Here is a 71,334-nt window from a genome sequence, read left to right on the forward strand (position 1 = left end):
TACAGAAGACTTTATTTTTTATACTTAGATTTTAATCCATTTGAAATTTATTTTATTTATGGTGTCAGACAGGGCAGTGTAACAGGATTATTTTCCATATGTGACAGATTGTTGGCTCTGCTCTTCCCTTTATCCATACTCCTTTCCATGTAACTGCAGTTTCTGCAACTACAAAGGCTGAGTGTAGCCCCGCTTCCACCTGTGACTTCTGGGCTTGGCCATGGGACTTGTGGATGTTAGACACAAAAAGCAGGCAAGGCTCACCTCTTGTACCTCTGCCATCACCATGAGAACAAGACACCCTGACCAGCCTGCTAGTACAAGAATGAGAGACACATGGTACAGAGTCATCTGAATGACCTGTAGACCAGTAACTTGAAATAGAACCAACCAGCTGAGCCCAGCTTAGATCAGCTGACCCTCAGGTGTGTGAGCAAGCCCAGCTCAGACAGCAGATGCCCCAGCCAAACTGCACAAGTATGAGCACCTTATAAAGATTAAATGAGAAATACGTTTAAAACACTTAGCACAGTGACTGGCACAAATAGAGCCCATGATAAATATTAATCAAATTTAAAAATAAAGTATTAAAACTTTTTTAAAATTTACACATAAAGACTAGGTACAGTAGTTCTCAAACATGACTGTGCAACGGAATCAATGTTGAGCTTGCCAAAAATAGGTTCCTTTTGAAAATTCCTATCCCCCAACACACACCCACATACATTCTATTTCGGTAGAGACTGGTACCAGGGCAACCGTATTTTCCTAAATATCTTGGAAAAGTAGTTCAAAAACTTAAGTAAATCTTGGTCAGTACAAAACTTGGAAAGACTCATGATAAATACATAATTCCTTAATTAAGTAGAGTTTTGTAACATAAAATAATCCACCGTTCCCTTTGGAATTATTACTAATGAAACACTTTCTCGGGGACTCAGACTGAAGTTATACCACTGCTTCTTAATCTGTTAAAGATTATTTATTCTCAGTCACTCAGGTATGAAGTAAATATTTACTAAGCGCTTATTACGCACCAATGTCTATTATGCTTGCTGGAGATAGTCGCCGTCATGGAGTTTACAACTAAGGGGAAAACGGATTAATTATGTAGTATCATTGTAAGTAGGGATAAGCACAATAATTTTCCTCAAACTACGCCCTTACTTTACAAATCTTCAGACATGCTGTTTCTACTCTAGGTGTAAGCCCTCAGATCTCAGCATTCTCAGAGGGACTCTCATCACTAAGATCCAGGGCCCATTTATTTCCTTATCTCTACCTCTTCTCGGCCTTCTTCAGCTTGCCTTCCTCCACTTTCAAGCAAGTTAACTTTTAAAACGCAGACACCCTGGACCAGCCTCTCTAGCTCTCTGCACCCGCCCCTCGCTCCCACCGCCGGCCACGCCTCCTACAGGCCGGGAAGTTTTTCGCGACGGTGAGCTGGGAGTCACCGGAAGGGCTCGCCCGGAAGCCCGGGACGCCGGCGCCTGCCAGTTTCGTTCCAGAAGACAGCCAGCCGAGAGGGTTGGGTCGGGTACGGGGTGTGTGTATATCTCCTGCGGTGCATTCTGGGAAAGTCGCTGCGGCCTCCGCTTTGGTTCTGGCCGAAAAGCCGCGTAGGTTTCCTGACAGTCCTCAGCGGCGCCTCTGCCTCCTCCCTGGGTTTTCTGTTCGCGCGGGCGTCCTCCCGCCGCTTGTCGACGCCGCCAGCATGTCTGGGGTGCGCGCTGTGCGGATCAGCATCGAGTCGGCCTGCGAGAAGCAGGTCCAGGAGGTGGGCCTGGATGGCACGGAGACGTACCTGCAGCCGCTGTCCATGTCGCAGAATCTGGCGCGTCTGGCCCAGCGGATCGACTTCAGCCAGGGGTCGGGTTCCGAGGAGGAGGAGGCGGCGGGGCCCGAGGGCGACGCGCAGGACTGGGCGGGCGCCGGGTCCAGCGCGGACCAGGACGACGAGGAAGGTAAGGCCGTGTCTGCTGCTCGAGTCCGCGGGGCGGGTGTGGGGGTGCCGCGCCCGCCCGGGTCCTGTCATTCGGCCTCCCGCGCTAGGTGAGATGCTGAGCGTGGGAGTACTGTGAAATACGCCCGCGCGGAACAGCAACTGTGCTCGTCGTCGTTTTTTGTTTTATGCTGGACGTATAGGGGACCGCCTGACTCAATACTCCTTATCCTTCTGCAAGTTTTCCTGAGTGGGAGCGTTGAAGACACGGTCACTGGTGAAGTGTTTAAATAAGTTTTTAATAGAGCGTCTGTAACGTGGAACATTCTGTTTAAGAGCCCTGTAATTCGCATCGCCGCTTACCTCTTACTAGCCTGTGATCTTGGGCGAGTTGCTTGCTTCCCTTAGCAATGTGGCTGATAGTAACACCCACTGAAAAGAGATCTTTTTTGAGTGGAGTGTGAGATAAGGTCTGAGATAGATGAGGTAGGCTGGAGCCAAATCATGTAGAGCCATTAGGCCAGGATAAGCATTTGGCTTTTATTAGAAGGACAACTGAAAGCTTTTGAAAGATTTTAAGTAGACAGATTTAAAAGATTACTCTGAATGCTATGTAGTAAACGAATTATAGGGAAAACAAAACGGGAAAGAGGGAGGCTAGTTAGAGAATTGTAGGAAAAGTATGAGTGGTTTTTGGATTCTCATTCTTGTCAAGGATAAAAAATACAATTGTTGATTTAGTTATGTGCGCCAAACTCTGTGTAAATGGGAATTTAAAGATGTCATTTCAGGGGCCGGCCCGGTGGTGCACTGGTTAAGTTCACATGTTCCGCTTCTCGGAGGCCCGGGGTTCGCCGTTCGGATCCCCGGTGCGGACATGGCACCGCTTGGCAAAAGCCATACAGTGATAGGCGTGCCACGTACAAAATAGAGGAAGATGAGCATGGACGTTAGCTCAGGGCCAGTCTTCCTCAGCAAAAAAAAGAGGAAGATTGGCAGTAGTTAGCTCAGGGCTAATCTTCCTCAAAAAAAAAAAAAGATGTCGTTTCAAGCCAGTGGTGGTAGGACAGTTAGGGGTCCGTTTGGGAATAAAAGGTAAATACTACCTCATGCCATACACAAAAATTATTTCCACAAGGATTGAAATGCAAATGAAGAGAATAAAGCAATATTGGAAGGAAGTTATAATCCTATAACCTTAGGAGTAGGAGAGACCTTAAGCAACATAAACAAAAGTTATAAAGGAAAGGATAGATATATTCATCACATAAAATTTAAAGATAATAATGGAAAGATGCCATAAAAAGTAAAAAGATAAATGACAGACTGGGTAAAGAATTTGCAACCCCTATAACACACAAGTGCTTGATATCCCCTGTATTCCAAGAATCGCTTCAAACTGAAAAGAAAAAAACAACCCATTGGAAAAATGGGCCGAAGATAGAAACAGTCATCTCACGGAGGAAAGACTTCAGATGCCCCTAGTAGGGAGAGGCAAATGAAAACATCGTTAAGATACTATTTTCATGCATAAGAGTAGCAGAAATTTAAGAGATTGTTAATATCCACTGTCGGGAGCGTGAATTGGTAGAACCTTTTTGAAAGACAGTTTGGCAGTTTAGTATGTGTCACAATTTTTAAATGTGTCTCTCTTTTGACCCATTAATATCATGGCTAAGAATTTCACCTCCGGGAAAGGTTCTACATGTACACAGATGTGTGTTCCAGATGCTGACCGCTGCTAGCACTGTTGGAACCAATCTACATGTCCGTTAAATAGGAGTGCTTAAACTGTTGGACATTCACGCTCCAGAATATCATACACTGTTCAGGAATGAAGTAGATCTGTAATTGCTGACGTGCAAGTGTCTCTAGGACATATTAAGTGGGGGGAAAAGCAAGTATTGGAAAATGGGAGTATATGTATGTAAATGCGTAGGAAAACATTTGGAACGGTACTTCCCACCTGTTAAAAGTGATAACCTCTCAGGAGGGGAGAGAATTAAGGGTAGAGAATGAAGGAAAACTTTCACTTTTTACTCTGTAACTCTCTATTGTTTGAACTCTATATAGTGAGAATGTGTTTGTGAAATTTAATTCAAAAAATAAATTTAAAAAAATTAAGAGGTTGGAAGATACGTTAATAGTGTTTACTATCTGAGTGTTGCCATTATAGGTCATTTTTATTTTTGTACTTTTCTGTATTTTGGAAACTCTCTACAATTATTCAAGTTTTAAAAGCTAGAAGAAAAAAGCTTGTTAAAAAGACTTGCATAAATTTAAAAAGATGTTTGAATGCCTATCATGTTGTAATGTTGGATTTAACCTACAGAAGTTAGCTATCATATTTGTTTTTCCATTGTAGGAATGCTAACTTAAATGTTAAAGATTCAAGAAAGGGTGGAGAGCATGGAATAAAAGAGGGAACAATTTGAAATAAAATTCATTATTTTTTCTTTTAGTGCTTTTAAACCTCTAAATGAGCTTTCTGTCTTCTATTCAGTGTAACTAATACATTTGTATTTCTTTTTCTTTCTCGTTTCAGGGTTGGTAAAATTTCAGCCTTCCCTTTGGCCCTGGGACTCAGTGAGGAACAATTTGAGAAGTGCCCTGACAGAGATGTGCGTTCTCTATGATGTTCTCAGTATTGTTAGGGACAAAAAATTTATGACTCTTGATCCCGTCTCTCAGGATGCAGTTCCCCCAAAACAGGTATTTTTGGGCTTTATTTGAATGATGATACCATTTTATTAAGTCTCAGGACCATTTTTTAGATTGTGTCCCTATTATTCCATTTCCTTTGATGCAAAATTAAGTCCAGATGGAGATTTAAAAACTAACTGGGTCAAAACAAATGCATAAAACTGTATCTCCTTCATCTGTTATTTTATTAATATACCTGTGACTCTCAGAAAAGTTAAGTTTCATTAATAATGTAATACTTTAAAGAGCCTGGATCCTTGATCTGTAATATATTACACAAAAATGTGATGGTAAAATGGCTTTGGAGTCAGACAGACCTGAGTTTAAATCCTGCCTCTGCCCTCACTAGCCCTGTGACCTCAAACACGTTATTTTCTCTCTCGAAGTCTCAGTTTTCCCCCTCAAACTCCCTTTGCCCCCCTTTTAGGGCCAGCTTAGAAAAGTTAGAAAAGCCAAATTACAGAGGATATTGAAAGCTAGGTAGAATTGTTGAGATTTGATGAAGAGTATATGTAATTTCTGAACATGAGAAGATGAAAGGGAGGCAGAAGGATGGATTGGTGAATGAAGAATCTGAAATCAGGGAGGCCACTTAGTATGGCCTTAAGAACAACAAGCATCAGGACCAAGACCAAGTTAGCGGCATGGAGAGGAAATAATTGTTGTAAGAACCCTATTAATTGAATATAATTGCTCACATGATAATAGTTTCAGAATCTAGAAGCATTGTGCTGGAAGACTTCTTAGAGATCGTTAAGCCGGCTTCCTTCATTTTACAGAGAGAAACACTAAAGCCCAGAGCCATCTGTGATGTGTTCAGATTGCAGTAAAGCCAGTGGTTAGAGAGCCAAGATGAGAACTCTGGCTCCTCACTGATAGCCCCCTGCCTTTCTTACCATTCTGTGCTTTTCCCAGAGAGGAGTCTCCAGGAATTTCTTGAGCTCTGCAAGAACTTAGAATTAGGTTCCCTAATATGATCAAAAGATTATTGTGACATTTTTTGAAATTTCATGATTTTGACTCTTATACAACCAGAAAACTTTCTTTCATTAAACCTGGCTCTTTGGAAATATGTGTGGTTAATAAATATACAAATTGGTGGTGATTATGGATATTGATGTATGTATATATAATACATAGATTTTGATTTCTCATCAGTTTTCCAAAAATTAGCATTCAGTGAAGTACTTTTAATATTAATGCCACATGGCTTCAGTGTTAATTCCAAAGGCACTTTGGTAGCTTGCTGTAACACAGGATAATTTTACAGCTATACTCATTGGAGTCATTCATTTATTCATTAAATCAAATATGATGTGCCAGGCATTGTTCTAGGGTCTGTGGATATAGTGATTTCTGCCATCATGAAGGTTACATTCAAGCAGAGATTATAGACTTTAATCAGAAGTGTATTGAGTGCCACAAAAGAGTGAATATACACATGGGTGGGAAGTGGGGACTGGTGGTACATAAGACGGGGACCTAACCCACGCTGGCCAGAGTTGATGCAGTGGTAAGTTCTGATCTATAGTCCACTGTAGTGTGTGTGGTTTAACATCTTAACCAAAGAAATAGTTTAACGTTATTATTTTTAGAAAAAACATTATTATGTGTACTTTTTCTCCCTTCTCTTTGCATTTCGTTAATTTCTAAATTTTCTCTTGAATAATAAGTATTTTATTATTGAGAAAATGTATAATTTTAAAATCACTTAAAAATAGTACAGAAGTGTACTTTTGAATTATTTTTGATAGAATCCTCAGACATTGCAGTTGATATCTAAAAAGAAGTCACTTGCGGGAGCAGCACAGATCCTATTGAAGGGGGCAGAAAGACTGACTAAATCAGTGACTGAAAACCAAGAAAATAAGCTACAAAGAGACTTCAACTCTGAGCTTTTGAGATTAAGGCAACACTGGAAACTTAGAAAAGTTGGAGATAAAATTCTTGGAGATCTCAGCTACAGAAGTGCAGGTATAGATTATTGTTAAGAACTATGCTTTTAAACTGGAGTTTGTCAAAAAACTATACAGGGTTGAGTGTAATGTTACATGTTCTATAATCTGTTGTTTCTCAGTTACATGCTACATTTTGAAATTTTAGTTTCTGTACACGTAATGCTGAAGAAGCTGAAATTACTCTTGTCATAGCCTTATATATATATATGAGTATTTTAGATTCAATTTGAAAACCTTTTAGGTACGTTTAAAAGAAAGTTCAGAGACAGGGTTTATGTGCTAACGCACCCTGACCACAATTGACATTTTAGTCAGAAAGCAGGAGGTAGGGCTAGACTCTTCAATCAGAAGCTTACCTGTAACCCTTAAAAACTGGGCATAAAAGGAGAAAAGAGACATTTCTATTCTTCCTTATTCTTTTTTTCTCCTTTTAGTCTGCTGAGCTGTTTTCACATCCCGGGTGAAGAGAGGATGGTGAAAATACTTTGCCTTTCTCTTCCCCATTCAACCAAGGCTGCACACTAACTTAAGGAATGTATTTTCTTGGAGTATACCAAAGTTTGATCTTGAATTCATATCATTTGGTATAAATTCTTTGTCGCATTGAGCTGTAATAGCAGGTTCTAGGGTAGTCATGGTGATGTCTTTATATGAGCTGCTCAGATGTATTTAGAGGAACTATCTGGTAGGAGTTTATAAGATTCACAGATCAATGGGATAAAGGCTTTGAAAGCCAAGGGATAAAGCGAGGAGGCCTGGCTGTGATCATGAGATAGCAATAGTAGAGTGATATTTCAGAAGGATTCATTTGCCAGAGCAAGCCATCCTCATCCAGAAATTAAAGGAAGGTGAGTTGAGGTGGTTTGGTCAAGTACTGGGGGGCCTCCGTGCCTCAGCATTGATGAGAATTGGGAAATTTTAAATTCTGGAGGTAAAATCCCCTTACAAAGATGAATTCAAGATGACAGAGACATTTTTACATTTTAATAGGTGGTCTGTAGAAGCAGTACTTTCTGGCTCTGGACATTATAAGTTCTTGCCAACAAATAATTATGTACAAGTACTTTACCTAATTTCTTTCCATGGGACAGTCACCCACAGTTATACAGTCATGCGCTGCATTACGTTTTGGTCAACAGCAGACTGCATGTATGATGGTGGTCCCATAAGACTAGTACCTTATAGCCTAGGTGTGTAGTGGGCTATACCGTCTAGGTTTGTGTACGTACACTCTATGATATGCGAACAATGATGACATCGCCTAACGACACATTCTCTGGATGTATTCCCATTGTTAAGTGATGCATGACTGGACAAGGATTTGATTATATTTCTGTTTTTTGGTTTTTTGGGTTTTTTTGGTGGGTAGGTTGGTCCTGAGCTAACATCTGTTGCCAATCTTCCTCTTTTTTTCCTCCCTCCCCAAAGCCCCAGTGCATAGTTGTGTATCCTAGTTGTCAGTCATTCTAGTTCTTCTATGTGGGACGCCACCACAGCATGGCCTAATGAGCAGTGCTAGGTCCATGCTCAGGATCCGAACAAGTGAACCCCAGGCCACCAAAGCGGAGCATGGAAACTTAACCACTCAGTCATGGGCTTGGCCCCTAGATTCTGTTTTTAATTACAAAAAGATCTTGAACATCTTCTCTTGTTACAAAACAGCAGTTACATTTAAGTGCCCATTCCTCATATAATTCAGCAGCCCAGAACAACTTCCCCAAACTTCTGCACTGCACAAAAAGATATCACATAAAAATTTAGGAACTGCTTGAAAAAGAGGTAGTGTATGTTCTGTCCTTTTGTTCTTCTCTTGCTGGATTCAGAACACTTCAGTTTAAACCTTATTACAGATGCTGAGCTCCAGAAGTATTTAATCTCCGAGGTTTAAATCTGAGGAAATATGTTCTGGAAGTACATTCATTTTATCGAAACTCCATTGGAATAAAACAGTTTGGATGGCCCATGGAGTTCCTTTATAATAGTGGTACCATTAGACTAAGCAGTGTTATTTTTTTAAGGTAAATAAGTCTTTTCTCCTGCCTTCTCTCTACCCTTTGCCCACCACCCCTTCCCCTTTCCTCTGAACACATGTGTTTGTTGGGAACTTAATTTATGATTCAATGATGTGGATGTGAGTTATTATATTTTTAATAATGTACTTAATGTGTTAACTTTTTAATTTTCCTATTTTTTTTAAGTAGCCTTTATTTTATTTTTTTATTTATTTTTCCTTCTCCTCCCCAAAGCCCCCCAGCACATAGCTGTATATTTTAGCTGTGGGTCCTTCTAGTTGTGGCATGTGGGACGCCACCTCAGCATGGCTTGATGAGCGGTGCTAGGTTCACGTCCAGGATTGGAACCAGTGAAACTCTGGTCTGCCAAAGCATAGCACATGAACTTAACCATTCGGCCACAGGGCTGGCCCCTAATTTTCCTATTTTTAATACTCCATTAGGATCTCTGTTTCCCCATCACGGTACATTTGAGGTAATAAAGAATACAGATATCGATCTGGATAAGAAGATACCTGAAGATTACTGTCCCCTTGATGTTCAAATTCCTAGTGATTTAGAAGGGTCTGCATATATCAAGGTATTTGTCAGTGTATTTTTCAAGTAATTTCTTACTAATAGCCCAGAAGCTAATTTGCTAACTTTTTTCTTTCATGTTTTTATTGTCACATAGGTTTCAATTCAAAAACAGGCTCCAGACATAGGTGATCTCGGCACAGTTAACCTCTTCAAACGACCTTTGCCCAAATCCAAACCAGGTGTAGTTATGTTCCATCCTCTAACGTCTAGTCTTACCTAAGCTTACATTTACAAATAAACTGAAGATAAATATAAATAGGAAAAATAGGTACTTTGGAGTAAGAACAATTGGAAATGTACTGTTTAGAATTTGTTAATTAAGCATTAGTGAATAGCTGTAGAATCTTTTTTTTAAAGATTGAGCTTACTTACCAGTTTTTTCTGTGTAAAAGAAGAATTTTTATGTTTTGGAAAGGATATGCTGTAATACAGTGTTTTCTGAACTTTTGTCGTATGTATTCAGATCACCATTAAGCTAGTTAATACATAATATCATCAGGTAATTAATACATATTTATGTCCACTGTCTTTCAGGTTCCCCACATTGGCAGACAAAATTAGAAGCAGCACAAAACGTTCTCTTGTGTAAAGAAATTTTTGCACAGCTCTCTCGGGAAGCTGTTCAATTTAAATCACAGATCCCTCACATTGTGGTGAAAAACCAGATTATCTCTCAGCCCTTTCCAAGTAAGAGCAGCCAACCCTTTGAGATTTATAAACAGGACTTTGTGGTTTGGGGAACAGGATAAACTGGGTAGCTGTTAGGGTGTGTTGGAGGAACAGGCAGAGCAGAGAGGTAGTGCGCTGTCCGTAGCGGCAGCCTGTACAGCAGGCAACACAGACTACGCTGCTAACTCTAGGTCCTGAATAGTGTAACTCCTGGATTTTAAACAGTCTATGTTAAAAATTCGCAGTAGCAGGGCCATTATTCAGCAACAGTTGCTTTCGGGTGTCTATGCTACCACCATTGTGGAGGATTTTTCAAGGATCTTGCCTTATTGTTTAAATGAGATATCAATTAGAAAATGCTTAATTTATTAAATACCCATATATTCCTAAATTTTTGGAAGTTGAATTTTAATTATATTATTCAGAAGCAGTTAGACTTCCCTGGAGATCAATTTGTAGTTAGCTGTGCACTTGTTTTCTACATAAATTCTGAGGAGTATCTTCATAGATGTTGTCAAGGGATTGGGTTTTTGGAGTGAAAAATTCCGTCCTCGTTCTCATGGGAGCAGGGAAGAGTGTCTGTCTTGTAGTCAGTAAGACCAGATACTAACTTTCTGTGTTTTCCTTAAAAAAGGTATTTGTTTTAAATTTGAAGGCAAGAAGGAAGAAATTAATTAATATATCGTTTCTGTTCACCTCAAGGTCAGCAGCCACATCGTAGGTCAACAGAATTTGAATTGTTAAAGTACATGGTAGTTTATTATATTCATGAACAGTCTTTTTGGTGCAAAATGTTAATCATGAACCCCCTTCTTCAAGTTTAGAATGTATCTTTTGAGAATGGGCTATGACTATGCTTTATGTGTTTCTGCCTTTCCATATTTTAGGTTATTTATGTCTGTGCTACTTATTTTTATAAATAGGCTTGCAGTTATCTATTTCTTTGTGCCATTCTTCAAATGATAAGAAATCCCAAAAATCTGCTACTGAGAAGCAAAGTCCAGAGGACCATCTTTATGTCCTAGAGCATAACTTGCATCTATTAATGAGAGAGGTAAGCATACCCTGGGCAGTGAATATGCACAAGCTCCCATCTGCTGAGTCCTCATTATTCTCATAGCAGTGACATTCACTATCTGTGATGGGAAAGATCCTTGTTGTATGCTGGGGGGATACAGACATAATCAGAATACAACCTCTGTTCCCATGCAGAGCTTCTAGTGGTAGAAATAGACCAGAAGGTTTTTGGGATTTTTTTTGTATTTCTTAGGGAAACTTTTTATCTTTTGATGAGGAAGATTGACCCTGAGCTAACATCTGTACCAGTCTTCCTCCACTTTATATGTGGGTCACCACCACATCATGGCTTGGTGAGTGGTGAAGGTCTGTGCCCAGGATCCAAACCTATGAACCCAGGCCACCAAAGCAGAGCACACCAAACTTAACCACTATGCCACTGGTCCCAGCCCCTAGAAGTTTTATAGAGAGAATAAGAAACACGTGGTAAGGGTGCAGACGGATTCTGATTGGGTGTTCAGGGGAAATGTCTTGCCAGAGCCTGTGAACAGGATGGCTATTTTGGGACTAGTCTATTTACAGGTCATCTAGAACTGTGTTTCCAGAGTGCTGGTTCACAGTTGAGGCTAATTTCAAAAGAATCCCCTGGGAAACTTAATATATTCCAGCCTCCCCTGCCTCACCCCCAAATCTGGTTCAGTCTTTTGAAGATTCTTTGCTTGGTTCTGATAGGCTTCCAGGCTTGGGAACCCCTAATCTAGGACATAATGGAATAACTATGTACTGATTGCATATGTTCTGTCAGTGAGACTTACTGAAGAATATTTGTTTTTGTTCTTTAAAATAAAAATGACAGCTTGAAAAGGACCCTTCTCTTAACAAACTCGCATTATGCATGGCCTAGTAGATATTAACGTTTATCTGTGTGCCAGGATTGCCTTTATATTGGTTCACGTCCATTGCTTTTGTTTCCAAAATGTGAGCCATGCTTTGAGTGAACATTGTGTAGTATTTCACGTGTGGGTATCGGTCATTTAAAAATGGCTGTTCTTGTTACAGTTTCATAAGCAGACCTTGAGTTCCATCACGATGCCTCATCCAGCAAGTGCACCTTTCGGCCACAAGAGAATGAGACTTTCAGGTCCTCAAGCTTTTGATAAAAATGAAATTAATTCATTACAGTCCAGTGAAGGGCTTCTGGAAAAAATAATTAAACAGGCAAAGCATATTTTTCTGAGGAGCAGGTAACGATGAACAAAGTTACTGGTTTTTTAGAAACTGCATTCCTGTTTCCTTTATTAGTTATCTCCTAGACATTATTTTTGGCATGCTTTAACCCTTTTTTCCAGGGAGAGGAAGGTGGCTGCAGTGTCAGAATTTATGGTCGTAGACAGTCTTGTCAAGTTCTGGAAGACTTAGACCCCTGGCCCATGTAACTTCAGATAGTGTTTGTAACACTGGCACTGAAACTTTGAAAGACAACTGACTTGGAATGTCCCTTACAATACCATACTTTCTTCTGGAAGCTGTCCCTGAGATACTTATTGCTGAACTGATGTAAATCTTTTTTTGAAGCTTTCTATGTTTTTTGGTTGTCACACATTTTAGGACTTTGGAAGGCACTTTCCCGTATGTTGACTTACTTAATCCTTATTCTCTGGGGTAGATAGCATTAACCCATTTTTACTGATGAGAAAATTGAGGCTTAGAGAAGTTATGCATCATGCTCAAGGTGACAGAGCTAAAAAGTAGCAGTCAGGATTTATGCCAGGTCTGTGTAACTCCAAAGCTCCTTTTCTTTCTTCCATACGCATTGTTTACAAAAGAACTTGGCATGATTGGGCCTAAATAAATGTATCTTTTTCAAGTGGTAAAGGATGTTCTCCTGTTTTATTTTTGGTACTTAGTGAAGAAGCCTGTTTTCACTTCATTCGTAATTGTGCCTTGGTAGGTAGTACTCCAGACTTTCAGGCCTGGGCACACTGTTGTTCTGTACATGATACTTTATTTTTGATTTTCAGCTTTTTCCTGTTAATACAGTCATGGTTTTATTAGCGCATTATCTTGTCGTCTTAGAATTGAAACTTTTAGTAAAATTAATTAGGCAGACATATTAGAGAAGACAGCATGATTCAGTGAAAGGTGTAAGGAATTGAGGGTAAAAGATGAGTTCAAGCCAGGGCTCAGCCACTTGCCAAGTAACTTTGGGCAGGTGAGTTACTACCGCCGGCCCCGCCTATTCCTCGCTCAGCTGGAGATAAGGAGTCTGCGCTTAGGAGCAAATTGAATAATATGTGCGGAAGTTCCTTACAAACAACAAAAATATTATAAACAGTAGGTTACTGTTGTTACTTTCCTTTTGTACATTTCAATTATAAAAGCTGTTAATTTGAGTCTATTGTTAATCTTGCAAATTTGTGAGTAAGCATAAAGTTAAATATTCCTTGAAATAAATGAGGGGCATGGATATAGCTATCTTGAGAACCATTACAAATTTCAGAGTAGTAGTTATAATCTTGGAAGCAGCAAAGCTTTCAAAAATGTCCCCTTTTTTCCCTTAGGTATAGAAATCACGTTCCAATGTATCAAGCCCATCTGTGTAACACCATATCCAGTGAGACGTACTGTTAACGTGCTCATATATTTTGATATATGTGTGTCAGGGTGTGTGTATCTTTTTTAAAAACAAATCTGGGATCATTAAATTTTATACACCTGCCTTCAAAGATATTTTGATAGCTATGTAATATCCTATTATACGAATATTCCATGATTTCTTTTACCAAGTCTCAATTATTAGATATTTTAAATTTCTAGTTTGTTGATAATTGTAATGCTGAGATGAACATTCTCACATGTTTATCTGCTGTCGGAATTTTTGAGACACTGTCAGGAATCACAGAAAAAGAATAGAGAAAGTTAAGTATGGATTGAAAGAAACCAATACTCGAGCAGAAGCAGGGTCAAAGAGCAAATTCCAAGCCCATTTATGTAACAGCCCTTGTCCTTCCTTACCGGCGAGTCATTTCCTCCCATTTCCTCCTGGCTTTGCCTTCTCTTTCCAATAAAGTGCTAGAGTCGGCCCCTTAGAAACTGAGGACCTCCAGCAGTTTGGTTAGCTTCCATGGTTTAAGCTTTGTTCTAGGCAGTGGCTGATGATTAGCATATATAAAATATAAAGGAAAGGTTACTGGCTCTGGAGTTAGGTTCCCAGGTGCTGTACCCCAGCTTACAGCTCTGTAACACTAAACATTGCTCAACTGCTTTTTTCTCTTCTGGAAAATGGAGATAATAATGGTACCTACTTCACAGGGTTGTTAGTAAGATAAATGATGTAATTCAGGAAAGCACTTGCTACAATATTTGGTACATAATTAGCACTGATGAATCTTATTTCTCACTTATCATGTTTATCTTTCTTGGAGTATAAGGTTTTAATTGTACAGAAAGTCTCTCCAGCTTCTCTCTTTTTTTCCCTCCTTTTTTTAATTGAAGTATAGTTGACATACAATATCCTATTAGTTTCAGCTATACATTATAGTGATTTGACATTCTAGCTTCTCTTGAGAATGATAATTCCATTACAGTAATGGGCCTCAGCTATGGGTGTGTCCCAAGTCATTGGTTCCCAGGGATCAACTATTGATATTTATGAATGATTTATATTCTTTATAGAGCTGAGGTTATTACCCTAGAAGTGTCCTTCTCGCCTGTGTTCTCATAAGATTTCCTGAGTGGGCGAAAACAAATGGAGTTAAAAGAGAATAAAGCTGTGCATGAGAGTGTGCTGTAACAGGAAGCTGAGAACCAGCACATCAGAGCAACTTGAAGGAGGGTCTGAGAACTACATCTGACCTTGCTTGAAAATCTTTGCTTTTCAAATGGTGGTATTTCCAAAAAGTAGTCATCTGATTTTCAAATATCCATAAAATTGACGTGATTTATAATCTTATTATTTTATATGGTGACTTTCTAAAAATTTTCATTTCTTTTCTTTAAAAGAACTGCTGCAACCATTGACAGCTTAGCAAGTCGCATTGAGGATCCTCAGATACAGGCTCATTGGTCAAATATTAATGACGTTTATGAATCTAGTGTGAAAGTTTTAATCACATCACAGGGTTATGAACAAATATGCAAGTAAGTGTCAAAAAAAGTTACTCATTTAATATATTAAGCTGTTTTTTATGTATTGAGATTTTGGGTTTTTGCTAGGATGGCGTAACATTCCAGTAAATTATATCAACTGTAGAGTTTTTGTAAGAATTAGAGGTAAAAATGTCTAAAATAGTCTCTATTAGGTAAATGTCACATTTTTAAGCTATGGTGGCAAATGAACCTCAGCATTGAGCAGAAAGCTGCCATGCCTCCTGAGACTGTGTTCTGCTTCCATTCTTGCCGTTGAGGCTGTGCTGAGTCTAAGACATTTGAACGGAGTGGGGTCATTTATATTAGAGCCTATACTCTCCATATGGTGCCTAAAACAGCCTCGGTTTTTTGTTTTTTTTTTTTCAAAAACATATGCATTTATTTTAAATTCAAAAAAATTCTTATGTATTATTACTTGTCCTTTTAAATTTTTTAAATTATTTTATTGAGGTCATAATAGATTATAGCATTGTGAAGTTTCATTTGTACGTTATTATTTGTCAGTCACCATATATATGTGTCCCTTGACCCCAACCCCCTTCCCCTCTGGTAACCACTAATCTATTCTCTTTTTCCATGTGTTAGTTTATCTTCCACATATGAGTAAAATCATGCGCTGTTTGGCTTTCTCTGTCTGACTTATTTTGCTGCTGCTTTATCCAGTCATCAGTCGATGGGCACTTGGGTTGCTCCACATCTTGGCTGTTGTGAATAATGCTGCAGTGAACATAGAGGTGCATAAGTCTCTTTGAATTGTTGATTTCAAGTTCTTTGGATAAATACCGGGAGTGGGATATCTGGGTCATATACTATTTCTGTTTTTAAATTTTTGAGAAATCTCCATACTCTTTTCCATAGTTGTTGCACCAGTTTGCATTCCCACCAGCAGTGTATGAGGGTTCCCTTTTCTCCATATCCTCTCCAACGTTTGATATTTTTTGTCTTGGCGATCACAGCCATTCTAATGGTGTAAGGTGATATCTTAGTGTAGTTTTGATCTCCCTTGCCCTAATAATCAGTGATGTTAAACAACTTTTCATGTGCCTGTTGGCTATCTATCTATCTTCTTTCAAAAATGTCTGTTCATATCCTCTGCCCATTTTTTGGTCAGTTTGTTTTTTTGTTGTTGAGATGTATGAGTTCTTTATATATTTTGGAGATTAACCCCTTGTCAGATATATGATTTGCAAATATTTTCTCCATGTTGGTGGGTTGTCTTTTCATTTTGATCCTGGTTTACTTTGCCTTGCAGAAGCTCTTTAGTCTGATGATGTCCCACTTGTTTATTTTTTCTTTTGTTTCCCTTGACCGAGTAGTCATGGTATTTGAAAAGATCCTTTTAAGACCAATGTTAAAAAGTGTACTGCCTATATTTTCTTCTAGGAGTTTTATGGTTTCACGTCTTACCTACAAGTCTTTAATCCATTGTCAGTTAAGTTTTCTGTATGATGTAAGATAATGGTCTGCTTTCATTCTTTTGCATGTGGCTGTCCAGGTTTCCCAACACCATTTGTTGAAGAGACTTTCCTTTCTCCATTCTATGTTCTTAGCTCCTTTGTCAAAGATTAGCTGTCCATAGATGTGTGGTTTTATTTCTGGGCTTTCAGTTCTGTTCCATTGATCTGTGTGTCTGTTTTTGTACCAGTACTGTACTGTTTTGGTTACTATAGTGTTGTAGTATATTTTGAAGTCAGAGATTGTGATACCTCCAGCTGTGTTTATTTTTTTTTCTCAGGATTGCTTTAGCTGTTCAGGGTCTTTTGTTGCCCCATATGAATTTTAGGATTCTTTGGTCTATTTCTGTGAAGAATGTCATTGGGATTCTTAGTGGGATTGCATTGAATCTGTAGATTGCTTGGGTAGTATGGACATTTTAACTATGTTTATTCTTCCAATCCATGTGCATGGAATCACTTTCCATTTCTTTGTCATCATTGATTTCTTTCAATAATGTCTTATAGTTTTCATTGTATAGGTCTTTCACCTGTTTGGTTAAATTTATTCCTAGGTATTTTATCCTTTTTGTTGCAGTTGTATATGGGATTGTATTCTTGAGTTCTCTTTCTGTTAATTCGTTATTAGAGTATAGAAATGCAACTGATTTTTGTAAGTTGATTTTGTATCCTGCAACTTTGCTGTAGTTGTTAATTATTTCTAATAGCTTTCTGATGGATTCTTTAAAGTTTTTTATATATAAAATCATGTCATCTGCAAACAGTGGGATACCTTTTATTTGTTTTTCTTGCCTAATTGTTCTGGCCAGAACCCCCAGTACTGTGTTGAATGAGTGGCAAGAGTGGGCACCCTTGTCTTGTTCCTGTTCTCAGAGGGATGGCTTTCAGTTTTTCCCCATTGAGTACAATGTTGGCTCCGGGTTTGTCATATATGGCCATTATTATGTTGAGGTACTTTCCTTCTATACCCATTTTATTGAAAGTTTTTATCATAAATGGATGTTGGATCCTGTCAAATGCTTTCTCAGTATCTGTTGAGCTGATCATGTGATTTTTATTCCTCATTTTGTTAATGTGGTGTATCACATTGATTGATTTGCAGATGTTAAACCATCCCTACATCCTTGGTATAAGTCCCACTTGATCATGCTGTATGATTCTTTTAACATATTGCTATATTTGATTTTCCAATATTTTGTTCAGGATTTTTACATCTATGTTCATCAGTGATATTCACCTGTAGTTTTCCTTCTTTGTGTTGTGCTTGTCTGGCTTTGTGATCAGGGTGATGTTGGCCTCATAGAATATGTTAGGAAGTGCTCCGTATTCTTCAATTTTTTGGAATAGTTTGAGAAGGAAAGGTGCTAAATCTTTGAATGTTTTGTAGAATTCTCCGGAGAAGCCATCTGGTCCTGGACTTTTATTTTTGAGGAGGCTTTTTTTTTCTGAGGAAGATTGTCACTGAGCTAACATCTGTGCCAATCTTTCTCTATTTTATGTGAGATGCTGCCACAGCATGGCATGATGAGAGGTGGTAGGTCTGCGCCCTGGCTCCAAACCTGCGATTCCTGGGCTCCTGAAGTGGAGCATACAAACTTAACCACTATGTCATGGGGCCGGCCTTTTCCAGGGTTTTAATTACTTTTTCAGTCTCTTTACTTGTGATTGGTCTATTCAAATTCTCTGTTTCTTCTTGGTTCAGTTTTCGGAGGTTGTATGAGTTAAAGAATTTATCCCTTTCTTCTGGATTGTCCAATTTGTTGGCATATAGTTTTTCATAGTATTCTCTTATAATCCTTCGTATTTCTGTGGTATCCATTGTAATTTCTCCTCTTTCATTTCAATTTTATTTATTTGAGACTTCTCTCTTTTTTGCTTAGTGAATCTGGCTAAAGTTTTGTCAATTGTATCTTCTCAAAGATCCTTTCTACTGTTTTTTGGTTTCAATTTTTATTTATTTGTACTCCAATTTTTATTATTTCCCTCCTTCTGCTGACTTTGGGCTTTGTTTGTTCTTCTTTTTCTAGTTCTCTTAGGTGTAGTTTAAGATTACTTATTTGGGATTTTTCTCATTTGTTAAGGTGGGCCTGGATTGCTATCAGTTTCCCTCTTAGAACCACTTTTGCTGCATCCCATGTGAGTTGGTATGGTATATTTTCATTTTCATTTGTCTCCAGATGTTTTTTGATTTCTTCTTTAGTTTCTTCATTCGTCCATTGGTTGTTCAGTAGCATGTTGTTTAGTCTCCACATATTTGTCACTTTCCTAGCTTTTTTCTTGTAGTTGATTTCTAGTTTCATAGCATTATGGTCAGAAAAGAGGCTTGGTATGATTTCAGTCTTCTTAAAATTTATTGAGGTTTGCCTTGTTTCCCAACATATGGTCTATCTTTGAGAATGTTCCATGTGCACTTGAGAAGAATGTGTATTCTGCTGATTTTTGATGGAGTGTTCTGTATATTTCTATTAAGTCCATCTGGTCTAGTTTTTCATTTAATTCCACTGTTTCCTTTTGACTTTCTGTCTAGATGATCTGTCTGTTGTTGTAAGTGGGTATTGAGGTCCCCTACTGTTACTGTATTTCTGTTAATTTCTCCTTTTAGGTCTGTTAATAGTTGTTTTATGTACTTTGGTGCTCCTGAATTAGGTGCACATATATTTATAAGTGTATGTCCTCTTGGTGGAATGTCCCTTTTATCATTATATACTACCCCTGTTTGTCTCTCATTGCCTTTTTGATCTTGAAGTCTGCTTTGTCTCATATACATATGGCAACACCTGCCTTCTTTTGTTTAACATTGGCTTGGAGCATCATCTTCCATCCCTTCACCCTGATCCTATGTTTGTCTTTAGAGGTGAGATGTGTTTCCTGGAAGCAGCATATTGTTGGGTCTTGTTTTTTAATCCATTGAGCCACTCTGTCTTTTAACTGGAAAATTCAATCCATCAACATTTAGAGTGATTATTGATATATAAGGTCTTAATACTGCCATTTTATCACTCGTTTTCTGGTTGTCCTGTATTTCCCTTGTTTCCTGTGCTGTGTATCTCCGACTGCCAGTTCAGTTTGGTGTTTCCCTATGATGGTTTTCTCAGTTTTCTCTATATTTTACATTTGTATCTCTGTTCTGATTTTTTGTTTAGTGGTTACTGTGAGGTTTATATAAAAGACATCATAGATGAGATGGTCTGTTTTCTGATAGCCTCTTATTTCCTTAGTGTAAGTAGGTTCTGTCTCATTGCTCTTCCCTGTTTAAGTTATTGGTGTTACAGACTTACTCGATTTTGTGTTGGGAGTTTGCAATTTAAATGAAGTGATTGTAGTTATTTTTGATGAATTCCTTCCTGTTTTCTTTAATGTTATAATTGTTTGCTAACCTGTTCTGATAGAGAGCAGCAATTTTCTGATTTTGTCTACCTGTTTATTTCCTTTGAAACTTCTTTCTTCTTTTTTTTTCAGGTATGAGGGCCTTCTTGATCATATCTTTGGGGGGGGGTGGTGGCTTGTGGCAATGAACTCTCTCAGCTTTTGTTTATCTGGGAAAGTTTTTATTTCTCCATCATATCTGAAGGATAATTCAGATCATATCCAAGGCTGGGTAGAGTATTCTTGGCTGAAAGTTTTTGTCTGTCAGAATTTTTTAATGTATCATTCCACTCTCTCCTAGCCCGTAAGGTTTCTGCTTAGAAATCCACTGAAAGCCTAATAAGGATTCCTTTGTAGGTTATTTCTTCTGCCTTGCTGTCCATAATATTTTTTCTCTGTTATTTATTTTTGCCAGTTTTACTAATATATGCTTGGAGGTCTTTTTACATTGATGTAATTAGGAGTTCTATTAGCTTTGTTTACATGTAATTCCAGCTCCTTCCCCAGGTTTGGGTTGTTCTCAGCTATGATTTCTTTGAACAAGCTCTCCGCTGCTTTCTCCCTCTGAAATACCTGTAATCTTTATGTTGCATTTCCTTATTGAGTCAGATGTTTCTTGGAGAATTTCTTGTTTCTTTTTAGTCTTAGTTTTCTCTCCTCCTCCGTCTACAGCATTTCTGTATTTCTGTCCTCTAAACTACTGACTCTGTCCTCCACAATATCAGATCTGTTTTTTAAAGACTCCAGATTTTTCTTTTCTTTTTTATTTTTGAGGAAGATTAGCCCTGAGCTAACTGCTGCCAATCCTCCTCTTTTTGCTGAGGAAGACTGGCCCTGAGCTAACATCTGTGCCCATCTTCCTCTACTTATATGTGGGACGCCTACCACAGCATGGCTTGCCAAGCGGTGCCATGTCTGCACCCGGGATCAAAGCTGGCACACCCCGGGCCACTGAGAAGCAGAACATGCGCACTTAAGCGCTGTGCCACTGGGCTGGCCCCTAAGATTTTTCTTTCTCTTTCATTGTTTTTTTCATCTCCAACATTTCTGATTGGTTTTTTCTTTTATAGTTTCAATCTCTTTTTTGAAGAATTCCTTCTGTTCATTAATTTTATTCCTGAAATCATTGAACTGTCTTTCTGAGTTTTCCTGTAACTCTCTGAGTTTCTTTATGATAACTATTTTGAATTCTGTCATTTAGATTGTAGATTTCTGTGCCTTCAGGATTGATTTCTAGGTACTTGTCATTTTCCTTCTGGTCTGGAGTTTTAATATACCTTTTCATGCTATCTGATGGAGTGGACTTCTTCCATACCATAATGGTAGTATGTGGCCACAGATTCCACCTGCCACCACTGGGGGAGGCAGGAGCTGTGTTTTCTGACCCTTCTGTGACCCCTGGCAGATGTGCCTGTCTCTTGGAAGCTGTGCCGACAGGGCTCATCTGCATTTGTCCACTGGTTGCTACTCCTCTACACATGTATGTGGAGGTGCTCTGGCAGGGATCCCCTGTTCTGGCTGACCAGCTGAGCTGGTGCACCAGGCAGGATGGGGAGGATGGACGCTTTCTTTTGCGTGCACGCACACCCCTGGCTCTGCACTCACTGTCTGTCCGCTTGGGCTGCTCGGGTTGGTGTGGACACCCCCACAATTGATTACCTGCCTCTGTGTGGAGCATTCTCACAGGCTGGGTGGCAACTCTGAGAATGCAGGTGTTTTCACAGAGGGCTGCCTTTCTTCCCTTCTCCTCTCAGTTTTATGCACTGGCTGCCACACGAGGTCTCACACCCTAGATCGCTGCTGCTTGGGAGGGAGAGGAGGTCTCCTTACATCCTTCCACTGCCTCCCAGGGGAGGGGTCCAGCTCTCCCACCTTCAGATATATGGCTGTTTGGATCTCTCAGGCATCTGTTGTATTGTGTGAATGTCCTCTGTTGGTTTATGAATGTCCTTTTTTTTGTATCTTAGGTGGGAGAGACTAAGGGGAGAGCAATCACAATTACAAATTAATATATGAAGAAGAGATTGGTGGTTGCCAGAGGTGGGGCTGGGTGAAATGTGTGAAAGTGTTCAAGGTGCAAACTTCCAGTTATAAGTAAGTGCTGGGGAAGTAATGTACAGCATGATGACTATTGGTTAATAATACTCTATTGTAGATTTGAAAGTTTCTAAAAGAGTAGATCTTAGAAGTTCTCATCACAAGGGAAAAAAAGGGTAGTATGTCTGGTGATGAATGTAAACTAATTGGAGTGACTTGGGAGTGTGGTAGGAGAGTCAGTGTTGAATATAGATGAAACAAGTTTGGTGTGAGTTTTTAACTGTTAGGCTGTGTAATGGGGTCATCAGCTTTCGTTGTACTCCACTTTTGTTTGCGTTTAAAATTTCCCGTAATAAAAAGTTAAGAGAGTGAGCACAAAGGAGATGGGAACAGAAGTTACCAGCATTGAGTTGTTTGCATCTAGAACTAAGACCAACCAATTTATTGGATTATGGAGTTATGGTTACAGAACTCAGTGTAAATGTTCTAAACTTCTGTGAAGAAAGGTTAGAGATGATGTAGTCTTGATAGAGTCAGGAGGGAAGAGGAAGTAGAAAGAAGTAGTAGAATGCCCTTCCTCATCTTTTGTAGCTGGGGCATCTTATGCTGTTTAAAGTTGGAAGTAATTCTATTTCTTAGAACGCCCCAGAAGCAAGCCTTGAAAACTCTTTCTTACATATCCTTCTAGGAAAATCTATACATTTACAAGCATATATATCTTACCTGCACCCTGCCTCCTTTACACAATATTGCATGCTTTTAAAAAATGAATTATAGTTTATATAACATAAAATTCACCATTTTAAAGTTTACAGTTTAGTGGTTTCTAGTATATTCCCTATGTTGTATAACTATCATGGCTATCTAATTCCAGAACATTTCCATCACCCAAAAAGAAATCCTGTACCCATTAGCAATCATTCCCAATTTGTGTGCTTTTGTTACTTGGTAGTATTGTATTGGTGAATAAGCATTCCTTATCAGCACATACAGATCTACTTCATTCTTTTTTACAGCTTTATTGTGTTCCATTGTATGTACCGAGACTTTTAATCAGCCTTCTATTGATGAACATTTTAGTTGGATGCCAGCAAAATAATTTGTACAAGTGCAAGTATATCTACAGGATAAAGTCCTACAAGTGTAATTACTGGGTCAAAAAATAAGGACATTTAAATTTTTGATTAATGTTACCAGATTGCTTTCCAAAGTAGTTGCCACAACTCTGCTGTGACAAGAATTCCTCTTCCCTCTTACCCTTGTTTTAAAGAAGAATTTTAAAAATTTGATTAAAATTTTAAGTTTCTTTCTTTCTTTTTTTTTTGGTGAGGAAGATTGTCCCTGAGCTAACATTGGTGCCCATCTTCCTCTATTTTGGATGTGGGATGCCTGCTACAGCATGGCTTCACAAGCAGGGCATAGCTCTGTACCCAGGATCCGAACTGGCGAACCCCTGGCCGCCAAAGTGGAACGTATGAACTTAACTGCTGCACCACTGGGCCGGTCCCAAGTTTTTTCCTTTAAGCCTTCTGAATTTGTGTTTTTCTTTGAAAGAAATATGTAAACTTTAATTCATCAAAATTACGATTTTATGCAGACAATTGCCAAAGTGTTTTATTCCTAAATATTTACTGTAAAGTTAGAAAAAATGTGGAAAGATATAATGCTATTTTTTTTTTTGCATTTGTTCATCTAGATTATTTGATTTGGGGGATTTTGTGTTTCTGGTACGTGTCATATGCTAAAAATTTGTAAATTGGTTTGAAACACTGTCATGATCTGCATGTTATTCGTTGGCTATTTTACAAGTTTGTTTGACCTACGTCAAGTTTAAATAGAGTGTACATACCCTGACTTGTTTGCTGATTATTTCAGGAAAGGGTGAAAAGATAACAAAACTTTGCATTTCTGTGTGAAAAGGGAACTCTCTAGCTCTGGTCCCTTAGTAACTGGGTGAGGAAAGATGCCATCTGTGTAGTATACTAGGTGACATTGCTTATGACAAAAATGATCCCAAATTAGTAAAATGGATCTAGACTGGGAGGAATTATAAATACCTGACAGGGATACCTTTGTGCTTTCCTAGATAGGGGGACTTCTAAAACTGGGCAGTGTCTCTTTTGGGGACCCTGGAAACCACACCTCTAGAGTTGTTAAAAGAGCATGCGGCTCCTGTGAGGAATGCAGTTTCTAAGTCAAGCCGTCCCACACATACCCCCTGTGGATCTCCTCTCACTGCACTGCTGCTGTGTAGACAGCTGCATGTCCTGCTGCAAGGACTGCCATAGAAGAGGAGCACATGGTGTTGGCTGTCTGGCAGGCTGTAGCTCCTCTGCTATGTCCTTCTGAGGAGACTGGTGCCCGGTGTGGCCTGTGGTAGTCTGGTGGAAGTCTGACGGTTTAGCTGAACCTAAGAAAATCCTACTCCATCATGGGTGTTGGTGTAGGTTATTAAAACTCTCTGTTACCTTCTTTTTCTTTGATATTAAGTTTTAATGTTTGTGGCATCGTATAAGGTAATTTTGAACATTTCTGATTTTAAGTATGTTTGTCTGTAAAGGTCCATTCAGCTGCAGTTGAATATCGGAGTTGAGCAGATTCGAGTTGTACACAGAGATGGAAGAGTAATTACACTGTCCCATCAGGAGCAGGAGCTCCAGGATTTCCTGCTGTCTCAGGTAATAGTTGCAGACCACAAGTCCTGAGTCCCTTCCTCTGATGACCATTAAGAAGTAAAATATAGTAAATTATAAAAAGAAACCATTTTTTCTGCCATCTTATTTATTTTCCAGTACACATTTTGCAATCTCTTGGTTAATTGAAAATGTCGATAAAGTATCCTAGATTTGTTTCCACTTAGTGAGATGAAGGACCAGTTTTGAGACTAGAAAACTTTTTTTATTTCTCATTTTGCCAATGTTTACAACCCCTCCAGGACCACACGAAAGTGGACAAGTATTAACCCAAGAAAGCCAGAGAAAGGGAGATCAGATACAAAACTGTAGTGACCATTCTCCATAGTAAATGGAATATTTTCATCTTAAGCCCTAAGAAAGAGTTTCTCCTGTTAAGGGCAGAATGGAAAGTGCTGGGTTCTGGTCCCACTCCACCCCAAACTTGCTTTGTGACATGGGACAAATTTCTGCACCTGTCTTTCCTCATCTGTAAAGTAAGAACAGTATTTTTCCTGCCTTCTTCATGGAGTTGTGATGATCCACTGAAATACTGAGTTATGGGAGAAAGGGGAGGTTTTGAAATGCTAATGTATCTTTCACATAAAACATATATTTATATTTTACATAAAATTAACAAAAAAATACTGACAGTCTCCATCCTACAGGCGATAATCTTTTATACTGACCTGCTTTGATGCCAGGTAAATAAAACGCATTTGTGAGGTATAGCACCTCTTGGTTGATTACACCTAAAATGGCTTTGGTCGACTTAAGGACACACACAAACACACACTGTATTGGAAAGCAATTGAGTAGCTCCCAGAATTGACGGGAAGTCTAGAGAACAAGGCTTGCAGACGGATGGGGATAAAAGGAAGTGAGATGGTGAGAACCACAACCAGGGGGATGCCACTGTTGCCATCCTGGCACTGCTGCCTTCACTCTGAATTGCCCCTGGGTGTTAGTCAGGGTCTTAACATGAAGTAGTGGCATATGCAGGATAATTTCAGGAGGGTCTCTTTACAAAAGTGTGGGTGTAGCAGAACCATCAGGGAAAGTGTGGTAACCTGCTGATACTAGTAACCAGGTCTGAGGGGTTTAGTAGTCAGCAGTCCAAAGCCAAAGGGATATGGGTAGGGACAGATTGTAGGTTACCTAAAGGGGAGAGTCACATAGAACAGGCCACCTTGAGAAGACCAGCAGCCTTTTATCAGGGATACAACCAGCCTAGATAACCTCACAGGGAGGGTACCAGGGGAATAAATGCCCTGACCTCACTCTCCTCCTTGCTGTCCTACTGGCCCCGGTGGCATGGCTCCCATTACCTGGGTGGCTCCCATTATCTGAACCCAACCTGAAGCCGGAGGACATAGAAAGCTGTTAGTGTAACTATACGGATCAACCTGCCAGGGCAGAGTAGGGTGGAGGGTGGATTTGAAGGGGTCACTGGAAGATACTCAGCACACCGTGCTGCTTTTAATGTTGTTCCACGTTCACTGATCCAGGTGGGAGTTTCCATTTGGCCAAGTTTAGGTCATATGCCCGTGCTCAAGCTGCCAGTGGACAGGGAGAGCATCGGACTATTTTAGCCTCTGTAGTGGAAGGTGGGGTCCTGCTCCCCACCCACCCCCCGGCAGTATTCACACAGGGGAGGGTTCCTCAAATGTAAGATGGGGTTCCTGTGCCAGGCAGTGAAAAACCCAACGAAAGTTTACTTTACATTCATGATGTCAAGTCACTGCAAAGTAAAAGTCCATGCTGATTGTCAGCAAAGTTTCCTTTTCCATTCACAGATGTCACAGCATCAGGTGCATGCGGTTCAGCAGCTAGCCAAGGTTATGGGCTGGCAAGTACTTAGCTTCAGTAATCACGTGGGACTTGGGCCCATAGAGAGCATTGGCAATGCCTCTGCCATAACTGTGGCCTCCCCGAATGGTGACTACGCTATTTCAGGTAATACTTTCTGCTTCTTTGAATGTGAAGAGAGCTTTGGGAGTTTGGCCTTAACATGTAGCTTTAATAGTTCCGTATACCTAAGAGTAATTTATCTCTACAATAAGTGAGTTCATGTAGTAGGTATGCTGAGCATTTATCTGACCATGGTGGTTATTCAGAGCAACAGAGTATTACCTCTTTCTAGTATTTATAACAAATGTTTTGCTTAGCAACATATTTTCCTAGGAGATCATCTGAACACTGCCATCAGCATTGTTCCTCCTGCAGATCAGAACATTTAAGGGATATGTGCTTTTAAAAAAGTGCTGCTGCAAATAGGCAAGAATATTACCTGATCCTAAAGATGGCAAAGGAATGGAGCTGCGAGGAAAGGTGTCTTATGAAGCACCTGCTATGAACAGGGCACTTTAATAGGCAGTTACACATATTATCTAGTTAAAAATTATATTTGGAGTGCTTATGGTTTTAGTATGGTCTTTTCTAATATCTGCTCTAAATATTTTAAAAATTGGGTAATTAGAAATTGTTCCCCACAGGATCACAGCTTGTGAATGTGTAGGCTTGGTCATTGCCAGGTCTTAACTGATAAGAATTTCAAAATACACTTTTCTCCTATCCTGAGTAATAAAGCCTTATTGAGCCCTGCAGTTCTTAATGCAGAATAACCTTTCCTTCATTCCTCTCAATCCTGATTCTGAACATTTGAGTTTCATTGGACGGTAGGTGTACATTAACCAACTCAGTGAATGACTGGGTTATCAAATAATGTTTTAGAAAAACTAAATTGGTGATTTTCTGAAAATATATAGGACATTTGCCTTTCCTAAGCCAGAATTCATCTTGCCTCATTTTTATAGCACAAACAGAAATTCATGAATATTTGTACCAGCCTAGAATATGTAATTTTTTTTTTAGCATATTGTAACTGAAAAGCAGTTTTAAACAAAAACTTTCAAGTTAGTAGACTGAGAAGGTTTTTGTATTCATGGTAGAATGAAGTGGGATCTACCCTTGTTTCCTAGTTTGGAAAATGAGTGTGTTGATATTTTGGTTTTGTTCCACAGTTCGTAATGGCCCTGAAAGTGGCAGCAAGATTATGGTTCAGTTTCCCCGTAACCAATGTAAAGACCTTCCAAAAAGTGACGTTTTACAAGATAGCAAATGGAATCATCTTCGTGGACCATTCAGAGAGGTTCAGTGGAATAAAATGGAAGGTCGAAACTTTGTTTATAAAATGGAGCTGCTTATGTCTGCACTTAGCCCTTGTCTGCTATGATTTTTTCCAGAACAGTTTTCAGAATTTTTTTTCCAGTGAAGTTTCCAGAAACTTTGATTTGAGATGTCTGCAGATCAACTATAAGCACAAGGAAAAGAAATCTTCCAAAGGAGTATTGTTTTAAAAAAATAATAATTAGCAAGTGTTTACCAAGCATTTTGAAACCTTTCGCTTTATAAGTGACAAGTGCTTTGAAATGCGGTTTACATACAGTTATAGGGTATACATATGGAGAGATGTAAAATAATACTTTTTTTTATGCAGTTAACTTGAAATGTTACTAACTTACGGGTTTGAATTTGCTTTTTAAAATATTCCTTCGATGTTGACATCAAATAAAGCATATGGTTAAAAATTCCAGACGCTTTCTGAACTCTTAACAACCTAAGTGAGTTGTGGCTTTAATTGACCCGTCTCATTCCACTGTTTGTTAAAAAGATTGCTTAAGAATATGTAAACACTCTTATAACCCAGCTTTCATGCAAGAACTCACTCACACAGAGAGAAGCAGATCCCTTCCCTGAAATGTAACGAAGTACATGCCCACCGAAGGAGCTGAGCCTCCCTTCCCTGCCAGAGCTGTGAAAGCTGCTCTTGTATAAATAAGTGCAGTACTCGCCTCCAGTTGTCTTTGTGCGTGCCGGAGCCTCACCTGAACAGGTACACTGAGAACTTCCTCGGAAAGCACCAGCTGAAGGCGAGGAAGGCAGCAGATTGTCTTCAGGGCTTCCTCGGGTCCCCTTGGTCTGTTCTCCCATCTGAATGACGTCACTCCCCTTGCTACAACACTTAGTGCATGCTCCTGCCTCACCCTGCCCCTGGGATTCTCCGGCCTCTGCCCAGGCACCTGGGATTGCTTCTTCCAGTTCAAGACTCCATCCTGTCTTATTCCATTAGCTCTCTGCTTTCTCAAGGGGAAGATGCTAAGAGATTAATGGATTACATTTTGCAATTAACATGTTTGAACTTCTTGGAAATAGTGCCCAATCCTAAAATGTGCCTGAGAAACTTCCCTTAATAAGAGATTTAGGCTTATCAGCCTTTTGGTACCACGATCAATAATATATTGATCGTGGTTTACTGATGAGTAAGGTTTTCAATTTTTAAAAGATAGCCTTCTAATAATTTATAAGATGACTGAAGTAACTTTTAAAAAGTCCTTTGTATTTCTCCACCTTTCTTCTTTTAAAGGAAAAATGGAGCTTGTAAGCCACAAAACACTAACACCTTTGTGTTTTTGTTTGCTCTTTTTCCCTTCTGATCAAGGTTCTGCAACTTTCTATCCAAGGAAATTAAAAGAATTGGTATGAATCTGCAATTAATTATTTAAAAAATCATTTCTACCTCCGATGTCTCGGTAGCCCACAAAAGTTGCCTTAGTCATTTTACTAAGCTAATCTGTACAGTTCCACTCACATTCGGAGTCTCTTAGTCACTTTGAAGGCCCACACTGTAATACAGTGAATCTCAAATTTTCACCAAAGGACTAGTTTTTGTTTCTTTAAATTTGCATTTGTTGTAGATTGATATTTTGGTAAAATATAAAAATGAATTACTAGAAAAATTAAATTTAAAAAAGATACAACATAAAAGCCCCCCTTTAACAGACATAAAATGGCTGTCAAATATAAACATTTTTGAATGCTTTATTTTCTGTTTCCATGATTATCTTGTCAGGAACCAGTAACAGGACCACCTTTTGAGTAGAACTGAGGAGAACACATGCACACACACTGCCACCTGTTCTTTTAAACTTCATCTGAGCATCTGGAATAACTGAAGACCAACGTGATCTTCATATGCCTTCCTTTCGCCCTTATTTTAAGTCACTGTTTAGCGAAGAGCCATTATCCACTGAAAGAAGAGTGGAAACTCAAGTAAACGTGGGGAAAAATGGCAGCTCAGTTGCTGTGCAGCAACTCTTGTGCCTTGTGTTTATTTACATGTTCCAGCTTAATGTTTCAACCTGAGTTCCCTGGCGTTGGAAGGGTGTGCCGTGGAACTTGGGAGACAGGTTGGGGAAAACCACTTAGTCCCTCAACCAAGTAGACAGGTTGGTAAAAGCTGTTACGGAATGTTGGCTCCATTACTGCTTAGCTCTATCAGCTTGGCAAGGGCACCCTCTCTGACCTGTTTCCTTGTGTATCAGATGGGGACAGGGATCCCTCTGCTAACCTCAGTGGTGATTCAAAGGTTTCAGTGAAGGTTGATAATGGATGTTAAATGCTAAAGTGCTGTACAATATAAAGCATTAAGTAACTTTTATAAAAGTCAAGCCAGTTAGAAGCTGGAAAAACAGTTAAGACACCAGCTTTACTTTTATTTCTTGTTAGGAGAAAGCATTTTAGAAAGTCTTGTAATGTTCACATTCACAGATGTAAAAACAATGAGTGCATTTGTGAGTGTGAAGATTTCAGTTTTTTCCGGTTCATTTTTAAAGCCATGCTCTGTGGTCGACCACTTTCCATATTCCCTGCCTTTGTCTTTTTTCTTTTTTTTTTTTTTGAGGAAGATTAGCCCTGAGCTAACATCTGCTACCAATCCTCCTCTTTTTGCTGAGGAAGACTGGCCCTGAGCTAACATGCGTGCCCATCTTCCTCCACTTTATGCATGGGACGCCTGCCACAGCATGGCTTGCCAGGCGGTGCCATGTCCACACCCGGGATCTGAACTGGTGAACCCTGGGCTGCCAAAGCTGAACGTGTGCACTTAACCACTGTGCCACCAGGCTGGCCCTTTCCTTTATCTTTAATTTGTTCCTTTCACTTGCTTACTCTTGTTCCTCGTTGTTGCCTTCATACTTGCGCTAAAGTCAAGTCTCTTTGAATTTCACTTTGGATGGGAACTATTTGCCATATTTTTCACTTTAGGATTGGAACTGATGTAATAGGCAGTTCACAACTGAGAAACCCCGTCTTTGAAATAGAGAGCACCGTGATGCCAGGGCTACTCAGAAGTGTGACCAGAGCTTGGGGTTTGTTCTGATGTTTGCAGTTTCCTATCTGCAAGTCCACTTTTAGAAATTTATCCTATAGACATGCTTCACAAAGCACAGATTCACAAGGATCGAGGAAGTCTGTAGGAGTGAAAAATTGAGACAATTAGAGAATGACTAAAATTATGGTAGAGGGGCCCCAGACTCAGGCACTCACTTTGACTTCTCTAAAAGTTGAGTTCAAATGGCCAAGGAGTTTTTCTACTCTTCATATTCTGTCTCCCCTTGCTTAGGAACCAGAAAAACTTCTGCGTTACACAGTATTTGTTTCCCTATTTACTGATCATGAACTGTTGTGGAACAGACTATATTTAGTTTGAAACTTAATAGATGATGAAGGAGAAGATCAAGATATGAAAGTAACATAAAATGTGAAAAACTTCCTGATAATTTAGTGAGTACACCATGCAGATGAGGCCAGTGGCAGAATCTCCTCTTCCACTCAAATCTTGCCTGGCTTCTCTTAACTTTCTTTACAGGTACTCCCAATCCAAGCCCTTTGGGACCCAAAGATGCAGTAACAGAGATGTGTGATCTGTGTTCACTATTTGAAAAAGCCTAGGGGCCGGCCCGGTGGTGCGGCCATTAAGTTCACACATTCTGCTTCGGTGGCCCGGGGTTCACTGGTTCAGATCCTGGGTGCGGACATGGCACCGCTTGGCACGCCATTCTGTGGCAGGCATCCCACATATAAAGTGGAGGAAGATGGTACGGATGTTAGCTCAGGGCCAGTTTTCCTCAGCAAAAAGGGGGATTGGCAGCAGATGTTAGCTCAGGGCTAATCTTCCTCAAAAAAAGAAAATCCTCATGGAAATCATACATTTCCTCTTTAAAACCTCCTTAGATTTCTTTGCCAGAACACCATCAAATCAAAGTGATACGCTGATCATCTCATGTTGACCAGGAAGTCTCATTGGCATTTATGTATTGTTGATGAATAGAAACAGGACACTGAATTATTTAATATGTTTACTTTGTTTAGTAAAAACTCCTTTCAAACCATGAGGTACCTGAGGCAAAAATACTTCTAGCATTTTTAGGGACAGAACTACCTGAACAATCACTGGTCTGTTGCATCAAAGGAATTTTGATTCCTACCGTGTGTGCACTTGATAAGGTCAAATTTAAAGCTAAAATTTTAGACTCATTTTACATTAGCAATATTCTTTCTCCCTTGCCCAAACATTGTCTCTGATAAACTTTACATAAAACCCACCAAGATTATAAAACATTCTGAATTCCTTGAAAGAGAAGGATGCATAGGAAATAGTGTTGAATGCATTAGTTAACAAGAGGAAGCCATCGTGGTTGAAGGAATAAGTCTACTGTAATAGACTGCCCAAGATATTTATTTTTGTATATATCATTTGAGATAGGTATTTTTCAGTGAACAATCAATTGTAATATATTCATGCTATAGATTGCATTGTGCAGGCAATTAGAAGAATGAAGTTTAGGAATAAGTAGAGACATGGAATAATGCCCAAGAAACATTAAGAGAAAACAAGCAAGTTGTAGGGTAATATGTATAATAGAATCCTATTTGCCTAAGAAGAAAATAGATTAAGTATGTGTATTGTGGTGTGTGTATATATAGACAGATATGTTCATATATGCATATGCAAGTCCAGAAGAATATACACCAAATTTAACTATTGTTCCCTCTGGAAAGTTGGGTTGGAGAGAGAATTTTTACTTTGTATATAAACTTCAATATCATTTTAATTTTAAAGAAGGATTTATCACATTTGTAATTAATCCCAACCAAAACCACCCACCTAATTTTTAAAAGACAGTGGAAATAGTGAACTCAGTAAGCATGGTCTCAAGGACTGGAAAAGCTGACAGCTGGAACGGGTTTGGGCGTGCAAAGAGGCACACATACTGGCAACTCACACAATTCTTTAGTGAAAGTTGAGCTGTGGATGCACATGCTAACAACAGCCTCAGGGATTTACTCTGCTTTCGGTAAACTAGAGAGGTGTCTGATGCTTCCCTGGAAACTGGGCAGAAACCTGTGCTGGGTATATAAAAGCTGATGACAGAGGGTTTCCTTTTCTCCCAGTATCCCTCTGGAGTTGTCAAGGAGACTGCCTTGGAGTCATCCCTGGGGTTTCGTATTTGGTTCCTCCATCTTGGTTTCATCTCCCAGCATCCTATTGTGCCACCTTTTCTCTACCCATGTCAGTTATCTGGCCCTTGTGAATTGCATCCTCCTGCAGGGCTTATCTGCATTCCCCGCTGAGCAAGATATCCTGAGAACCCCTCTTACCTCTCACTGCCTTTGCTCCTCACCTTCGTGTGGTATGATTTCTAATCAGAGTGAGTGTGAAGTGCTGCCAGCTGTCTACCATCTCCCGTGGGCTTCAGAGGATGGGGGTTCTCTGTTTCAGCTCTCCTCACATACACAAAACAGCACAAAATGAGAAAGTACAATATACACCTTTTTGGTTTCTTAGATCATGATCTCTGAAAGGATACTCTGTGGACAAAGCATGTATGTTCTGGTACAATTCAGCCTCTCCAGAAGCAGAAAGGATTGTATTACAATTAGTATTCTGGAAGCAAAAACTTCACATTAGTCTTTAGGTTACTATACAGGAGAGAATGATGGGCTAATTAGATGTTTTTCTGAATTGCTAAAGAATGTTTATGATTAGAAACAATGTGATTAATTCCATTTTCATTTAAAAAATGTGCCAGACCCCCAACTGCGGCTGAGGGTTTGCTTATGTGACAGCTGCTGGAAACCTCACCCAGGGCCTCTGAGTTCTTGGCAGGGGTGGGTTCACACACAGTGAAGCAGGGTTTTATTTTCAGGTTTTATTTCATTCTTCAAAACAATTATTTTTCACAGTTTGAAACACAACTTACAGCTTAACATTTACAGTGGCCAACCTCCATGATTTCATATTTCCTTTTCTGAAAAATAAGACAAAAACCTCAGGCTCTGGAATCAGAAACTTTCCAGAGGAATGTTCGGGATGGAGGGAGCTTTAAACGTGAAAAATAAGGAAATGGAAAGCTGAGAGAATTTTTGGGGGGCAATTCATGAGGGGGCAATACATCTCTGGGTTTGCCCACGGAGGCCTCCCATCGGGTATTCTTTTCCATTCCTCCTTTTATGATTGACAATTACCACCCTGACTTCTGACCAGCTGAGAGGTAGAGTTCTGGAAAGCAGGTCGTATGAGAGAAGATACACAGACTCCAGCAGCTACCCAGGTCCTAGCCAGTTTCCTGCTGATGGGCTTTCTGTGAAAGAGAAGAAAGAATCAAATTGTTCTAGACGCCCCCTGCTTTCTCTCTGGTACTGCTGCCGCTGTTGCCGCATGGCACCAGACACCGGTACAAGGAACCTGTCCTGGCACAGGCCTGGTTCCTCTGACTGCCCCATGGGGAAAGGGCACAGGTGTGCATGTTTACACATGTATGTAAGGAGATGGCCCGGCGGGGGGCAAACTTTCCATGTGTCAGGTGCTAGAGCTACAAGTCACTTGTTCAGACCAACTGCTCTCTTGCCTTTGGAGTCAAAGTAGTGCCTTCAGAGCCCTTCCCTAGATCACTGAGTGCTCCTGTCTGAGTACTCCGAAAGTCCCTTCCTGCAACTCTGGATTCATTATTTAGGGAAAGGCCTCCAGGCAATGCCTTAACTGCCACGTGGGAAGTAGAAGAAATGTGGACATTGGAGACTCCGAAGGGAGGGAGAAGAGAAGGAATGTTCTAGCTCTCCTTCCTGTTTGCTTGGGTGAATTTGCAGCTGAGGGCTGGGGACACAGCTAAGAACCTCAGCTTCCATCAATAATCAGGGTGATCCCTTTGGTCTCTAGCTAAGAATGTTAGAGAGAGTAAAGATAACAGAAAATAAACTCATGCCTGCTTTAGAGCTTGCCAGTGGAACTTGGGAGAAACTCAGGCAAACACAGTGACCAATAAATTGGGAGACTAAGGACAAAGGTCAGCTGTGATCTAGTTCCGCAGTTTCACCTGGAGCCCCAATACCTCATGGCATTTTATCGATTTCCAATACTCTAATAATATAGCACTATTGCTTTCCAAGTTCTTGAAGAATCCTCATGCTTTTCTTAAATCGCTCAGAGAGCTCCATGCTACTGTGGACTTCACTCGATACCCTGACTGTGAGGTAGGTAAGCGCCAAGTGCTCCTTAGCCTGGTTGGGAAAGAGCAAGGGCCTGACTTGAGACGTGAAGTGTTAGTGACTGAGGGGGACAGATTCAAAGCCTGAGCTGACTGACTTTCCAGTTGTACCTCCCATTGTGCGGTCTCAGCTTTCACACAGGTAGCGTTACCGAGCTTGTCAGGGGGCCATTTGCAGGCCAGATGCCATAGTGGAGATGAACTGTTATTTTCCTCATACTGGCCTAAGTTGGGGCCATAGGAGGGAAAATCCAATTAACGTTGGAATAAGAGGAAAAGAAAGGTAATTTTCTCCCTATTCCTGCTTCCCAATGCTGGTCCTTCAGGAACAAATTAAGTTCCTCTCCCTAAAGCTCCAGGCCGTGGGGCGTCCTCTCCCTGCTCTGAGCAACTCACTGCAGCACAGCAGCGTGGATCACAGTCCTTTTCCACCTCTGCTGCTTAGGCAGCAGATTGTCTAAAATCCTCAGGTTTTCTCATGGCAGCTCTCTTCAACCCATGAAGCAGAGGGTTGGAGGGCACAAGCAGAGCAGACAGGAGCCCGGAGAGCTGTTCCAGTGCTGGCTGCACACTTGATCTGGAGATACTCTGGCCTCTGATATGGGGACTCCTCCAATGGCATCCCCTAAGCCCGAGAGAGCATAGCGAGCAAGCAGCCAGTGCCTGCAGTATGCCATTGGAATGGCTCAACATGACTGGAAACTGCAGCCCAGCAAAGCTCTGGCTCAAAGCCTCAAGCACTCTTCCCCTTGAACTTCGTGCAAGTATGAGAACTGACTTTGTCCAATCCAGAGTCCTCGACTCCACACAGTCAATTCTGTCAACGTCCAGCTGCCCTATTAGGAATGGGTGGCTGTGGCGGGGCAACAGGAGGCTCTAGAGTGGACTGTGTTTCCTCCTTCCATTGGAAAATGTTTTCCTCTTGAGGTAGGAATGTAATTGGGCCCAGCCTTGGCTAACACTCAACATCTTGCAGCTCAATCTCCTCCGTTGTGCTTTCTGCAAAAGCAAATGGTAAGGCCATGAGTTACAAATCAGCCATAGAGTGGTTTCTTGGTGAGAACAAGATAACATGTGCCACCTCCAGCCATAAAAGCATGAATTGATTATCACAAGGCCTAGAGAATTACCTTTGAGCTTGTGTCTTCTCTTCCTCTGGAATTTGTACGCACACTTGTTACAAACCCACATGAGGCTGATTAGCATGGCGGCCACAGCAGTGAGAAAAGCAAGGAAGACAGCGACAAAGTGGAGGTCTTCATAGAGGATCTCTGTGGGGCAGGTGAGAGGAAGGGGAACATAGCTCTTTTAATATCATGAAGTTGGCCTGCCACATGCTCACAGCTCAGAGGGGCGCTGGGCCTGGGGCTCTTACCCGACACATGCAGCACAATGGTGCCAAACTGGCTGCTCCCCAGGCTCTCTGTCACTGTGATGACGTAGTAGCCAGAATCCCTCACACCCACACTGAAGAGCTGGATGGAGCCGTTGTCGAAGGTGCAGACTCTGTCCTTGTGGCTTTGGGAGATGTTGGCCTGAGTCCCTGGCTTCCACTCCACGATCTTCTGCACTCCCCAGTTGGATGTATACCTCCATTCGATGGTGGGGACGCCATGGCAGGAGTATTCAACAGAGAGCAGGATATCTTCTTCCACCGTGGCATTGATGGCAGACTGGGGAATGTACAGTGACACACCCTGACCTGCAAGATGGAGTGCTAGGTGTGGGGCTACTTATATGAACTTATAGTAAAACGAACATCTATAATGCATTAATTTATTTACTGAGTACCTGTTACATGCCAGGCTCTCTTCTAGCTTCTAGTGCTGATGTTACAATGGTGAATGTTCTGGACTGAATGTTTGTATCCCTCCCAAATTCCTGTATTGAAGACTAACCCCCAGTGTGGCTATATTTGGAGATGGGGCCTCTAAGGAAGTAATGAAGGTTAAATGAGGTCATATGGGTGGGCTCTGATCCCATAGGATTAGTGTCTTTATAAGAGGAGACATAAGAACATAAGAGCTCCCCTCCCCATCAACTTCCCCTTCCCCGTAAAGGGCACCCATGGAGGAAAGGCCATGTGAGTCACAACGTCTGAGCTCTTAGCAGAAACCAAATCCTACTAGAAACTTGATCTTGGACTTTCCAGCCTCTGGAACTATGAGAAAATAAATTAGTTGCTTAAGCCCCCCAGTCTATGGTATTTTGTTATGCAGCCTGAGCTTTTTTTTTTTTAAAGACTTTATTTTTCCTTTTTCTCCCCAAAGCCCCCCGGTACATAGTTGTATATTTTTAGTTGTGGGTCCTTCTAGTTGTGGCATATGGGACATCGCCTCAGCATGGCCTGATGAGGAGTGCCATGTCTGCGCCCAGGATCCAAACCAGTGAAACCCTGGGCCGCCGAAACGGAGCACATGAGCTTAACCACTCGGCCACGGGACCGGCCCCCGTGACAAACGCTTTAAAGATAATAAATCGGCACTAGTGACTGGTGCGGGTGGAGGTGGTACACAATATTAGATAGGATGGTCAGAGAGGACCTCGCAGAGGAAATGACATTTGACCTGAGACCTAAAGGACAGGGAGGCAGCCACGTGAAGACATGCGGGAGAGCATTTCAGGCAGAGGGAATGACTACAAAGACTGAGGTGGGAGTCAGCATTGGCGTGTTTGAGGGACAGAAAGAAGGCCAATATGCCAGCATGCAGGGAGTAATGGGAGGGTCAGGAGACAAGGCTGGAGAGCTGGGCAGGACCCAGGTCATGATGTGAGAGGCAGAGGTGGGCTTTCTCATGGGCGATGGGAAGCCATAGGAGGGCTTAGGCAGGAGGGTGACATTCTCCATTAAGCTTGCGAATGTCTGCTATGGAGAACTTTCAGGGGGTGAGGGGGTAAAGTGGAAGCAGGAAGAGCAGTCAGGTGGCTGCAGCAGGGGACTAGATAAGAGATGCAGACAGAGCCTTGGAGAGAGTGAAAAGTAAATTTAGAATACGTATGTGGAAGTAGGGAGAACATGCTGACAAACTAGATGTGGGGGTGGGTGAGGCAGAGAGGCATCAAGCGGAGATTTCTGGGTGATTGTGTGGATGAATGAATAGTAGTGCCATTGGCTAAGGTTATATATGTGTCATTATACATGTATTAAGTAGGTACCACGCATAGGCCCTGTGCTAACTGCTTTATACACATTATCTCGTTAAAGTCTCATACAACCCATTGCAATTCTATCGAGGATACAGGAAACCTCAGTGTCAACAGGACTAACTAGCTTGTCCAAGTTCATTCTGTAAGGCTGGGAGTCACACCAGGGATGCGGACTCCAAAGCTCGTGTATTTAACCTCGATGCTCAAATCAAAGGTGAGTGGTTGGCAGTGGAGGGCACAGAATGTGACGAATGCCTCCCTACACCGAGACGAGTGGTCAGGGCTGGCTGGCGACTGGTGACAGGATAGGGCAGGATTTAAGCTTGGAGTCCATCCCTTGGTTCCCAACTCCACTTTCTGTGTGGCCCCCTCACTCTATGGCTGCCCAGGTACCCCAGAGCCCCTGCTGTGTGGCTCCAGGTAACCACGCATGTTACTTTTCCAGCCCTTTCTCATTGTCCTCTCCCATCCCTAGCATATCCTATTAGCGTCCCTCTCCTAAGACCTGCCTAAGTGACTGGAGATAATCTGATAAATTCCATGCTGAAAAACTGGGGGGTAATTACGGCTTTCAAGAGTTCAGCTGCCAAGGACCAGAAGTATGTTTTCTCCCCAACTCTGTATTTTAAAAAATGTTAAACTCACAGAAAGTTGAAAGACAAGTAGAGTTAATATCTATACACCTTCTCCTATATTCACCAATTATTAACACTTTGCCACATTTGTGCTCACTCGTGCATGATCTCTCTCTCTCTCTAGAGGAAAATGGGTCAAATTCCAGATCATGTATTTTTTTTGCCTCTGTGTCCCTTGTACCCAACACAATGCCTGACACAGTGGCTGGTGAATAAATGTTTGTTGAGTGAATGAATAAGTGAATAACCAAACACCTACAGCAACAAGAAGGGCGTGCTGTTTCCTGATGGAAATGTTGCTACTTGGGTGGTTTGAAAAGTTAGGCACATCTAAAAGCGAACATACATATACGAAAGAGAACTATAATTTAGTCAAGGCTTTATGTGCCAGTTCCTATGTTATATACTTATTATGTCCTTTACAATCCTTATCCCTCTTATTTTTCCCATGAGAGTCAGCAACATGCCCACATAGCTGGGAAATGGCAAAGGTGGGATTTGAATGCAGTTCTGTTTGATTAAAAACCCTGTGTTTTTCCCACTCTACTTTGTGACTATCTATATCATGTATTTATCCATGTTTTCGGATTTCTCTGACCCCAAGCATGAGCAACTGGAATGACGATTACTGTAAGATTTGGAGAAGCACATTTAGTGCTAGTAACAAATCTGTATCATAACCTATGTGCATTTCAGTTACATCCTATGTTAACCATGTTGGTCAAGGTTACTGACAGACCAGTCCCCTGGGAGACCGCTAGCCCTTTGAATAGCCTTAGGGACCTTCACTTTGAGCTTTTCAAGTTCTTTGGCCCCAGAAACAGCAAAACTGAAAAACAAAAATAAGCCCAAGTTTCTCAGATGCTGATACGCTAAAAACTGGCCAACCAGTCTGAGTTGGTTTCTGTATGTTTTCTTGACCAGAAAACCTCCTCCTAATCAGACAAACTAACCAAGCATTTAACTAGGTTCCAGGAACAAACAGTTCTTCTTTCTGACACATATAATTAGGAACAAAGGGTCTATAGCAAAGATGGAAAATTAACAGTTCCAAGAGTTTAAAGGCAAACCACACATCAACTGTTCAAGAAGTGGATTTAATGAGTAACCACCTCTGCAGCTCGTGCTGAAATCATTCCAGAACAAGACCAGAAAAACTCAGTGCCTAGACCAATTTTCAGATCTGGCTCAAACAGTCCACTCAAGGAGGTTGGTTCAATAAATCAGACTTTACTTGTAAAATGGGTGCCAGGAAGCCATTAATGAGAATGAGCTTTGTGTGGACAAGGGAAGATGTCGATGACATGGTACTAAGTTAAAAAATAAATCTTATTTATATTTGTGTAAATACGCACTTCTACAGTCAGTGCCGTTGAGTCCATTCCGACTCCTAGTGACCCTGTGTACAGCAGAGCAGAACCCTGCCTGGTCTTTTCATGCCATCCTCTCATCTTTCAGCGCTATATTAGACGATGCTCTGCTGCTATTCCTAGGGTTTTCATGGCCAATTTTTTCAGAAGAGGGTGGCCAGGTCCTTCTTCCTAGTCTGCCTAGTCTGGAAGCTCTGCTGAAACCTGTGCACTGTGGGTGACCCTGCTGGTATTTGAAATACCAGTGGCATAGCTTTCAGGATCCCAGCAACATGCAGCCATCACAGTATGACAACTGACAGATGGGTGGTGTGGTTCCCTGATCAGGAAACAAACCGGGGCCACAGCGGTAAGAGTGCCAAACCTTAACCACTAGGCGACCAGGGCTGGTAAATATGTGTTAATAGTACATATCATGTGTAGAAAAATGTTGTAGTAATATATGCTAAAGTGTTAACAGGGATTGCCCCTTAAAGACTGAATAACAGTGGAATTTTATTTTCCAGGGTATGCATTCATGTAACTTTGAATTTTCCACATTTATTGAATTGATAATAAAAAAAAATGTATTTTTAAAATCTGTTTAAGTTCTCCTGATTCGACCAAGCAATCTGGTGTGCGAAGTTTAAAAGCTTACCTTGCTTTTCACCTTCGCTTGAATTCTTTGTAAAAAGCAGAGAATAACTAAATTCTACCCATTTCCCAGATAGATGGGGATGCCTCCTTTAAGGAAAAAGTCACAGAACTGAGGTCACTGAGCTTCCTGAAAGCCTGATTTCCTGGGGCTGGTGAGACCCCCTGGGAACTGGTCAGAGAGAAAGCAGCGGGCAGGTGAAAGCAGCTGCCGAGCTTGGGCTGGAATATAATACTCAGAATGGTTCCGTGTTCCTTTTCTTACAAATAAGTTACACAAGTAGTGCTTTGCTGTTTTAAAAAATTGATTATTTAAGCAGGAGATATTTCCCGAAATCACCATAAAGGTCAACATTGTTCAGACCACAATTTCAGTGGACAGCTAATGTTAAAGGAAGATACATAGCTGATGTGGTCTCTGAGTTTAAGGAGACAAGGAGGATACACCTTAATCAAGACGACTCATTTTCACTTCACTTATCTGAAAAGCCACTTATCCAGCCAGTTTGATTATCAAACGCAGCGTCAGCATCCTCCTCCTCCTCCTTATCAAGCCTGTAAGCAGCTAAAATAGGAGTCAGAAAGCTAGGGTTCAGGAGTCCTAACTCAGAAAACTGTTGGAGCAGGTGGTGGAGAGACGAATCACATTACAAAAGGATTACTCCAGCTGGCAGTGGGGTGTGGTGGAGACACCTAGTGTGGGCAGGATACACACAGGTTCAACCCTGGGGCCTCCTAGCTGTGAGACTTGGAGAAAGTGCCTTCACTTCCGGGAGCCTCAGCTTCCTCGGCTGCAGAATGAGGCCTGGAAACCCTGCGGAGGAGCACTGTGAGGAGGAGGCCACGCAGCACGTGTAAGGCCCAGCAGGACCCAGCACTTAGTGCCCTCGAGGAGCTGCAGCCCCCACCGCTAGCCTGTATCCATCAGTGTGTCACTGGCCTCAGGGTGACCACCCCTCCTGGGATTGAAAGTTTTCCCAGGTTCAGGAGTTTTGGTGCTAAAATCAGGGCAGTCATGGGCAAACCAAGACAGCTGGTCACCCTATCTGAGACTCAACAGGGAAATGTTGAAGAGCGAAGAGAAAACTCCAAGATACACGATGGCTGATTTCTGAGGCGCCCACGGGGCTCAGCAGGGGAGCCAGCTCTGGGTAAGCCGAGGGCGGACCAAAGCTATTCTTCCCTCAACCCTCTGGCTCCCAAACACATCTCCCACTGGTCGCAATCCCACTGCACCCCCATTTTAGTGGGGACCTCCCACCAGTCACTGAACCCAGCGCCACACTCACCAGGCTTCCTCCACACAGGGCACTGGCTGGCGGGTGATGACCTGGTGAAAAGTACATTGTTACCCCCATTTTACAGCGGAGCAAATTAAAGTTTACTGAGGTTAGGTAATTCGCATAATGTCATGGTAAACGGCTGAGCGGAGATTGAAATCCTGGGTTTTTTCCACTATCCTGGTAATGAGCCAGGAAGTTCGCAGGGGCTGGGAAAAGCAGAAGACACTCAGTGAAGCTGAGGCTTGGAGAATAAGATTTTAAAAGCGTAGGCAAGGGAGGAAATGCAATCCTAGCTGAGGAAACAGTGAGTCCACCCAGGGAGGCAAGACGGAAACTCAGGTTTGGGAGCTGGTGAGTGAGAAGTGCATGTTGGCTGTAGCACAAGAAATCTGTGACAGGCTGGGGATTCCTTGAAGGAGTTATCCTGCAGGCAGGGAGGACCCAGCATGGTGCTCAAATCGAGGCACGGCGTGATCTGCACTGGGCGTCTGGAAGGGCCATCTGGCAGAATTCATCATCTTATCACCTGCACACATCACCTGCACTGCCCCGGGCCCTGCACATGTGCTTGTGCTGTGCATGCACCTTCAAGAGAACCCACGGCTGGAGCCCCAGCAGTTGGGAACAGCCTGAGGCGCTGGGTGTGGCCGTACTTGGGCCAGCCTCTGGCCTGGACTGGGAGAAGTGAGGGGCAGCTGGAAGCACATATGTGCACAGTAGCTCTGCCCCAGACCATGAGATCTTCCCTGGGAGATCTCAGAAACCCCAGTGCCCAACACAGGGTCTGCAGGTCTCACAATAAACTCGTATGAGTGAATGAATAAAGACATGCATGCCTGCCTGTCAAACTGCTGCCCATTTGGATAGGTCAGTGCGGCTGAGGTGGGGGGGGCGGGGGGGGGGGTCTGTGTTGAGCCGAGGGGGCAATGGATCTGGCTGAGAGAGGCGCTAGCAAGACCCAGTTTCCCAGCCCCAAGTCTGCCCAGAGTGAAATAGCTAGAAGGAGAAATGGCACGGTTTTACCCTGCAACTAAAATACCCATGTCCCTGCCTAACTTCTGCAGTTCTTGAAACGAGCGAGCACGGAATTTCTGAAACACAGCTTCACGGAGGAGGCCAGCACAGCAACCCCAAATAATGACTTTCAGGTTTAGGTGCCATGCATAGTGCTGACAACTGACATCTGCACATAATTTACAGGGTACCCAGCCCTCCTGTTATCTCAGGTGGTAATTCACCCTGCCAGTGTCCGATTACTAACAGACCAAAACTCAGCTCGTCCCTGAGGGAGCTCCCCCACGATCTTGCTGTATAATGGCCTTGGGAAGTCACCCAGATGTCAGCCAAACCCAAACAACATGAACAGATACAGGTTTAGATGGAGCCTGGCAGGCTGCTCCCCTTTATGAGGTTCCTGTATTTGTACTCCAATCAAAAAAAATCACTCCAAAATAGCAATAGCCACCATTTCTCTTGGTAACCCGTTAAGTACTAGCTGTCAAATACAATTATCACAGCCCAGTGAAACTCAGGCTGGCAAAGCTAAATGACTTGGCCAATACCAGACTGGGAAAGATCAAGAAGTTTGATAACATTATGTTGTCAGGAGTGCGCAGAAGTGATACCAAACATTACTGTGGGATTATAAGTGGATGTAACCTGCTTGGAGGGCAATATGGTGAAATCTGTAAAAACATTAAATAGCACATACCTCTTGACCCAGAAATTCCACTTTTAGGAACTTATCCTACAACTAATAAGGGCACATAGATGCAAAGATATGTGTGTACACACTGTCACTAAAGCATAGTATAGTCAACTGCAGTACAAAAGACTAGAGACACCTGTGTGTTCAGTGGTTAGGGACGGTAACGGAAAACTTCTCTGCTCACAACACTCCGACACTAACCATCTGGAGTCAGCACACACCCCACAGGTTAAGGGCTCAGTCTCACATTTCTGCCCCCGACTTCAGACACCAAGCACAAGTCCAGACCACTTGAACTTCTGACCAACTGGCTATAACTGGGGGGTTCCCACAACCCCCTCCTCAGCTTCGATAATTTGCTAGAACAGCTCACAGAACTGGGGAAAGGACCTAACTTACTATTACCAGTTTGTTATAAAAGATAGAACTCAGGAACAGTGACACGGAAGAGATGCACAGGGAAACGAATGTAGGAAGGGGCGTGGCGCTTCCATGCCTTCTCTGGGGACGCCACCCTCCCAGCTCCTTGATGTGTTCACCAACCCAGAAACTCTCCACACTCCTTCAGTGAGGGGGTTTTTTGGAGGTCCCATTACATAGGTACGGTGGATTAAATCATTGGCCATTGGTGATTACCTCAATCCGCAGCCCCTCTCCTATCTCCAGAGGTTGGGGGTTAGGGGGAAGTTAGGGCTACAAGTTCCAACCCTCTAATCACACAGGTAGGTCCTCTGCCAACCAGGCTTATCTTCCAAGAGTCACTTCATTAGCAAACAAAAAAACACTCATCACTCGGGAGATTCCAAGGGTCTTAGAAACTTTTATGTCAGGAACCAGGGACTAAGACCAAATATTATAACTAAAGAAGCTCCTATCGCCCAAGAAATTACTAGGGTTTTAGGAACTCTGTGCCAGGAACTGGGAGCAGAGACCAAATACATATTGCTTATTACGTCACAACTGGTTAAGTAAATTATCAATATTCATACTTTGTAATACTACAGAGACATTAAAAATGACGATCTATATGCAATGATATTATAAGATCCAAAAAACAATGAAAAAGCACAGGACAGAACAGTATGTAGAGAATGTTTCCATTTGAGTAAAGTAATGAGATGTGTGTACACACACATGCACATGCACACATCCGCATAAATGCATTGAAAGTCTGCGGAAGGGTACACTAAAAACCCAGAGCCGTGGTTGTCCTTGGGGCAGAGCCTAGCTGTCTGGGGTGGAAGAAAGCCTTATACTTCGCTCTATACTCTCTTGAACAGTAGGAATCTTTTAGCAAATTTGTAATTACTTAAAAAATAAACACAGCACGATCCTAAAAATACATAGAAACGCATGCCAAGATTGGGTCCGAGCCCCAGACTTTTCACGGTTGAAAATGTCAGTACTTCACATGTACACAAAGTACTGCACAAGCACCACCTCGCCCTGGAGACCTGGGCAGGCAGGAGACCTGGGTTAAGGAACTATGCTTTTTGCTTCACAGGCACTTGCTTCTTTGATCCCTACTTTACAGATGAGGAAACTGAGGCTTAGAGACTTAAGTGCCCAAGTTCTTGCCAAGTGGAAAATTAGAGCTGAGGCTGGAACCCAACTGTCTTTTCATTGCCCCACAGCTGCTTCTGATAAAATAAAACACTGATTATACAGACGTGCAGTTTGACACTTCTTTTATGTTTCCCAAAATAGCACACGGCTCAGTGCTGCTAAAGATTTGAGAGACAGACATGACAAGAAGTTAAGAGTCTGGACCTGGGCTTTCCAATATGGTGGCTGCTAGACACATGTAGCTATTGAGCACTTGAAATGGGTTAGTCTGAGTTGAGATGTGCTCTAAGCATAACATACACACCAGATTTTGATGACTTAGTACTCTGTATGTAAACAGAATGTAAAGTATCTCAAGTTTTTTACACTGATTACATGTTTCAATGATAATATTTTGCATATATGGGTTAAACAAAATATATTATTAAAATTTCACCTGTTTCTTTCTATTTTTTTAATGTGGCCATTAGAAAATTCAAAATTACATCCGTACCTTGCATTATATTCCTATTGGACAGCAGTGCTCTCTGTCTTTTCATCATATCTGGTGGGCAAAACCCTAGCCTTGGATCAACAACTCTCTGCTTCGTCTCTGCTCCAACCTGAGCAGTCAGCACTATAGGAGAAAGTCGCAGAGCAGACGCTCTCCAGAACAACAAAATACATTGTTTCCAGTGTATATGCAAGATCACCAGATTCAAGAGGGCCTTCCAAAACCGCCAATCTTACTATGTTTTTCACATGAATTTACCCTTTCTTTTTCCATGATTACTACGGCCGGGTCCTTCCAATCTCTTTGGACTCCAAATTCCTCCTCTCAGCAGATGACCTTCTCCTCCTGGGACACTGCTGAGCACTCTCTTCTGCTTGAAACACACTTGTGGCTTCTGGGCCCCCACACTCACCCAGTGTTCTTCCCAGCTCCTTCTGTCACGGTAGAGTGAAAACTCCGCAGGCTGCGTAAGAAGTCAGCTCCACCCCTCTCCCCAGATGTAGAGAAGACACACTTGCCTGTGGGGGCAGAGGGTGGCAGAAGAGCCCAAGATGCCGGCTGGGGAAGCCCTGGGAAGGCCACCCCATGCACAGTCTGTGGAATCAAAAGACCCAGGTTCTGTTTTGACCACACCACACCCTAGCTGGGTGACTGCACAAATCCCGTCACTTCTCTGACCCAACATTTCCTCATTTGTAATTAGGTATTGTCACAGCTTGACTGTCAATGATTCAATAAAAAAACAAACCACAAAACATGGGTGAGAAAGCTTGACAGCTGGGAACAATTCCAAGTGACATAGGCGCTCCCTTCCCTGATTTCTCACCCAGAGGAAGCCATGATTCCAGGCCATGAGGAATCAATCCAGTCTCCTTCCATTCCATTTGGGACAGGAAGCTATGAGACTAACATTTACCAAGCTCCAACACCAATGCATGGCCCATGCTCCATGTGGAAGTCCATTATTGGTTAATTTGGCTCCTGACCAGCTGCGCCCAATCTCTTCTCAGAGCCCCTGCAGAGAGGGCCTTAGTGCTCAGCTTCCTGGCCACAGCTGATTGGACCAAGGTGGACCAATCTCGTTATTGTCGGTCCTTGACTGAACATTAGACCATTTGGGGAAGCTTTTAAAAATCGTACGCCAGACTCACGAATTCAGAATCTTTGGGGGTGGGCCCAAGGCCTCTGCAAATTTTAAAAGCCCCCAAGTGATTCTAGTGTGCAACCAAGATTGATCACCAATAAGTGAGTCCACTCATTATGGGCAGCCAAAGCCCATAACCCCTTCACAGGGGCACTTTAACAAAGCCTAAAGCCAAAGGCACGAAGGGCCGCTGGAGAGGAATGTCTGAGGCACCAGGGCCGGCCCTTCAGATATTTGGGGGAAATAGACTCTTTCTGGCATCCCTCAAATTGCATTGTATCTGGTCCTATTTCTAGTGATGCTTTGGTGTTAGGGGGTAAGAACAGGGAGTTAAGTAATTCCACGTGCCCCCTCCACCCTCTCCAGTGCTCTACCGCAGTGGTCCCCAACATTTAGCTCCATTAGAATTACCTGGAGGGCTTGTTAAAACACACTTGCTGGGCACCATCCCCAGTGTCTCATTCAGTAGGGAGGCCCCAGAGTGTGCATTTCTAAGTTCTAGGTAATGCTGCTGCTGGTCCCAGGACCACACTTTTAGAGCTTCAGTAGTTATGTTTCTGAAAGACTTTAGGGCACAGGGGGCACTGAGGATGCTCCCAGGATCCCTGTGGGCCGGCCCCTCCTCTCCTTCTCCAACACTGCTAACACCACTTCTGCCAGGCAGAGAGCAGTGTCTGCTGCAGAACTTCTCATCTTGGAGAATAAAGACACCCAGTCATTGCCAGAATGAGGACCAGTGAGTAAAGATTAAAAGGATACAGAGTCTGGTGAACACAATTGAGGCAGAGTGTGTATACTGGATGCATTCATGGACTCCGGAATCAGACAGACTCGTGTTCAAAATTTAGGTGTGCCAGTAACAGCTGTGTGATCTAGGGTAAATTAGTTTCTTTCAGTCTCAATTACCGTACCTATGAAATAAGTATACTTGAATAGTGCTGTGCCCACCTCCTGTAGCAGAACGAAGTTTATGTGAGGCAATACAGGTAAGGAGTTTATCGCAGTTTCTAACACTTGGTGATCACTCAATAAATACCACCTATTATTAATGAGAATTCTTTGAGGATGCACTGAGTGGTTTACTGAGGTAGTAAGCTCCCCATCCCCAGGGGTATGGAAGCAGAAGCTAGACTTGCACCAGGGATTGAAGCAATAGATCTGAAACCAAGAGCTGGAGTGTCGGGTGGAGGAGGCTGGTTCTTGCAAATCACATAGCGGTGTAGAATGGGACTGAGCATTTGTAAATCTGTGACTCCTTGTGGAAGCATGGCAAGAGACTGGGTGATCTGAAATTTCTCCCTGTGGAATTCCTCCTGGGATCTTTCTACCATAAGCAGAGCCGCCCTTGTTGGAAAGCTGCCCTCTTCTGAATGGCCACGGGCCAAGGTCAAGTCACTGCTGTGTTTCTACTCAGATGCCAAGGAAGCCAGGCATGGTGGAGCCAGCCACCTTGCTTGGCAGCACCTTCGGGGAGGGGCACTGCTGGTTTGCCCTCTGCAGGGCTGGGCTGCAGGAGCTGTGGTCAGGCCTGGGCCAGTGGCCAGCCTGGGAACGGGAAAGTGGGGCCCTCCTCAGACACCTCTGCAGAAATGTGTGTGGAACAGGAGGACAAAAGAAGAAATGAGGTGGCGTGACCTCCCAAGAATTCTTCTGGGAGGACTTTAAAGGATGCCTGAAGGCACTTGGAAGAGGGGTGTAAAGTGATCAAAAGATAATTCAGGCACACCCATGACTGAGTACAATGGTTAGAGTACAAAGTTCCTCCTTCAAATGTATGAAAGAGCCAGTTCCTCTTCATCCTGCAGGTCTTAGTTTAAATACCCCTTCTTCCAGGAAGCCTTCCCCAACCCCTCAACACCAGGTTAGGGGGCCCAGCTCTGGGTTCCTGTACCTCCCTGTTCCTCTCTAGCAACACACTTATCCCAGTCTGTTGCAATCACTCTTGATTAATGGTTCATCCTCCTAGACCAGCTGTCAGCTCTGAGCACAGGGGCCAGTCCATCTTGTTCAGCGTTGAATCCCCAGGGCCTAGCACAGTGCCTGGTACTGTGGGCTTTCCAGAAACACCTGCTGAATGAATGACTGTCCTTAGGCAAATCCCTCAACCTTTATGAGCCTCAGTTTCTTCATCTATGAAATGGAAACTAATAACACCTATTTGCAGGAGTACTGTGAAGACGAATAGAAAGAAGCTGTTACAGTGCCTGGCACAAAGTAGGTGTTTAATAAATGGTCACAGTTATTATTGTCCTTTAATTGTTATTAACAATTATAAAAACTCAGGAGATACTGGCTTTTCTCCTCTTCAGTTGCCTGGAGGCTATTGTTAGTGATCTTTCTTTTTCTTTTCTTTTTTTTGAGGAAGATTAGCCCTGAGCTAACATCTGCTACCAATCCTCCTCTTTTTGCTGAGGAAGACTGGCCCTGAGCTAACATCCGTGCCCATCTTCCTCTACTTTATATGTGGGATGCCTATCACAGCATGGCTTGCCAAGTGGTGCCATGTCCACACCTGGGATCCAAACTGGCGAACCCCAGGCCGCCGAAGCAGAACATGCGAACTTAACCACTGCACCACCCAGCCGGCCCCACCACACGTCTGGCTGGGTCTTCCTTGGCTCTGAAAGACCTCAGTAAGCTGGTCTCAACTTTCTTCTCCCTCCTCGTGTCCCAAGACTCCTTGCTACCCCTCAATTCTGGTTGCACCAAACTATGCACCACTCCCACTGGGCCTGAGATAGAGTTTGCCCTCTATCTCAGGTCAGATCACCCCCTCTCCACTCTCAGGTTTCTGTGCACTCCTCAAGGCCCATCTTAAATGTCACCTCCTCTGCCAGGCCCTATTAGGCTCCTAAGGCACAGTTCATAGCCTGCCTTGCACGCGTGTTAGATGAGTGACTGCGCATCTCCCAGCTAGAAGGGGCAGGCAAGCATGTACCATACACTGAGGTCTGAATCACCGGCACCCAGCAGTGTGTGACGTGATGGATGGCCATTCAACCTGGGGCTGTCAAACTGAATTGACAGTCTACCTGACATAAAGGAACAAGTTCTAGTTCAAGAATCCCTGAAATCCCATCCCAAAGTATGGAGAAGTCTTGGTTGACGGCAGGAGGATAGAGCAGGTCTGGTGTTCCGGCATTGGCTTCAAAAGGAATGTGATCCAGTCCCACAGTGAGCCCGGGGCAGGGATATTACATAAGTACAGAAGGACAAACAGTCAGAGGAGTTTCACATTAGGTCCCCCGGCCAGTGCCTGGTGCCAAGGGACCCATATCTCCCTCCTGATTCTCTGGCATTAGTATAAGGGTCTATCAGAGAAACTGTTCCAGCACCTTCCACCTAAGATCCAGGACCTTCCCACGCTTCATTCCCTTAACTGTTAGACGACTTATCAGACTGAATACGAAGAAATTGGCAAGAGTTGAAAAACCTGCTTTAACTAAAGACTTGTCACCTGCTACTGGCCTACAGGGAGAAGACGGCAACGCTGCATCTGTGCTCACTGTTTCCTGCTGCTCAGAACTTTCTCCCACTGCTCACCTGGCCACCTCCTACTTTGCCTTCAAGGCTTCTTCTTCAAGAAGACTCTTCCCAACTCTGAGCTGAGTTACATGCCTTTCTCAGTGCTCCCAGGGCATCCGACTTAAAACCATCCTGTTAGGATCTGACTTCCCCTCTGGGTCATGTGACCCCCCCCATTACAGGGGCCGCGCTGAGAATCCACAGCTCCTGGCACAGTGCCCCTCACACAGTAGGTGCTCAGGAACTATTTACTGAAAAAACCAAACTTCAAAGCAAAGCAGCCTTGTCTCCCGACCTAAGCCTGGTGGGAAAGTATTTACAGGTTTGTCAGGACAAAACCACAAATGAGACATAAGGGAGGGGCCGGCCCCATGGCCAAGTGGTTCAGTTCACATGCTCTGCTTCAGCAGCCCAGAGTTTTGCCAGCTGGGATCCTGGGCACAGACACGGCACCACTCATCAGGCCATGCTGATGGCAGCATCCCACATAGCACAACCAGAGGCACTCACAACTAGAATATACAACTATGTAGAAGAAGAAGAAAGACATAAGCGAGACCCTACCACACACAATGGTGGGTGTTCTGAGAACAGAAGGTGGGAGAGACGTGCACGCTTCCTGACGAGCTGTTTTCCCCAGGACAAGACTAATGGAGGGGACCCGGAAACGGCCTAGTCCAGGAGCTCTCTGCCTGACTACAGACTAGAATCGCCAGAGGAGCTTAAACTCCAAACAGTGCTGGGTCCTGCCCTCGGAGATACTGATTTAACTCTCAGGGGTAGGGCGTGGGCATCTGTAGGTCTTACAAGCCCCCACGTGGTTCTAATGTGCAGCCTTGGCTGACAGTCACTAAGCCAGCCACCCGCCTTGTGTGCTCCAAGAAGGAAGACGACCTCACATCCAGGGCTTACGGCCAGCACTGGGACTGGGACCAGCCCCCGGCCCTTCCCCTTTGCCAGCTGAGGATTCTCCAGGGAGCCCCAGAGCAGCCAGGCTCCTCTGGAGTCAGCACAGCACAGGCCTGAGCTATCCCCAGGGTGCGCCTCGCAGGGGGAAAGGCCCATGTGCTTCCTGGACCACAAGGGAACAAGGAATGTCCTGTGCTCCCTTTATGGTCCAGTGTGTCATTTTTCCCCTTTGCCCACGGGACCAACCGGTGCTTTCCCAGCCCAGCAAACCAGTTATGGGAGAAAATCATTTTCCAACTTCGAACTTGCTTACTTCTCCTTTGTCTACTCCTATTTCTGCTGGATAAATAAATACTTTCCTATCCCAAGCCCATTTTCCAGGGAAAACCTGGGTGCAGGCACACCAGGGTCCTGAGAGCAGTGGACTGTGCAGGTGCATGTCAGCGGAGTCTGAGCGGGTACCAGCTGAGATCCGGAAGGTGCATGTTAAGGTGGCTCCCACTTCCTCTTCAGTAGCTCAGCTTGTCCAGACCCTGCCAGGCCCCAAGGGCAAGAGTGTACCTATTTTTTGAGCACTTGCTGTATGCCTAGAATTCTCTTCTCCACCTTGTCCTGCTGCGTACACTTACTCATCTTTCAACACTTGGCCTCACCTTCTCCATGTAGCCTTTCCTACTCCTTCCCGGTGACTGACAGAAGCAACACATCCTCTCGGGAAGGACTCAACCTCAATCCAGGCCGACAGAGATTACGGCAAAGCTATTGATTTGTAACATGCCTCTTGACTTTAGATATATTGAAATATTTTTTAAAAATCTGACAGTGGATGAAATACATAGGTGTCCGGTCCTGAGGATAATGGAGAAAGGAGGGTCTCCTGACTGCAACCCCCTCCCAGACTGGCAGGGACTATACTCAGGACTCCCTGGGAGATCAGGATGGAAGAAATTTGGGTGACGTTCTGGTTGATGACACCTCTCCCTCAATAGCTTCAATTTAATCTTCCAGGCATTTTTGAGCACTACCTGTGGGAGGAGGTGCGTGTGCAGGGGGCATGTCAGCTCAGAGGTGGCCTCGGCCTTCCACATCCTCCCTACCATGTGCATCACTCTCGTCACCCTGCATTAGGAGTCGCTCTCCCCCGAGGGAGGGCTAAAAGCTGAAAGCTTAAACATCCAGCAGGAGGGGGCTGGTTAGGTAAAAAGCATCATATCTGTATGAAGACATAAGTATAGCAGTTGAGAGGAATGAGCAAGATCTCTGCTTATCAACGTGGATGGAGCTAAAAAAAATTGCTGTAAAAACTAAGTTGCTTCATAAAAAGTACAGTATAATTGCATTTTTTTCAAAGCGCACCCAAACACTACTTTTTTGGTGGGTACATTTATGTTTGCAGAACCACTGTCTATAAACCTGAAAGGAGAGTCCAGAGAGAGAGCACACCTCATTTGTCTCTGTTTCGTGAGGGGCCAGGGAAGAGCCTAAGCATGGTAGGTGCTCAGTAAAAGAGTGCCACATAGATGGCAGCCCCAGGGCACCAGGGGGGCCTGGTCCTGGAGTGACAGATCTGGGCGTCTCCCCAGGGGCCTCAAGGGGATTCCTCCTACACTGTCTCTCCTTCCCTTCCCTACTCATCCCACCCCCAGCTCAGCCTAGAAACCACAGCTCCCTTCTGGTTGTGGCAGCTTCCAGCCTGTCCCCTCCCTCCTCAGACCCAGACTCAGCCCCTACTCTGTTCCTCTGTTATCCTGGGCACTGGGCCATGAGTGACTCAGTGGGGTCAGTTCCTCCAGCCCTGGCCCCACCCTGTTAAGCGGGGATGTTAAAGGTCACTTGTGTGTGTATTCATGCGTGTGTGTGTGTGTGTGTGTCCATGTGTGTTGGGAGAGAGGCCTGCTTCTTAGAAAGCGGGGTTGGAACACAAGAAGCAAGCTGACTTGGCCCCAGGCCATCAACTAAACTTTCCTGCTTTAGTCTTGGATCATCCGCTTCCAAATGAGAGGGAGCACAGGATACCAGCAGGCTTGATGGCTACCTTACCATGTAGAGAGCTGAGAAAGGAAATGAACAAAGGTCCCAGACGGGGCCCCACCTTGGCCTGCCACGGGAGTCCTGCCAGCTTTCTAGGAGATAAACCTGTAAGTCCCTGTCTTAGCTCCAGCTCCCATAACACAATACCATAGGCTGGGGGGCTTAACCATTCTTGATGAGGGCACTCTTCCTGGCTTATAGATGGCTACCTTCTTGCCTATCTCACATGGTGGAGAGAAGGCGAACTCTGATCTCTTCCTCTTCTTATAAGGACAGTAATCCTATCATGGAAGCCCCACTCCCATGACCTCATCTAAACCCAATTGCCTCTCAAAGGCCCCACCTCCAAATACTATCATATTGGGAGTTAGGGCTTTATTATGAATTTCAGGGGGAAATAAACATGCAGACCATAACATTCTGCTCCTAGATTCCCAAAATTCATGTCCTTCCTGCATGCAAAATGCATTCATTCCATCCCAACAGCTCCAAAAGTCTTAACTGGTTTCAGCTTCATCTCTAAAGTCCAAAGTCTTATCTAAACACCATCTAAATCACGCATGGGTGAGACTGGAGGTACATTCATCTTGAAGCAAAATTACCCTCCAACTAGGAACCTGCGAAACCAGATAAGTTACGTGCTTCCAAAATGCAGTGGTAGGACATGTGACAAGAGAGGATAGGCATGCCCGTTTCAAAAGGGAGAAATCAAAAGGGAAAAGGGGTGATGAGTTCCAAGTCAGTCCAAAACCCAGCAAGGTAAATACCATTAGATCTTAAGGCTCAAGAGCAATCTTCCTTGGTTTAACACTCTCTCTTCCGGACCCACTGAAGCGGCAGCCCTGCCTTCAGGATCTACTGAGGCAGAGATTGGGCCCCCCCACCCCTGCAACTCTGCTGGGCAGTTGTGTGTCCCCAGAGGCTCTTCTGGGCAGCCCTGGCCCTGGAGGCTCTATGGGGCCTCCATCTGGCCTGTTGAAGCCAAGGCAACAGCCCCCCCCCATTTGAAACAAAGGAGGCAGCTCTGATGATCACTGAATCACCTACAGAGTCTTTCTTGCCTCGTCTTGAAAAGCAGCGCACATTCACAGCTGAACAGGCGTATGCTCAGTGCTGTAGGATCTAACAAGTCTGACAGCCCTCCTTTACTTCATTCTGTCTTCATCCCCTTCAGTTCAAACTGGCAGTGTTTCTGCTGGGGTGGCTGATTAGGTCCATGGCTCACACCCATACTAATCTTATCAAATGGTTGTTTGGCCACACTGTTGGTGTTCTCTTCTGAGCATGCTTTCTCACTTTTTGTAATCTAGACGAGGTGAGAATTTTCCAAGTCTTTAAGTTCTGGTTCCTTTTTGCTTAACAATTCCTTCTTCAATTCATTTCTCTCTTTTTGTATTTTACTATAAACAGTCAGGAGGAACCAAGCTGCTCCTTCGACTCTTTGCTTAGAAATCTCCTCAGCTGGGGCCGGCTCCGTGGCTGAGTGGTTAAGTTCGCGAGCTCTGCTGCACGGGCCCAGGGTTTCACCGGTTCAGATCCTGGGTGTGGACGTGGCACCACTCATGAAGCCACGCTGAGGTGGCATCCTACATGTCACAACTAGAAGGACCCACCTCTAAAAAAATATATACAACTATGTACCAGGGAGCTTTGGGGAGAAAAAGGAAAAATAAAATCTTTAAGAAAAAAAAAAAGGAAAGAAATCTCAGCTAAATATCTAATTTCATCACTCTCAAGTTCTACCCTCCACAAAACGCTAGAACACGAACACAGTTCAGCCAAGCTCTTTGCCACTTTTTAACAAGGATCACCTTTTCTCCACTGTCCAATAAGATGTTCCTCATTTGCATCTAAAACCTCCCCAGCATTGCCCTTAGAGTGCACATTTTTCACATGCACCTCAAAACTCCTCCAGCCTCTAGCCCTTACCCAGCTCCAAAGCTGCTTCCAGAGTTTTAGGTTTTTGTTACAGCAGCATTCCACTTCTCAGTACTGATTTCTGTCTTAGCTCAGGCTGCTATAATAAAATACCATAGACTGGGGGGCTTAAACAACAGACATTAATTTCTTATTGTTCTGGAGGCTGGGGTGTCCACAATCAAGGTGCTGGCAGATTTGGCAGGCTCTCTTCCTGCCTTGCAGACAGCTGCCATCTTGCTGTGCCCTCACATGGCAGAAAGAGAGAGAGCTCTGGTCTCTTCTTTTTATAAGAACACTAATCCCATCATGAGGGCCCCATCATGATGATCTCATCTAACGCTAATTACCTCCCAAAGGTCCCACTTCCAAATACCATCGCACTGGGGGTTTGGTCTTCAACATATGAATTTCAGCAAGACACAAACATTCAGTCCATAATAGTCCACTTACAGAGAAAAGGCTTCACAGACAGGGTGTTGGTGTTTTGGGGGCATGCTTTAACAGACTTCAGCGTAAATGATGCATATTAGACTTTCTGGGTGGATGGTTTTGACAGAGGCTGAAGAGGCCGAGACTAGAGGGAGCTGGTGAGAGGGAGGAGGCCCACTCTACATCATCAGGGCGGGCCCTGAAGCACAGGCCTCATTCAGACAGGTGCACATCCATTCACTACCTTTTAAGGGGTAGACCTCAGCTGCCACTGGGCAAGTGCTAGGAACCCAGAGCCAAAAAAGAATGCCTGCCTCCCTGGACCTGACAGCTCTGTTGGAGTCAGATATTCGATGGAGAAGGGCAAAACTTTTACCTGTCCTCCTCTTTGTCGAGGACACCCTGCATTCCCTCTGTCCCATTCCCCTGGCTGCTCCTGTCCATCTGTCAGACGCGGCTCCCTTTGGGAGGCTTGCCCTGGTCCCCCAAATCCAGGTTCTGAGCCTCTAGGGCTTCCAGAACATTGACACCGCCCGCCTCTCAGAGCTTGCCGCTCCAAGCTGGCACTCTTGTTTGCTTGTCTGGGGACAAGACTGTGAACCATGGCATCCCCAGTACCCAGTGTGGCCTGCTTCCTGCAGGCAGAGGGTACCGTGAATGAGTGAATAAATAAGTGAATTTTACGCTTGGAAAATGGCTGGCTCCCGAACATCAGGAACATCTGTACAGATGTTGCATAAGAATGGTGGTTGGAAACATGCTGGAGGGATGAACAACAATAAAATAGGCCACTGCAACGCCAAACACACCCACCAACCTGATGGACTAACAGCTGCCTATTTCTAGCTCCACAGACAGCCAGAGGCACATGTCCCATCCCAGTCTTTCTGGGTTTCTGAGACTTGCAGTCTTCAAAGCTGGGTGCTAGCCAGAGGCGTAAAGGTCAAGAGTGCTAGATTGCCCAGATTTGAATCCTAACTTCACCACTGACTAGCTGGCATCTTTATACAAGTAACAACCTCTCTGTGCCTCAGTTTCCTCACGTGAAACAGGGATAAGAGTAGCGCTTATTTCATAGGGTTGCCCTGAGGGTTAACGATAGAAGTCTGGTAAAGTCCAGGGAAGTTGAATGCACACTTTCTTAACAAGTGTTGGCTCTTACTAGAGGTCTTCCCACCTCCAGTGGCCCTGCATTGGTCACTCTCTAAACCTTGGTTGATTAGTCTGTAAAATGAGAATGATAAGGATTAAATGAGAGTAAAACGGCATTGAAATCTGTTTGTGTCGATGGGAGGGTGTGGGGCTGTGGGTTACATTTAGACTCACCACGCCGAGGGAGTCTAGAGCCGACCCCCCAAAGCCCTCCCCTCAGCGCAGAGTGCCGAGGACCACCTCTGGCCCGAGGAATTCAGGTCCCAACACCCAGCCCAGACCTTCAGAGCGTCTGCCGTGGGTGCGTCTGAGGGATGGGGGCACCTACAGAACGTGCTGGTGACCAGGGAAGTCCGCGGGAGGATGACGGGTCTCGTGCGCCCTGGGGTCTGGTTAGTCCAGGAAAAAGAAATAAAAAACACTGCAGAAGGGGCGGCGATCCACCGGGCCCGGAGCCGGTTCTCTCCCGCTCGGCTTCCGGCTCTGATAACGCCCGGCCGGGCGGGGCGCGGGGCGGGCACCTCGAAGCGGCTCCGGGTGCCAGCCCGGGGAGCCTCCGCTCTGCCCAGGTCCCTCCGGGAGCGATCGGCAGCCGGCTCGGGCCGCGCCCAGCCCGCCGGGAAGCGGCTTCTTCCCTGCCAGCCAGGCCGGGCGAGGTGGGCGAGGGCCCGCGGCCGGCAGCCGCGACACTGGCACTCGCGCCCCGCGCCCCGAGCCCGGCTCCCCGCGCCCCGTGCCCCATGCCCCGCGCTTACTCTGCAGACAGCGGGCTGCGGCCAGGCAGAGGGCGAAGAGTCCCAGGGAGATGCCGCCGTTTTTCCTGCTCCGGCTCGGCAAAGGCCTCATGAGCAAGCCCCGGGCGGCACGGGCCGGGCATGGGCTTCCTGGGCGGCGCGGCGCGGGCCGGCTGTGCGCTGTCGCCGCCGCCGCCGCTCCTGCCCGCCCGCCTCCGCTCTCCTCCTCCGGCTCCAGCAGGTCCTCTAATGCCAGAGGCAGAAGAGCTGGTTGTACGGTGGTTGAACCAGTTCCCAAGGAGTAGGAAAGAAAGGGGAGAGCGAGCGAGCGAGCGAGCGAGCAAGAGAGCGAAAGAGAGAGAGCGAGCGTGAGAGCAAGTGAGAGAGCGAAAGAGAGCGAGAGCGAGAGAGAATGGGAAGCAGTGGGAATGCACACACTCAGAGGTGAATAATGGCAAATAATGAGCAGTCTCCTTCTGTTCACACCCAGTTTACCGGTATTGATTCAAGACTCAGCTGGATGCTGGGTGGCAGGAGAGAAGGAAAGTACTAGCTGTTGCTGGAGGACCAAGAGGGAACATCTAATGGTTCTTTCAACGGAGAAGGCTTTTAGAAAAGTGAAATGACAGCCTGGAGTGAGAACGGTGAGAAGAGGGGGACAAGGGAGCCTCAGGCTGCTCTGGGTGGAACCATTGGACGGTGATAATATCCTTCCACCATCTACCCATCCACTACCATCTACCCATCCACCATCCATCCGTGTATCTGTTCATCCACTGTCCACCCACCCACTCACACATTTGTCCATCCAAGAAGAGTTCACTGAGAGCCTACTTATCTGCACGGGGCTTGGCACGTGGTAGATACTCAGAGAACATTGGTGGAGTGAAGCTGGACACTGCTGAGCCCTGGGGATACAACTATGAACCAGATAGATATGGAGACCGCTTTAGAAATCCTAGGGGCCAGCCCAGAGGTGCGGTGGTTAAGTTCCCACTTTCTCCTTGGGTAGCCTGGGGTTTGCCAGCCCGGATCCCAGGTGTGGACATGGCACCGCTTGGCAAGCCATGCTGTGGTAGATGTCCCACATCTAAAGTAGAGGAAGATGGGCATGGATGTTAGCTCAGGGCCAGTCTTCCTCAGCAAAAAGAGGAGGATTGGTAGCAGATGTTAGCTCAGGGCTAATCTTCCTCAAAAGAATTAATTAATTAAAAAAAAAAAGAAATCCTAGTGCTGGGGATATAACTATGAACCAGATAGATATGGACACCTCTTTAGAAATCCTAGCAAGAGGTGGTGGCTGGAAAAACAAGCAATTGCTATACAGTGCGTATGTCTGTCATTTTGATAAGGGAGGCCCAGGATGCTATGCGCACTTTAGAGCAAGAGTGATTAACCCTGGGGGGAGGTGTTCAGGGTGGGGAAGAATTAGTTTTAGTCCTAACTAGTCACAAAATTCTATTCTAGTTTGTTAAAACTAGATTTCCTAGCCTTCTTTGCAGCTGGGGGTTAGCAGTGTGATCCAGTGCTGGCCAGTGATGTTTAAAGAAGTCTGCTTCTTCTTTTTCTTATTTTTTATTGAGTTCATAATAGTTTACATCATTGTGAAGTTTCAGTCGTACGTTATTTCTTGTCCGTCCCCATGTAAGTGCTCCCCTTCACCCCCTGTGCCCCCCCCCCAGCCCCTTCCCCTGGTAACCACTGAACTGTTCTCTTTGTCCATGTGTTTGTTTATAGGAAGTCTCCTTGGGGTGTTTCTGGGAAAGTTTCACTTTTCTGATAAAAGTGACAGATAAGGCTAGGGCTGTGCCTCCCTCTTTCTTCCTGCCATGAAAACATCTAAAGTTTACATCTCTGGCACCTATCTTGTTTCCATGAAGTTACATGGATGAGGACAAAAGCCATCAAGCCAAGTAAGGATGGCAGAGCAGAAAGATGGAAAGAGGGGCTGGCCCTATGGCCAAGTGGTTAAGTTCACGTGCTCCGCTGCAGGCGGTCCAGTGTTTCGTTGGTTTGAATCCTGGGTGCGGACATGGCACTGCTCATCAAACCATGCTGAGGCGGCATCCCACATGCCACAACTAGAAGGACCCACAACGAAGAATATACAACTATGTACCGAAGGGGCTTTGGGGAGAAAAAGGAAAAAAATAAAATCTTTAAAAAAAAAAAAAAAAGAAAGATGGAAAGATATAGAAGACCATGGTAGTCCGGCACACTTTATCTCCTTCTTCTGGTTCCTAAGAGGGACTCCTTGCCAATTTTGTATATTCTTGGTGAGTACCTCACCCTGCTGACTGCCCCAGGGTGGGCTTCCGAGCCAGGCTAACCAATCAGAGTACCCTCTTCACCAGCCAAAGTGTTTGGTTCAGGGAGGGGCAGACAGGGTCCTCAGACTCTTCCCTGGAAATGATATGTGGCCATTGTTGGGATTGCTAAAATCAGAGGACACGGGTCTGGGAATACTGGGGGACCATCTTGCCCCATGTGGAGAGGCCCTGAATTAAAAATGAAGCCAAGATAACACAAACTGAGCTGGCAGCTGAGACGAGAGCCCTACTGACATGGTTTGAGTTCTGGAATTCTGTACACTTACCGTTGCCAGTTAGGAGCAAATAAATACTCTCTTTTGCCCCAGAAAATTTAGGTTGGATTTCTATGACATAAAATTGAGAAAGTCTTGACTAATACAAGCGGTCTTCTTGATGTTTTTCTGTTTTGTTTATTCCATGTAAGAGGATTCAGGAATCACAGCATTTGTTTGTTTATTCAAACAAATCAATTCAAACAAATCCACTGTTCAAACTTTTATCAAATCTGCCCCCTGTGCCAGGCAATGCGCTAAGCCTTGAAGCTCTGAAGATGAATAACTCATGGCTTCGACTCCCGGGAAACTCACAAACTAATGGGGACAGATGATCCAGATGGAGAAAGGGCTCCAGGTTTATGGGCTCTTCCTGCTGAGGCCAAGGTGAGAGGAAACTGGCTGTTTTGCTCACTGCCGTGTATACCTGGCACCTGGCACAAGGTAGGTGCTTAATAACTATTTGTTAAATGAATATATGAATGAGAGTAGAATGAAGTATAGAATGAAGTCTGAGAAGTGTAAGACAGAAGGAAGAATGTCATGAGATAAAGAGTGATAGAGGCTAGAGTAACTCAGTGATGCTGAGTTCATATCCTGCCTCTGTCACCTACCAGTTCTCTGGCTGTGGAGAAGTGACATCCACTCTCTGGACCTCCGAGCAGGTTGGATTGTACCAGAAGTGGTTAACCCTGTCTGCATGTCAGAAAAAGCGCCAGGGCTGGCCTCACTCCAGTTCAACTATATCAGATTTTCTGGGAGGGGGACCCTGGCATTGGTGTTTTTCGAAAGCTCTGAGTGACTCTAATGTGCACTCAGGGTGGAAAACCACTGCTCTAGATTGGTTAGAAGCTTCTCGTCGTCAAGTTGAATGACACTTCGCTCTGAGTTTATCAGATCTTGTCTTTAGAGTAGGATTCCAAGGAAGGGAGGAGGGAGATAACAGGAGTCCATTTAAGCTATGATTGTATTTACCATTTCATTTGTTCATTCATTCATTCTTTCTCTCAGCAAATATTAGTTAAGTCCCTACAGAATCCCAGGCATGGCATTAGTCTAGTTGAGGCAGAGAGGGAGGAGCGGGGAGGAGGACTAGAAAAGTAGTCTGGGACTAAGATTTGAAGGGTCTATATGTCACCGACTAGTTACCCCAGAAACTCAAGGCTGGGTTTGGATATTTTAACTGTTTTTCCAAATTGTTCTTGTTCCTTTTGTTATGTTAAGGCGATGCAATCACCAACCACCCTGAACCAGACCCAGACTCACCAGGAGAGCTATGCCTGTGACCTTTGCCTTATTTTTAATGCTAAACTCTCTCCAGGAGGAGCTTAGTCCTCATTACCATAACTGCAGTGTATGTGGAAGCATGTTTTCCAACTGAGCCTGTGCAAGCAAATACCCATCTCTCCCTCTTGTTGTGCTATGTAGGATGCCGCCTCAGCATGGCCTGATGAGCAGTGCCATATCCTTGCCCAGGATCTGAACTGGCAAAACCCTGGGCCACTGAAGCGGAGCCTGTGAACTTAACCACTCGGCCACAGGGCCGGGGACCCCATCTCTCCCTTTTGAATATTCATTCCCCATCTGAAATTAAAGTCCCTGCTTCCTTTTGTTTGGGACGCCATGACTCTGGAAATGATCCCTCGTGGTCTCAAATATACTTTACTTTGTGAGACAACTCCTTCTGGTGGAGAGTCTGACTTAACTCGCCAGGAGGGAACTCGCTTTGGTTTTGGTAACATATATACCGAATACTGAGGGTGCTCGTGTTTGCTAAAAGGATGTAATTCACACTTAGTGTGAAATGCTGGCTCCTCCTTTGTAATCTTTGGCGTATACTATAGACCTCAGGTATTTGGTAACTCTTCTCATAATCAACACCCTGGAAAAAAACAACACCCGCCAGTGTTTATTTTTTCAAAGTCTTAGGAGCCATTCTCCTCTTCCAAGAGAAGCAAATGATGTGTGTTTATAGTGCCCTAGGTTTATGACAGCCAGATATCCCCATACAGTTCTCATTTTCGAGGACAGTCCTGATTTAAATATCCTCTTCCATTGTTCCTATGAGTACATAGGAATTTGTGAGACCATAAATCCTGATGTTTGGTTCTGCAAAATTGATCACCACGTTCAGATGACCTGTAAGCTCTTGTTTCTTTTGTCTCTTTTGAAAACATGCTTCTTGTTTATTGTGTAAGTATGTTATTATGGTGCCAAGCAGGTGGCTGAACTGGGAAGGGATTGTATGGAATGTTACATTGTGGAAGACCTATATGAATCTTTGTTAAAGTTGGTTCCTTTGAGCTGGGCTTAATGGTGCCATATAGTGCCTGCCCTAAGGCTTTTAAGCTGAACTGGTTTGTGTTCCTCATGTCACCCTGGGACCACACATGGGCCAATTCTACTAAGGGGGAGATCCAAAATGGAAAGTCTCTTCCTCCTTTGAACACGACTGGTTCAAACTGCCTGTACCACGCAGGCTGTGTGTAGCCTCTATGACCAGAAGTTGTAGTGATTGATGCAGACAAGCCTTATCTCCCGTTGGCCTATAGTCCTCTCAAGGGTGAGTACCAATGCTTATTCTCTAAGTATCCCGTCCACATGATAATAGAGAGGCTGGGGAGCACAGTGGGTAAGAACTCCAGCTCTGGAGTCAGACAGACCCAAGAAAAGTCCAGCTCTTCCACTCCTAGCTGTGTGACCTTAGGCAAGCTGTTTAACATTTCTTTGCAGCAGTTTCCTTATCTGTAAAATAGAATTCTGATGTTACTACTTGGTAGTGCTGTTGTCAGGGTCAGATAAGATGCAGGTGTGAAGTGGGATGGCTGCATGGAAAACGCTTGGTCCATGTCAATTATCATCACAGTGTCCATCTCGGTGCCTTGCTTAATAGGCGCTCAGTAATTAAATAAATTTTCTTGGTGTATTCACGCTTTTTAGTCTTTGTTTCTAAGACTATACTTCTAAAGAGCAGAGACCATTTCTTCCAGATCTTCTATGGACTCTCTCTTCCTGCACAATGCTAGGCATATAAAAGGAGTTTGATACATACATAGTGGAGGCAATGTGGTGGATGGCAGAGTCTAACTTGATTTCTGGTCTTTGCTGTTCCTTTATGGAAATTATTTACTATCTCTGGGTCTCAGTTTCTTTGTCGGTAAAAATGAGGGGTTAGGCATTGGGTACATGGTCTGGAGTATAGGCTGTATGCTTGATCTCAGAATATGATCCACAGGAGACTTTCAGTCAAACATAACAAAACAAACATAAAAATTAGGGGCCAGCCCGGTGGTGCAGCGGTTAAGTGCACATGTTTCGCTTCGCTGGCCTGGTGTTTGCCGGTTTGGATCCCAGGTGCGGACATGGTGCCACTTGACAAGCCATGCTGTGGCAGGCGTCCTACGTATAAAGTAAAGGAAGACGAGCATGGATATTAGCTTAGGGCCAGCCTTCCTCAGCAAAAAGAGGAGGATTGGCAGCAGATGTTAGCTCAGGGCTATTCTTCCTCAAAATAAATAAATAAATAAATAAATAAAAATTAGAAAAACACACAAATGAAACACTTCCTAAATTAGCTGGCGTTTGTGAGCTAGGTGGCCAGCAGGGTCTGACATTACCATTACGTACCTGGATCGGCTGGGTATCACATGCACAAGATGGGAATTGACCTGTTCAAGTCTAATTTCAATAAGAGTCAATGGAAAAGTCACTAAGGCAGGGCTCTATGAAGGAGTGTTGCCAAAGAAAAATAGGTGTGGTGAAAGCTTATGCATCACTTCAAAAATCATGACTTACCACTGTACTCAATAAAAATTAATGTGACCTACATGCCACACAGAATTTTCTGACCCCATGGACCATTACTGAAAACACTGGTGAAGCAGCTGTCTGCCCCCACAGGGAAGAGTGTTTGGTCACTGACGTTGCTTAGAATTGCCAGTGTGTGGTGATAGTAGAAACTTTTAAGTGGCTCTTTTTATTTTTTGAATTGAGGTCATAATGCTTTATAACATTGTGAAATTTCAGTCGTACATTATTGGTCAGTCATCATATAAATGTGCCCCTTTCCCCCTTGAGCCCCCCCACCCCTTTCCTCCTGGGAACCACTAAACTTCTCTGTGTCCCTGTGTTTATATTCCATATATGAGTGAAATTATACGGTGTTTGTCTTTCTCTGTCTGGCTTATTTCGCCTAACATAATACCCTCAAGGTCCATCCACGTTGTTGTGAATGGGACGATTTTGTCTTTTTATGGCTGAGTGGTATTCCATTGTATATATATATATATATGCTACATCTTTTTTATCCATTCGTCAGTTGATGGGCGCTTGGGTTGTTTCCACATCTTGGCTATTGCGAATAATGCTGCAATGAAATAGGGGTGCATAAGTCTCTTTAAATTGTTTATTTCAACTTCTTTGGATAAATACCCAGTAGTGGGATAGCTGGGTCATATGGTATTTCCAGTTTTAATTTTTTGAGAACTCTCCATACTGTTTTCCATAGTGGCTGTCCCAGTTTGCATTCAGGTGGGTCTTATTCTTATTTTTAAATTCTCTTTAGGTACTGCCCTTCCTCATTGCATCAGGGGACGGATGCTCCCTGCCCTTTGTTTGCCACGGAATAGAGATATTTGGGTGCCCTTGGGCTAGATTTCTTTGGTTTCTTACAGCTTGAACATCTTTTTCATTATTTAGTTCTCAGCACAAATCATTCTCTTTGAAAGTAGCTCTGCCCTCCTGACCTTCACTGTCATTATCCCATGTTTTAAAATCAACTTTACTGAGGTTTAATTAGTGTACAGGAAACTGCATCCATTTAAAGTGTACAATTTAGGGGCCAGCCCAGTGGCACAGTTGTTAAGTTTGCGCATTCAGGTGGCCCGGGGTTTGCTGATTTGGATCCCAGGTGCAGACCTACACACCACTTGTCAAGCCATGCTGTGGCAGGCGTCCCACATAAAACAGAGGAAGATGGGCACACATGTTAGCTCAGGGCCAGTCTTCCTCAGCAAAAAAAGAGGAGGATTGGCAGCTGATGTTAGCTCAGGGCTAATCTTCCTCAAAAAAACATAAACTGTACAATTTGGTGAGTCTTGTTACACGTATACATCCATGAAACAACTACCACAATCAAGATATAGAACATTTCCGTCACTCCAAAAGGTTCCTCTGTGCCATCAGTCCATCCTTCTCTCTACCTTCAGCCCTAGGCCACCAATGGATTGTTTTTTGTCAAGACAGATTCATTTGCATCCTCTAGAATGTTATATAAATAGAGTCATCCAGCAGGTAGTATTTTGTGTCTGCCTTCTTTTCACCCAGCGTCATGATTTTGAGATTCTTCCATGTTGTAATGTGTATCAATATTTCATTCCTTGTTATTCCGTTGTATGGATATACTACCGTTTGTGTATTCATTTGCCTGTTGATGAACATTTGGCTTATTTTCAGTTTTTGCCTACTGACATCAGTCTGCTACATTGTCTTCATCGCATTATCTCTATCTGAAATTATTTGTGTATTTGGTTGTTTTTGGCTCCCCCCTGCTCCCCAGCTAAAGCAAGCAGGACGTTATCTTCTTGTTCTTCACTCTGTCTGCAGTGCTGGACACGTGATAGGAGCTCATGCATTAAATAATTCCAGGAATTTCAGTGTTGGGCTGTACTTGGAGCATTCTTGAGTTCAAATACCAGCTATGGCACTCTTAGCTTTGTGACTTTGAGCAAATTTCCTCACCTCTCTGAATTTCAGTTATTTTGTTTGTAAATTGAGCATTATTATACTCTCTCACAGGGGTGTTGTGAAGATAAAGGCAGATTACTAGCAATGGAAAGTCAGTGCTGTCCTAAGTGTCTTGACAGTAATAACTCATTTAATCCTTTATTCAATTAATCAACCCCATGACGATAGTATTATTGTTATTATTCTACCCATTTCGAGGATGAGAAAATTGAGGCATGGAATTAGTAGTGACAGAGCTTCACTTGAACCCAGGCCGTCTGGCTTGTGAGACTCTTCTCCCCATCACTCTGTTATTCTGTTTCTCTATCTTATTACATGAGATAATATGTGAAGTGCCCAGCACAGTACCTGACACATACTAGCTTCATAGTAAATATGAGTTTCCTTTTTCCCTACGTGTAAAGTCTCAGAGCAAGATGCCAAACACCCCACCATTTACCTATAATTTCAGGACCATATGTGCAAAGTTGCAGCAGGTAAAATTCAATAGATCTTTGTAGACTGGGATATTCTGCATTATTTTCATCTCTGGAAGTTTCAGTTTCTTGGTTTGAGACATGATTTTAAGTCCTGGCAAGGATGATAGTTTGTCGAGCAAATCAGTGTGACTACATATTTTTCTAGTAAAATGATTGTGAACCCTTGTTCATACTTGTGGCCCAGAAGAGACTCTTAATCCCCTTTTAAGGTGACCTGGGGGCTGGCCTGAGAATGAGGTCTGATCCTGAGGGTGTCCAGATTAGCCTTCTAAGCAATTCACAAACAGCCACAGGGATCAATCAATGTCAAATGATCAGTGTAGGGCAGGTGCCAACCCTCAGGGATGGGACAGCTATTTTCTGATTTGGACCGTAAAGCACTCTGCTAAAAAAAAAACCGCTTAGGAATATTCTTCGAGCCACAGGCTATGAACTGTTTATAGCCTGTTATCTGAGTGGACGATCTGGAATAGGCCCTTAGATCCAGGCAGAGGCTGGGGGGAGGACAAACTGGCTGATGCTGCTTCCAGTAGCAGAGGTCTGCCTTGGTGGAACATTAACCCGATAGAGGCAGGTGCAGGACAGGTGTCTCAGCCACAGGCCCGCTCCTGATCTTGGGGGACTTATGCAAGCCACACACACCCAGGCTTCTATGAGGCCTGATGGGGGAAGATAGCGAAAGAGTCACTCTTTCTGCCCTCCGGCAGCTTCCAGTCTTAAGGATACACAGAAGCTAACAAGACAACTGCCTTGTGGTAGGATAACATGTGAGGGAGTCCTAAGCACAGAGCATGGCATCCTCCAGGGCAGAGAGGATGGGAAAGGGGGTGACATGGGCACCAGAGGTAGTTTCTTGGAGTAAGTCTTGATTTTGACTGATCTGTCCCAGGGCTGGCTTCATGGGTGTATGACCCACGCTCAAAGGGCCTCCTACTCGTGGGTTATTGCTGTGCTGTTGCCATCTTGAAATTCTTAATAATTTCCAAATAAGGGGCCCTACATTTTCATTTTGTCCTGGCTCCCGCAAATTAGGTCCTGATCATCCCTATCAGGTTATTATTTTATTGTTTATTAATTTTTCATTGTTTATTCATTTTTTCTCTCATTTATTATTTATCTTCTCAAACATTTATTATTTTTCCTCTCAAATAGGCTTCTCCTATTTTAATTCTTTATTTCACCTAAAAACGCCAGCTTCTTCCCAGTCCTCTGGACTTAAAATCTCTCACCAGCTGTCACTTTCGCCTCTCCAGGCACAAATGATTGCAAGACCCAAGGAGCATCCCTTTAAACACTTCGCATCCTCCTGCTTCTCACCATTTCCAGAGCCACACACCTAGTTCAGGCCTGTCTTGTCTTTTGTCTAGAGTCTGTAGACCCTTGCTGGTCTGGGGGCCATCAGCATCAGCAGAACCTGAGAGCTTGTTGGAAGTGTAAAACCTTGGGTCCCACCCTAGACCTACATTTTGGCAAAGGACTTAGGTAATTCCTAGCACTTTAAACTTTGAGAAGTCCAGTCAGTGGTCTCTGACTATATATTAGAATCACCCGGGGAGATATAAAAACTACTAATGATTGGGTCCTATCCTCAGAGATTTTCATTTAATTAGTTAACAGCAGTATTTTAAAAAAAATCTGATTATTTAAATCAAGATAATAGGTAATTGACATAACTGAGTTCTGAAGTGGATCATTTCAATCAAAATTATTTAGTATTGCTTTCTACATAAACTGAAATCAACATATCCCACCCTTTAATTTTTTTTTTTTGAGGAAGATTAGCCCTGAGCTAACATCTGCTGCCAATCCTCCTTTTTTTGCTGAGGAAGACTGGCCCTGAGCTCACATCCGTGCCCATCTTCCTCCACTTTATATGTGGGACGCCTACCACAGCATGGCTTGCCAAGCAGTGCCATGTCCACATCCGGGATCCGAACCAGCAAACCCCAGGCAGCTGAAGCGGGACGTGGCGCACTTAACTGCTGAGCCACCAGGCCAGCCCTATCCTGCCCTTTAATACGACTGCTATTTAATGCAATTATCATCTAGATCAAAGATATATAACACAATTACATGAACTCATATGGAATTTCTCTGAAAATAGAGACATTTGCATATGACATTGATATATAATTTTGGGGGGGACAAATGTCTTAAGGAGCCCCTAAAATGGGTTGCCACTTTGTCTGAGATCTACTTCATATCTGGATTTCCTATGAAAATAGATGTCACACTGAGTTATTTGAGATACATGTATATACCACCCCTCACACATGTAATCATTTTTAATAGATTCAAGTATTTTTATATAGATTCAAGTACAATTTTTAATAGATTCAAGTACCACAAACTGTTCAAAATCAGTATATCATTCCATTTTTCATCTAATTCAAAAATGTTTGCTGCAGTAAATCACAAACTTAAGCTGTAAGCATCAGTATTGTCTTTTAAAGCCCCTCTTTCCCCCTTGTTTTGGTTATCTCTTGTTGCATAACAAATTACCCCAACACTTAGTAGTTTAAAACAACACGCATTTCTTATCTCTCAGTTTCTGTGCTGAGGAATCCAGACACAGCTCAGCTGGATCCTCTGCTTCAGGGTCTCTCACAAACTTGCAATCAAGGTGTTGGCCCAGGGGGTCTCAGAAGGCTGCAATCAAGGTCCAACCGGAGCAGGATCCACCTCCAAGCTCACTCAGTGGTTGTTGGACTCAGTTCCTCACAGGCTCCTGGACTGAAGGTCTCAGTGCCTTGTTGGCTGAGAGCTGGAGGTCAGCTTCAGTTCTTCACCACTTGTGCCCCCTCAAGGGGCCCCTCAAGCTTCCCAACATGGAAGCTTGCTTCATTAAAGGGAGCGAGAGAGGGAGTCTGCTAGCCACATGGAAGTTACCATCTTTTATAACCCAATTTGTGGAAATGACATCCCATTTCTTTGCCATATTTTATTCATTGAGAAACAAGCCACTAGGTCTGGCTCACACTCAAAGGGAGGGAACTACACAAGGGCATTCCTACTAGGAGGTGGGGATCACTGGGGGTTATCTTGGAAGTCTGCCTGCCCAGGTGATTCCGATGTGTACCAGGCCTGAGGACCGTTGTTCTGGAACAGGAGGTAAAGAAGCCCATCCCTTATCTCAACTCAGATTAAATAGTCACAGATGCCTGGAGTGGTGAAAGGGATTACCAGGCTAATCTGGGCTCTGTTGGGAACGGTGTGGTAGCTGAATAGTAACATCTGCCAAAGTCAAGGGATGTGACAAATGTGGGATATGCCATCCCTAGTCTGGACTCTGCGGAACCCAATTATAGACTTTTGGAGTAGTCTAATAACGCTCTCCAGTCTCCCGCAGTCCTCCAACAACAATAATTTTTTTCAAACTTGTTGGCAGTGTCAATTGTTCTAAGCCCATATATGTATGTATGTATGTATGTCCTTCCTCAAATAATACTATAAATAATAGCTAATACCTTTAGAGGGCTTACTAAATTCCAGGCACTGTTCTAAGTGCTTAAAATTTATTGTCATTTAACCTCACAATAATCCTATGAGGTAAGTTACTATTAACATCCCTGTTTCCAATGAGGAAATTGAAGCAGAGAAAGGCTAAGTAATTTGCCTGGGCCTCACAACTGTAAGTGATGGAACTGAAATTCAAACTTAGCTGGGCTGGCCCCAGAGTCCCAGCTCTTAAACCACCAATTCAATGTAAAAAATCTTCAATATCTGCACATTTCCATTTATGTTTGTCACAACGTTGCCATTTATAATGGTAAATTTGGGACAACATACCTGTCCAACAGTAGGGAAATGATGAAGTAATTTATGATACGTCTTTATGATGATCTATTATATTCATTAAAAGGGATGCTTTTCAAAGAATTTTAAAGACATGGGAAAATGCACAAAATGTTATTAAGAGAAAAATAATCATATATATCATTTAACCACAATTATGAAAATACATCTGTACATGAATAGAAAAAATGAAAATACATCAGTATCGTTCTGTGGATTGTGTAATTATGGGTGATTTAAAAAAATGAATGTAATTTATATACATTAGAATCTTTAGCTTTTGTGTCCAGTTTAACAAATTTTGATAAATGTATACACCTGTGTAACTGCCACCCAAAATGATAGAACATTTCTCTCATCTGAGAAAGTTACTTTATGCCTCTTTTCAGTTAATCTTCCTTCTGCCCTTCTTCTCTGCCAGTCCTACACCACCACTGTTCTTATTCTTATCATTGTAGATTAGTTTTAATGACATGGAAAAATGGCCCACTGTTTTAGAATCTCACAAAGCTGCAGTCAAGATCAACTGGGGCAATCTGTCTGTCTTTGAATTTCATATAAATGGAATCATATTCTTTTGTGTTTGCCTTCTTTCACTCAACATCACATTTTAGAGATTCATTATTATGTTGCCTGTTTCTTTCTTTTTATTGCTGAATAGTATTGCATTGTAGAAATATTCTACGATTCTTCATACATTTTCTTACTGATGGACATTTGGATATTTTGTAGATTTTGACTATTCTGAATAAAGCTGCTATGGATATTCAGGTTTTGTCTTTATGTGATTACAGGTTTTCACTTCTCTTGGGTATATACCAAAGAGTGGAATTGCCCAGTCATAGAGCAGATGTATTTTGAACTTTATGAGAAAAGAAAAGGACAGTTTTCCGAAGTGATTGTAACATTTTACACTTCCACCAGCAATGTAGGAAAGTTCCAGTTGCTTCTCCATGCTTGCCAACATTTGGTCAAGTCAAATTTTTAGCCAGTGTTGTGGGTGTGAAGTAGTATCTTATTGTGTTTATTTGGGGTAGGGGAATACCCTCTTTAGCCTGGTTTCAAGTTCAACTAATAGATAATTTCAAATACCATCCCAGACTCCT

General features: G+C 43.3%; 2 protein-coding genes across 4 annotated transcripts; one reads left to right on the forward strand and one right to left on the reverse strand.

The window, feature by feature from the left end:
- The first annotated feature begins 440 nt into the window (after window positions 1–440).
- Window positions 441–28,176, forward strand: MED17 (mediator complex subunit 17). 2 transcript variants are annotated; one of them, XM_046638619.1, is made up of 12 exons: window positions 445–1,964; window positions 4,488–4,654; window positions 6,400–6,619; window positions 9,059–9,195; window positions 9,289–9,373; window positions 9,729–9,881; window positions 10,787–10,917; window positions 11,940–12,124; window positions 14,883–15,020; window positions 24,447–24,564; window positions 26,355–26,514; window positions 27,582–28,176. In XM_046638619.1, exons 1-12 carry the CDS (start codon window positions 1,715–1,717, stop codon window positions 27,791–27,793), a joined length of 1,956 nt encoding a protein of 651 aa, XP_046494575.1. In that variant the 5' UTR covers window positions 445–1,714; the 3' UTR covers window positions 27,794–28,176. The 2 variants fall into 2 exon arrangements, with proteins under 2 accessions (XP_046494576.1, XP_046494575.1); XM_046638620.1 differs by lacking the exons at window positions 9,059–9,195; window positions 9,289–9,373 and having other exon boundaries at window positions 441–1,964.
- Window positions 28,177–32,271: 4,095 nt separating this feature from the next.
- Window positions 32,272–58,016, reverse strand: VSTM5 (V-set and transmembrane domain containing 5). Of its 2 annotated transcripts, none has more exons than XM_046638640.1 (4): window positions 45,782–49,303; window positions 36,322–36,648; window positions 36,077–36,217; window positions 32,272–35,945 (listed from the first exon to the last, which is right to left on the reverse strand). In XM_046638640.1, the coding sequence occupies exons 1-4, from the start codon at window positions 45,828–45,830 to the stop codon at window positions 35,902–35,904; spliced, it is 561 nt and encodes a 186-aa protein (XP_046494596.1). In that variant the 5' UTR covers window positions 45,831–49,303; the 3' UTR covers window positions 32,272–35,901. The 2 variants fall into 2 exon arrangements, with proteins under 2 accessions (XP_046494596.1, XP_046494595.1); XM_046638639.1 differs by lacking the exon at window positions 45,782–49,303 and adding an exon at window positions 57,647–58,016 and having other exon boundaries at window positions 32,273–35,945.
- Between the last annotated feature and the right edge of the window lie 13,318 nt (window positions 58,017–71,334).

Source organism: Equus quagga, chromosome 14 (assembly GCF_021613505.1).
Source record: "Equus quagga isolate Etosha38 chromosome 14, UCLA_HA_Equagga_1.0, whole genome shotgun sequence".
NCBI lineage: Eukaryota > Metazoa > Chordata > Mammalia > Perissodactyla > Equidae > Equus > Equus quagga.

Excerpts from the sequence above, each read along its gene's own strand:
- MED17 (XM_046638619.1), top strand. The coding sequence starts at position 1,715 with ATGTCTGGGGTGCGCGCTGTGCGGATCAGCATCGAGTCGGCCTGCGAG. Across the intron at positions 6,620-9,058 it reads TCTCAGCTACAGAAGTGCAG|GATCTCTGTTTCCCCATCAC; the intron begins GTATAGATTATT and ends ATACTCCATTAG. Across the intron at positions 26,515-27,581 it reads TGGTGACTACGCTATTTCAG|TTCGTAATGGCCCTGAAAGT; the intron begins GTAATACTTTCT and ends TTTGTTCCACAG.
- VSTM5 (XM_046638639.1), bottom strand. The coding sequence starts at position 57,737 with ATGAGGCCTTTGCCGAGCCGGAGCAGGAAAAACGGCGGCATCTCCCTG. Across the intron at positions 36,649-57,646 it reads CGCAGCCCGCTGTCTGCAGA|GTCAGGGTGTGTCACTGTAC; the intron begins GTAAGCGCGGGG and ends TCCATCTTGCAG. Across the intron at positions 35,946-36,076 it reads GAGAAGACACAAGCTCAAAG|AAAGCACAACGGAGGAGATT; the intron begins GTAATTCTCTAG and ends TTGCTTTTGCAG.